We start from the raw sequence: 72,089 nt of genomic DNA on the forward strand, positions 1-72,089 counted from the left end.
CAATTTCAGTCAGATCCCTGACCGAGTGGATGTGTGGGTCAGTGGGGAGATCAAGCCGCTTTGCTATGGGGCTGAACCTGCCTCACTCATCGGTGGGGCAGGTACGGCCATCCTGCACTCCGCTGTCTGTTTTCCGTCCCACACTCTCCAAATTATCTCGGTCTGATTTCCCACTCGCCTCTGTTTTTTCTTGTTCTCTGTGTCCCACGGTGATTCTCCGTGGATTCACCCGACCGTTCCTGTGGAGGAGCAATCCTCTAGCGTTGTGGCAGGTCGAGATCCATGCCTTCCTTTCCGGGAGCACAAATCCAGGAGGTCACCTCCAGTCCGCCATCTTGCCCCTCCTTTTATTGGTATTTTTGTTTGTTTGTTTGTTGGTTGGTTTTTGTCTTTGTCTTTTTCTTTTTATTGTTTTTTTTTTTCTTTTCTCCTTTTCAGTGGCCCTCTAGCCCAGGAGCTACTGTATACTCCTGAGCTCTCCAGGCCCCCAGCTCTGGTTCCTACTGGACCCTGAACATTCCCCCCAGTGCCGGTGATCTGCGGGGGTGCAGCCGCCATTGTGGGGTCCAAGGCCTAGCTGCTGCAGAGCCATAGGGTGCCAGGTGGCTCCCCAGGGGGCTCCATCCCCTGGTCTGTGGACCCTCTCCAGGGCCCCTTCCCAGGTGTGAACACTGAGTGCTTCCCCAGACACAAGAGTGTGGAGCCTGGACCTTGGGGACATTGGGACTGGGTAGACCTTTGCCCACGGGAGCTGCAGCAGCTGGGGCACTGAGTGAGCAAGGGCCCCGCCTCCTCCCCCTAGCCAGTGTCTTTCCTGCAGAAAGAGACAGAAACCACACATCTAGAGGAAGAACCAAAAGAAATAGGCAAAAAAGGAAAAGAGGGAGAAGAGGCTTTCTGCTTGCAAACCCTACTTGATCTCAACCAAATGATAGACAATAATAATGTAATAGCTAGAGACTTTAACACCCCACTGACAGCACAGGACAGATCCTCCAACCAGAAAATAAGCAAAGAAATAGCAGACTTAAACAGAATGCTAGGACAAATGGGCCTTACTGACATCTAAAGGACATTCTACCTGAAATCCACTGAATTTACATTCTTCTAATCAGCTCACGGGACATTCTCTAAAATTGACCATATCCTAGGACATAAAGCATGTCTTAAAAATTCAAAAAAATAGAAATCATAAAATGCATCTTCTCAGATCACAGTGGAATAAAAGTAATAATGAACTCTAAGAGGAACTCTCATTCCTACTCAAAGTCATGGAAGCTAAACAACCTTCTCCTGAACAACTATTTTGTAAAGGAAGAAATCAAGTCAGAAATCAAAACCTTCTTTGAATTAAATGACAAAGAAGACACAACTTATCAAAATCTATGGGATGCAGCTAAAGCAGTCCTGAAAGGAAAATTCATTTCCATAAATGCCTATTTCAAAAAGACAGAAAATTTACAAATAGATAACTTAATGAATAGACTCAAAGAGCTGGAGAAAGAAGAACAGACTGACCCCAAAGCCAGCAGAAGGCAAGAGATTATTAAGATCAAATCAGAATTAAATGAATAGGACAACAAAAATACTATAAGGGAAATTAATAAAACAAAAAGCTCGTTCTTTGAAAAGATAAACAAAATAGAGACACCACTGGCTAGACTAACCAAGAGCAGAAAAGAAAAATCTTTAATAACATCCATCAGGAACATGAAAGGAGAAATCACGCTGATGCCACAGAGATACATGACATCATCTATGAATTTTACAAAAATCTTTATGCACACAAATTGGAAAATGAGGAGGAAATGGACAAGTTTTTAGAAACACACAGCCTTCCCAAGCTCAATCAGGAAGAAATAGAATTCCTGAATAGTCCAATATCAAGAACTGAAATGGAAACAGCAATAAAAAAACCTTCCCAAAATGAAAAGCCCTGGTCCAGATGGGTTCACATCCGAATTTTACCACACATACAAAGATGAACTGGTGCCCATCCTACATAAACTATTCTCCAATATCGAGAAGGATGGAATTCTCCCCATCACATTTTACCAAGCCAATATAAAATTGATACCAAAACCAGGAAAGGACGCAACAAAAAAAGAAAATTACAGACCAATTTCCCTCATGAACATAAATGCAAAAATTCTCAATAAAATCCTAGCAAATCATATCCAAGTGCTTATTAAAAAAATAATTCATCACGACCAAGTAGGCTTCACTCCAGAGATGCAGGGGTGGTTCAACATTCGAAAATCTCTAAATGTAATTCACCGCATAAATAGAAGCAAAAATATAGACCATATGATCCTCTCAATAGATGCAGAAAAAGCATTTGACAAAATTCAACACCCTTTTATGATAAGAACACCTAACAAAATAGGCATAAACGGAACTTACCTAAAAATCATACAAGCCATATATGACAAACCCAGAGCCAACATCATACTGAATGGGGAAAAACTGAAAGCATTCCCACTCAGAACTGGAACAAGACAAGGCTGCGCACTGTCCCCATTACTTTTCAACATAGTATTGGAAGTCCTTGCCAGAGGTATCAGGCAAGAGAGCAGAATCAAGGGTGTCCAAATAGGGACAGAAGAGATCAAACTCTCACTCTTTGCTGATGACATGATGTTGTACCTGGAAAACCCCAAGGACTCAACCAAGAGACTCCTGGAATTAATTAATGAATTCAGTAAAGTCTCAGGTTACAAAATCAATACACACAAATCAGAAGCATTCATATATGCCAATACCATTCAATCGGAGAACCAAATTAAGGACTCAATACCCTTCAAAACAGCAACAAAGAAAATAAAATATCTAGGAATATATTTAACTAAAGAGGTAAAGCACCTCTATAGAGAGAACTATGAAACACTAAGGAAGGAAATTGCAGAACACGTTAAAAGGTGGAAAACCATACCATGCTCGTGGATTGGAAGAATCAACATTGTTAAAATGTCTATATTACCCAAAGTAATCTATAGATTCAATGCAATTCCTATTAAATTACCAACATCTTTTTTCACAGACTTAGAAAAAATAATTATACACTTTGTATGGAATCAGAGAAGACTCCGTATAGCAACAGCAATTTTAAGCAATAAAAACAAAATGGGAGGTATTGATTTGCCAGACTTCAAACTATACTACAAGGCTGTGGTTCTTAAAACTGCCTGGTATTGGCACAAGGGCAGGGACACAGACCAGTAGAAAGGAACAGAAAATCCAAATATAAATCCATCCTCATATAGCCATCTAATCTTTGACAAAATAGACAAAAACATACTCTGGGGACAAGAATCCCTGTTCAATAAATGGTGCTGGGAAAGCTGGATAGCCACATGTAGAAGACTGAAACAGGACCCACAGATTTCACCTCTCGCAAAAATCAAATCACAGTGGATAACAGATTTAAACCTTAAATGGGAAACGATTAGAATTCTAGAAGAAAATGTAGGAAAGACTCTTACAGACATTGGTCTAGGCAAAGAATTTATGAAGAAAACCCCTAAGGCAATCACAGCAACAACAAAAATAAGCGAATGGGACCTGATTAAATTAAAAAGCTTCTGCACAGCGAAAGAAACATTCACGAAAATAAATAGACAGCCTAAAGAATGGGAAAAATTTTTCGCATACTACACATCAGATAAAAGACTGATAACAAGAATCTATTTAGAACTCAGGAAAATCAGCAAGAAAAAATCAAACAATCCTATCAAAAAGTGGGCAAATGACATGAATAGAAATTTTTCAAAAAAAGATATAAGAATGGCTAACAAACATATGGAAAAATGATCAACATCCCTAATCATCAGGGAAATGCAAATCAAAACCACAATGAGATACCACTTAACTCCAGTGAGAATGGCCTTTATCAAAAAATCCCAAAACAACACATGTTGGCGTGGATGTGGAGAGACAGGAACACTCATACACTGCTGGTGGGAATGCAAACTAGTGCAACCCCTGTGGAAAGAATTATGGAGATACCTTAATCAGATTCAAGTAGACCTACCATTCGATCCAGCAATCCCATTATTGGGCATATACCCAGAAGAACAAAAGTCATTCTATAACAAAGACACCTATACCCGAATGTTTATAGCAGCACAGTTCACAATTGCAAAGATGTGGAAACAACCCAAGTGCCCATAAATCCACGAATGGATTAGTAAACTGTGGTATATGTATACCATGGAGTATTACTCAGCTATAAGAAATAACGATGATATGACATCTCTTTGGTTCTCCTGGAGAGAGCTGGAACCCATTATATTAAGTGAAGTATCCAAAGAATGGAAAAGCAAGCATCACATGTACTCACCAGAAAATTGCTTTCCCTGATCATCACCTAAAGGCACATCAGGGAAGGATACCAACTGGATATCAGACTGAGATGGGGGGTGGGGGGAGGGGATGGATGCATGCCTGCATGATGAGTGCATTGCGCACTGTCTGGGGAATGATCATGCTTGAAGGTGCTAACTCGGGGAGGTCGGGGGGGGAGGGGATGGAGGTATGACTGCATGGTGTATGCCAGGTGCACTGTCTCGAGAGTGGACGCGCCTGGGACTGTGACTAAGGGGGATGGGCGGGACAGGGACAATGTATGTAATCTGAGGCTTTGTACCCCCATGAAGAGCTCAAATAAAAAAAAAAAAGAACTCCATGGTATACATATACCACATTTTATTAATCCAATCATGTATTGATGGGCACTTGGGTTGTTTTCACATCTTTGCAATTGTAAATTGTGCTGCTATAAAAGTTCAAGTGCATATGTCTTTTTTACAGAATGTCTTTTTTTCCTTTGGGTAGATGCCCAGTAATGGGATTGCTGGATCAAATGGTAGTTCTACTTTTAGCTCTTTGAGGTATCTCTACACTGTTTTCCATAGAGGTTGTACTGGATTGCAGTCCCACCAGCAGTGTGTGAGTGTTCCCATCTCTCTACATCCACACCGACATTTATTGTTTTGGGACCTTTTGATAAAAGCCATTCTCACTGGAGATAAGAGATATCTCATGTGGTTTTGATTTGCATTTCCCTAATGATTAGAGATGTTGAGCAGTTTTTCATATGTTTGTTGGCCATAAGTCTGTCTTCTTTTGAAAAGTTTTTGTTCATGTCCTTTGCCCACATTTTAATGGGGTTGTTTTATTTTTTTCTTGCTGATTTTCCTGAGTCTTATATAGATTCTAGTTATCAGCCCCTTATCAAATATATAGCATGCAAATATTTTCTCCCAAGAATGACTGAATGGATTTCTTTTAAAGACCCAATTATACACTGTCTGCAAGAGACTGACATTAGCTCTAAGAACACATAGGCTAAAGTGAAAAGCTGGGAAAAGGTATTTCATGCAAATTGTAATCAAAAGAGAGAAGGGGTGGCCATAATTATATCAAACAGACTTTAAGTAAAATACTGTCACTAAAGACAAAGAGGTCATTATATAATGATAAAAGGGTGAATCCATGAGGGAGATACAACAAATATATATGCACAACGTCCAAGCTCCCAAAAATATACTGCAAACATTGCTCGAATTAAAGGAAGAAATAGCAACAGAATAACAGTAAGTGACTTCAATACCTCACTTTCAATAATAGGTAGAACAACCAGACAAATGATAGTAAGAAATTGAAAGATTTGAAAAACATCATAGATCAACTGGACCCAACAGACATATACAGAACACTCCACTCAGTAACAGCAGAAAACACATTCTTCTCAAGCACACATGGAATATTATCCAGGATAGACCACATATTAGGCCATAAAACAAGTCTGAACAAAGAATCTTTAAGAAGATTGAAATCATACAAGTATCTTTTCAATCATAATAGAATGAAACTAGAAATCAACAGCAGAAAAACAATGGGAAAATACACAAACGTGTTGGAAACTAAACAACACACTCTTAAACAACCAATGGGTGAAAGAAAAAATAACAAAGGAAATCAAAAAATAAATTGAGACAAATGAAAATAACACAACATACTAAAACATAATGGGATGCAGTGAAAGCAGTATGAAAAGGAAAGTTTATAACAGCAAATGCTTACATTAGAAAAGAAAAAAGATCTCAGGGAAGGAGAGAGGGAGAGGGGGAAAGGGAGAGGGGGAGAGGGAGAGAGAAAGAGGGGGAGAGGGAGAGGGAGAGAAAAGGGGAGAGGGGGAGAGGGAGAGAGAGAGGGAGAGGGAGAGAGAGGGATGGGGAGAGAAGGGAGAAGGGGGAGAAGAGGAGGTGGCAGGAGGAGGAGAGGGGGAGGGGGGAGGGAAGGGAAGGGGAGGGGGGAGGGGGAGGGAGGGGGAGGGAGAAAGAAAGAAAGGAAATAGAACTAATAAATCCTGTGAAGTGGAGGATACAAAATTAACACACAATAATCAGCTGTGTTTCTATATACTAACAACAAACAATCCAAAACCAAAATTTTTAAAATTCCCATTTACAACAGCATCAAAGAATAAAACACTTTAGAAATAAATTTAACCAAGCCGGCAAAAGACTTATACAGTGATACCTACAAAACATTACTGAAAGAAGACATAAATAAATAGAAAGTCATTCTGTGTTCATGGATTAGAAGACATGTTCATACTACCCAAAGCAATTTACAGATTCAATGAAATCTGTACCAAAATTCCAATGGCATTCTTTGCTGAAATAGAAGAAAAATCTAACATTCATATATAATATTAAAGGACCCCTGAATAGCTAAAACAATCTGGAAAAAGAACAAGGCTGGAGGCCTCACACACCCCAATTTCAAAAAATATTACAAAGCTATAGTAACCAAAACAGTGTGGTACTGGCATAAATACAAACATACAGACCAATGGAACAGCAAAGAAAGCCCAAAAATAAGCCCTATTCTACAAGTGTGCCAAGATCATGCAATGGGGAAAGGAGTCCCTTCAACAAATGACGCTGGCAAAACTGTACATACACATGCAAAAGGATGAAGTTGGACCTTACCTTACACCATATACAAAAATCAATTACAAATGAAAGACCTACATGTAAGAGTCAAAACTATAAAACTCCTAAAAGAATACAGAAGAAAATCTTCATGATCTTGGATATGGCAATGTGTTTTTAAATATTACACCAAAAGCACAGGTAACAGAAGCAAAAATAGACAAATTGGACTACAAACTTAAAAACTCCCATGCATTAAAAAAAAAAGACAAAGGCAACCTACAGAATGAGAAAAAATATTTGCAAATTAAGCCGGGTTGTGGCTCATGCCTATAATCCTATCACTCTGGGAGGCTAAGGTGGGAGGATTGCTTGAGGCCAGGAGTTCAAGAGCAGCCTGAGAAAGAGCAAGACCCCATTTCTACAAACAATAGAAAAATTAGCCAGGCATGGTGGCGCACACCTGTAGTCCCAGCTACTGGAGAAACTGAGGCAGGAAGATCACTTGAGCCCAGGAGTTTAAGGTTGCAGTGAGCTATGATGATGCCACTGCACTCTAGCATGAGGAACAGAGTGAGACTCTGTCACCAAAAAAAAAAAAATTGCAAAAAAATCATCTATCTGGAAAGGGGTCAGTTGTAGAATGTATAATATAAAGGATTCCTACAACTCAGTAACAAATAGCCTGATCAAATAATGGATAATGGACTGAATAGATATTTCTCTAAGAAAAGATATAAAAATGGCCAAGCTGCTTATGGAAAAGATGCTCAACATCACTCATCATCAGGAAAATGTGAATCAAAACCAAATGAGATATCCCCTCATACCCACTAAGATGACCAGTATCTAAAAAATGGAATGTAACAAGTGCTGGTGAGGATGTGGAAAAATTGGAGACTTTGCACTGCTGATGGGAATCTAAAATGGCGTAGCTACTATGGAAAACAGTATGGAGGTTCCACAAAAAATTTAAAATATAATAACTATATGATCCAGTAATCCCACAACTGGATATATATCCCAAAGAACCGAAAGCGGGATCACAAAGAGATGTTTGCACACCCATGTTCACTGCAGCATTATTACAGTAGCCAAGAGGTGGAAGCAACACAAGTGTCCATCAACAGATAAATAGGTAAAGAAAATGTGTTATAAACATACAACGGACTATATTTCTGCCTTTTAAAAAAACATCCTCTCATATGTTACAACATCGATGAACTCTGAGGGCATTACGCTAAGTGAAATGAGCCAGTCAGAAAAATACTGTGTGATAACACTTACATGAGGAATCTAAAGGAGCCAAACTAATGGAAGCAGAAAGCAGAATGGTGGTTGACAGTGGCTGGAGGGGGAAATGGCAAGTTGTTGGAACAGTTCTTGTTTTAAAAGATGAAAAAATTCTAGAAATCTGTTGCACTATGGCGTGAATATACTTAACACCACTAAACTGTGTATTTAAAATAGTTAAGATGGTAAATTTACATTTTTTACCATAATTTAAAAAAAATACATAATTGTCCAGCAAGCTTAATGAAATCTTATAGACAGTCGTTTTCTTGAAGAGCCTCAATTTGTCCAGGCTTCCAGTCTATCAGTATATACTAAGTTTTTCAGTTGTGCCTAATTTATTAGCACCAAGAAAGATAATTGAAATCTCTCATCCAGAGTAGCCAGGACAATTTACTTTCTGAGTTAAAAGGGCATCAATGGTTTTACTATACTACGGTAGACAAGGTAGACAATCTGGTCAACTATTTCCCTATTTGAAAGGTGATGATCTCCCAGTTTCCTTTTGTGCCTTCAAGTCTGCCTTTCAGAATATGTCAACAGGCCAGGTGTGGTGGCTGACACCTGCAGTCCCAACACTTTGAAAGGCTGAGGTGGAAGGATTGCTTGAGGCCAGGAGTTCAAGACCAGCTGGGCAACATAGCAAGATCTCATCCCTGCCAAAAATAAAAAATAACATTAGCCAGGCATAGTGGTGTGTGCCTGTAGTCCCAGCTACTTAGGCTGCTGAGGCAGGAGGATCGCTTGAGCCCAGGAATTTGAGGTTAAGCGTGAGCTATGATCAGCCACTACACTTCAGCCTGGGCAATAGAGTGAGACCTTGTCTAAACACACACATACACACACATCAACAAAGAATGTTATCTGTCCTTCATAGCCAGCTGTGATGCTTGATATTGTCCACACAACTTTCTACTAAATATTACTTTAGACTTCAGTAGTTCCTTGGGAAAGAATGTACATGCTCCTACATCTATTACAACCTGAGACTATTCATCTGTCAGTGGTGATATTTTCTTTAACTCTTAAGAAAAGAGTCACAATTGGCCATTCAGTAGCTTCTAGAGTCTACGCAGACTTTTCACAACCATTTCAAGTCATTCATTTGGACCATCAGTAAGGTAAAGGTACCTGGCAAATATCCGCTAATATTCCTGATTATCATGATGCAGGAGAAGAAAATTAAATAGAATCTGCTCAACAACAAACTTGTTATAACTAATACCTGAAAGTGTGCAGGCTAGATTTCTAAAGACGTAAATAGAGCATTGCATGTGTGAACATTTTTCTAATGTTCATTTTGAAATTATTTCAAAATTACAAAAAGGTTACAATAATACAATAGTTCCCTTTACCCATCTTCCCCAGATGTGAACGTCTTGCATAATCACAGTGCAATTATCCAAATCAGATAAATAATATTTATAAGATACTATTAACTAATCTATAGACCTTATTCAAATTTCATCAGTTGTCCCACTAACGTCATTTCTTGAAATCTGTTTTGTAGATCTGAGGCCAGTAACACACATTACATTTTCTTCATAATTCCTTGGTCTCACCCAACCTTGGACTGTTCCACACTTTCATCATTTTTCATGGCCTTGACACTTTCAAAGGGTATTAGTCAACTGTTCTGTGAAATGTTCTTCAATTTGTTTGTGCCATGTTTCCTCAGGATTTGGAATTTAGGTTGTGCATTTTGGGCAGGAATAACACAGCACATCATATTGAGGGGGGCAGGGGAGAGTGCCAGGGGAGACCCACCAATGTCTCATTACAGGTGGGATTAACTTGAAGTGCTCGCTGAGGTGGTGTCTGCCTGATTTCTCCACTGAGGAGTTACTATTTTTTCCACTTGTAACTATGGATATCTTGTTAGATGTTAGGCCTACTAAGTGTAGCATCCACGGATATAGTTCCGGCCTGCAAACACACAGTTGGTGTTTGTCAAATAGTAGTGTTTTATTTCTATTTTTTCTTCTACATTTATTAAGTGGGATTCTATCATAAGGAGAATCTGTTCCTTCTCCCCCTTTTATTTATTTATAGCACTATGGACTGAACATTGCTTTATTCTATGAGTATGAAGAGTTTTAAAGATTTTGGACATAACTTATTAGATCACCTTCAGATACACTGTACTGACTTCCACTCCCTCAGGTACTGCATGAGTCAGCCACCTTTCCAAACCCACACTCCCAGTAATTATCTGTAAATAACAAATGCATTTGATTAAAAAAAGGTATCTAATTGCTTTTCTTTACATTTTATTGCCACCTCAGTCTCCTACATACATTCATTGTTAATTTTTCATTTTCCATTATTTGTCCATTGCACATTTTTCTCTTGCCATCTGTGTTTGTGAGATCTTTATTCACCAAGGATATTATTACAAACATAATAAGTTTCCCAAAATTTTGCATTTAATTTTTAATAACAAATGTAAATTTTACAGTTTTATACAGTTAAATCTATTAATATGTTCCCTTTTTATGCTGTTGTAAAAAAGCTCTTTCCCAAAGAGAAGATATTCAACATGCTCTCTTAGATTTCTGATACACCCATTTTTTACACATATTTCTTTCATTCTTCTGGAATACATTCCACTAGCTTTTCCAACATAAAAATGTTTCCTTGTTTCAATACGTTCTTCCTAAGTTCAGGAATTTATAAAGGTGGAATTTAAATCAATGAGGAAATACATATAATTTTTAATAAATTATGCTGACCATCCATTGGGGGAAAAATAGATCCTTACCTCACGTTATTTATAAAAATGGATTCCACATGGATATACATATATTAGGAAAATATTTTTATCAAGAAAATATGAACTGTGCAACTTTAGCCCTCTTAAAAATACAAGACAGATTATCTGTCCCTGGAAGGTGTGATAAATATGATTAAGAAATCCATATTGATATAATATTTATACACTATTGCCTGTATCTTAGATTATAAACCATGGCATGTAATGGCAACATCTTTTTATCATTAATGCAAGTTTTTCTTTGATTATTCCTACTAAGACTGAAATATACCCCAAAGAAAGATTTTTATTTTAATAAAAAGGGGTCCATCAGCTTAAATAATAACAGTGTAACAGAGATCTGCAAATATTTGAGATTACTAATATAAACATTGATTTCTATTACATGTAGGAATAATAGAAAACCACAAAAAAGATAACTGCAATGTGAGTAGGGAGAAAACATAAAACCAAGTCATGAGGAATTCAGGTCTTTTTTCCAACACAAATACAACAAAAGTGCTCCAACTGCTATATGTAATTAGCCGTAAATATCCATTATAAAAGCAAACAGGCACGCCTCACAATGTCACCGGATATGGTACTCCCTGAAGCACTTGGCATGGACACCCTTCTGGCACTTCTCACACCGAGTGTTGGTCTGGGAGTGGCAGAGGGCACACCGGGTCCTCTTGTCCTGGTGGATGATCCAGTGCCCAATCATATCAAAGCGGCTCTCAGTCTCCAGCCGCCTGCTTCGCCTCCCTTGTGAGGAAGTGTCAGCATTGCTCTCCAGATACACGCAGGCAACGTATCTCCGAAAAGCGAGGAGGTCCACCTGGGCATCTTGGCAGCAGATCCTGTGCAGCTGCCAGGCGTTGTTGAGGGCTGCATCGATAACATAGCCGATGAAGCTCGAGTACCACTTCATGCCTTGGATCTTCACCTTGTACTTGGCAATATTCTGGTCCATCCGGCCAACACCCCTCACCTTCTCCTGATACAGCTTCACCAGTGATGGCTGATGGACCTGGGTCCGCGTTTTAGTTGCTCCTGACTGACGGCTGGTCAGCCTCACTGGCTCTATGCCCACAGCATTGGAGCAGATGTTGACCACACTGCTATCATGCCAGCGGCACACAATGATCTCTTCACTCTCATCAACTTTATAATCGAATGAACCCCTCTTCATTTTTTTCAGTTCCTTGGGATCTTTGAGAGGACATCGCTCAGTCCTATACTCACGAACAGTTCCTGTGGCCTTCACCCCCTTTTTCCTCAAAATGGACATCAGTTTGACACTGGTAAAAACCTTGTCAAAAAATATGTGGTATGGCAGAAAACCACGCTCCTGAAGTGCGTCGACAAATTTTATTACCATAGTGCCTCCCAGATCCAAGCTCCTGTCTGGCTTGGTGAACAGTGTGCCCTGTGAGGGCTCGAACCACACCAAGTAGCCTCTGCTGGTGGTCCCACACCAGATCTTACAGCCCAGCCGCACAGGCCTTCCTGCATGCAGCCGCTTAGAGCCCCGGTGCCCAAAGTACTCACACATGGATTCACCAAAGCTGTAGAACTCTTCCAAGGGTGCATGCTTCTGGAAATTGCAGTTCATCCGAACTATGAGAGGCCTGACCTTGGCAAACCTATCACTTTCATCAAGTTTGTTGTTATCTGCAAAATGTAGATATGAGAAGATTAATTCAAATCTGTCCCTTCTAATTGCATCAGCCACAAGATGGTGATGTGAGTCAGGAGAGGTTTCCCAAAACATTCTCCTCCTTGGATAGGAGATGTACCCACTTAAAATCAAAATGCCCAAAACACACTTCAATTCCTGGGCTGTGAGACTCAGGTTGACATTTTTCTGCCAAGCGTAACGATTGGTTTCACTAACAATGAAATTAATTGTTCCTTCATCAAAAAACAACTCAAAGAGGCCCACAGGACTCAGTTCCTGGCTTTTGAGATCCTCAATATGAGGATCTGATGCTGTCCAACTGCCAAAATCCGGTCGAATATCTCTTTTGGTCCAAACACGCTGAGGTTTTACTACGGTCTTTTGCCTCTTCTTGGCCGGCTGCAGCTCCAGGTCGTCATTGTCCTGCCCGGTGCCAGACTCCTCCGACAGGACTGAAGCATGCAGCACGCTGCCAGGCAGGTGAGCACCTCGCTGGCCATCTTCGTCACCTGAGTCCTCGTCAGTGAATTCCCCTGAGGCATTATCAGGAGGTGCGATGAAAATCTCCTCTCTGCTATTGCTAGACTCCTCCTCCTCCAGAGTATTCAGAACCTCAAGCAGCTTCGCAGGCTTCCTCTTTGGGTGGGGACCCCTCCCGGCAGTGACATCTCTGCAACAACCGGACACAGGGTCAGGGGGAAGCCACACCAGAGAGCCAAGGCTCCCGCAGGAGAGGGTGACGCCACCACCGAAAGCCCCTTGGTTTGAACAGCCTCGCATGTCCGGCACCACCAGGCACAGCACCGAGTGAGTGAATTTTCCAGATAAACACAGATTATACTTTTAAGTGCAGAGTATTTACTGATGGGAAGCAATCTGATGAGGCATTACCTAAATTCCTTTCCTTCTTAATTAAATAACATGTTTTGAATAGAGGATCCCTTCAGGTGGTGAATCTAGGTGCTGCCGTCACCAGCCCAGGTAACAGTAAGTGCAGTAGGAAGCCCCGGTCAGCCAGAGCGACACCCACCGCCATGCCCTCAGACTCAGTGGCCCCAGCAGCTCTGCTATGACACTTCTCTTACTAATCTCTTCCTTTACTCTTATTTATTTGACAAACAGAAGTTTCCCTCACTTCCCAAATTCCTGAACTCTTCCTACTTGAAATCTCACTACCTGAATTCAAGAACTTAGCAGATGAGCATTTTCAGATGGCTCCCTTGTGGATATCTTACTGCACGCTAACTGCAATTCAGAAGCCCAGAAGATATGAAAAACATGGAAATTTCTGCCATTCTAACTCTCACCCTGTGGGCATAGGAACCAAATGGATGGCAAGAGGTACAGAGGCTCATTGACTTACAATGGGGTTACACCCCAACAAGCCCATTATAAGTTGAAAATATCGTTAAGTCAAAAAATGCACTTAATACCTACCCAACATCATAGCTTAGCCTAGCCTACCTAAAATGTGCTCACAATACTTACATTAGCATACAGTTGAGCAAAACCATCTAACACAAAGCCTATTTTATAATAATACATTGAATATGTTATACAATTTACTGAATACTGTACTGAAAGTGAAAAACAGAATGGTTGTATGGGTACTCAATGTACGGTTTCTACTGAATGTGTAGCACTTTCATGCCATCGTAAGTCAAACCATGGTAAGTCAGGAACTGTCTGTGCTTGCATTTAATGAGCACCAGTGGTGAGCAGGCACTGCCCAGGGGCTGGCGGTGGGCAGACTCCACTCTCAACCTGCACAGCACTTTAGTTCTAACTAGAGGAGACAGATAACAGATCAACAAACAAGTAGCTATGCAGGACGGTGTCAGGTAGCGATGAGTACCAACTTGGATAAGGGACTGAGAATGCAATAAAGGGGTACAGCTAGGGATGCTACTCTAGACAGCATGGTGAGGGAAGGCTGAGGAAGACAGGAAGGGGGCCTGAAGGAGGTGAGAGAGTGAGCCCCGCGGACAGCTGGAGACAGGATGTCCCAAGCGGAGAGAAAGAACTACGGGTGCACGGCCCTGAAGCTGAAGGCACTCAGCGTCTGCAGAACAAGGAAGCCGGTGAGGCTGAAGGTGGAGTGAGGACAGACAGCAGAGAGGCGGTGGGGGGTGGCAGGCCCCACAGGACTCCAGCGGCCCTGGCCAGGACCTCCAGTGGTGTTCAGCTGTCACAGGAAGCCCCAGGGATGAGAGAACAGGGCAGTGAGGAGCCATATCTAGGCTGTAAGCTCACCACTCTGGCTAGGAGAATGGAGACTGGCCACAGATGCCCCTTCTCTCGTGCCCTTCTCTGGGTCCCAACCCTCATGTAAAGACCCTCCACCCAAAAGAAAATAAGAAAAATTTACTGCAGAGGCTACTTCAGTGCACACTTGCCCGTGGACTTTGGAGCTCAGGTTGCATTAGAGATTCACCCCAATCTCACTTCCTGGACGCTGACTCGACCAGCCCGCATGCTGACCTTTAGGGACATGGGGTAGTCACACATCTGAACTGCACATGGGTCATGAGGATAGACCAGCTTGAAGGGAGAGGAAACCCACACCCCTCCTATGAGCCTCGGACTGAGACAGATTCTCGGGGGACAGCAGCTATCTTCACACCTTCCCTGCCCTGGCCTCATCCTCTTCACAGGCACAGACCTAGGCCTGCCAGGCCGGGCCCTGCCAGTCTTAGTGCTTGAGCTCCCGCTCACCCTGAGACCCTCAAACAACTTCTGCACGTGACTATTCAAATCCTGGGCACAGGAAAACCTGCAGGGGACTGTGGTATCCCAAGGGCAACTGTCTGGTATCTTTATCTTGAAAGATGAAGAAAGTGAAGTCACGTTTTTATTAATATATTAAGTATAGCCATTGTGCTACATGACCACACCCACACCACACACAACTCCCTGTCATCCCCATCTCTTCTGCATTCTTCTCCCACCTCTCTTCTCTCCTTTCCTCCGTTATGCTTCCTGGACACCAACTGTTTAGTGAGGCCAGCAAGACTGAGGCCTAAAAATGTCACGAACTTGGCCTTTCAAAAACATAGGGGACCAAATACTTGCATAAAGCATTTTGCCAAATGACACTCCTACCTTGAAGTTGAAGCCATGATGCACTGGGAAGACAAGGCTGTCTCTACTCACAGAGTCTAAGAATCTGTAAGACAATCAAAGTCAATTTTTAAAAATCAGATAAAAAAGGCAATAGGATCTTCTCTACCATTTAAGGAAAAAACATCTCCAGGTCAAGTTTCACTACCTTAGGGGTGTTTGGTCTACCAGTTAGTCAGAGGGGGAAAAAAGTAAGTTTCCCTATCTCACAACTCACACCAAAATACATTCTAAAGCAAGGTTTCTTGCTGTCAGAACTACTGACATTTGGGATTAGATGACTCTTTGCTGGCGGGAGGGTCTGTGCGTTATGGGATGTTGAATGGCATACTAGTTTCCACCTACTAGATGCCAGTCGAACACCCTGTCCTCCTAGCTGTAAAACCAAAAATGTCTCCAGACATTGCCAACTGTCCCCTGGGGGCAAAATCACTCCTGCTTGCCAACTACACTCTACATCAGTGCTGCCAACAGAACTTTCTGTGATGACAAAAATGTTCTGTGTCAGTGTTGTCCAATATGGCAGCCACAAGCCACGTGTGGCTATTGACCACGTGAAGTATGGCGAGGGTGACTGAGAAACTGAATTTTAATTTTATGTAAGTTTAATTTAAATAGTCACATGTAGTTACTGCATTAGACAACATAGTGCGCTTCTAAATATATTAAAAACCAATTGTGAAAAAGCAAAACTTTTAAAGTATACTAATAACCAGAGAATAAGGAAGCCTTTCTTAAATAAAATGCAAAAAAACTTAAAGGCAAATGAATAAGTTTAATTTCCTCAAAGTTCCAACAAATCTGTAGTAGATAGCCTCTAAGATTTCCATCCTTCTGAAATCCATACCCCTGTGCAATCCTCTCGCCTTGAACAGAATGGACCTAACAAACAGAATGTGGCCAAAGTAATGGAATGTCTTTTCTAAGACTAGGCTACAAAGAGACTTGGGCTTCTACCTTGCTTCTTTCTTTATCTTTCTTTCGTTCATTCAGAGGGAAGCCTATGACCATGCTCTGAGCTGTTCTAGCGAAAAAGGTCCATGGAGCGAAAAACTGAGTGAGTTCTCTCACCAACAGCCAGAGGGAACTGATGCCCTCAGTTCAACAACACACAGCACATCAAATCCTGAGGAACACTCCCCCAGTGAGCCTTCAGATGAGACCACAGACTCCATGACAGCTTCACTGACACCTCATGAGAGACACTGTGCCACAGGAACTCAGCTAAGCCATATTTGGATTCCTGATCCACTAGAACTGAGATAATCAATGTCGTTTTAAGCTTCTGAGTTGTGGGGTAATTTGTTATACAGCAATAGACAACTAATATAATAGCTATATAGAAAAGCACCAGGCCGGGTGCTATAATCCTAGCACTCTGGGAGGCCGAGGCGGGTGGATCGCTCGAGGTCAGGAGTTTGAGACCAGCCTGAGCAAGAGCAAGACCCCATCTCTACTAAAAATAGAAAGAAATTATCTGGCCAACTAAAATATATATAGAAAAAATTAGCTGGGCATGGTGGTGCATGCCTGTAGTCCCAGCTACTCGGGAGGCTGAGGCAGTAGGATCGCTTAAGCCCAGGAGTCTGAGGTTGCTGTGAGCTAGGCTGACGCCACGGCACTCACTCTAGCCGGGGCAACAGAGCGAGACTCTGTCTCAAAAAAAAAAAAAAAAAAGAAAAGAAAAGCACCAAAAACAAAAGCCAAAGCCACAGCCTGTCAGAAAATATTCATGATGCATATAACCAGCAAAGAACCAGTATCCAGAATATATAAAGAATTCCTACAAAACAATGAGAAAAGGGCAAACACCACAATGGAAAAAACATGCAAGAGATGTGAAAGGGGAATTCACACAAATGAAAACCTAAATGGTCAATGAACATTTGAAGAGAAATCAAAAAATGCAGATTAAGATCACAGTAACCAGCCATCTCATGTCCATTAGATTTACGGAAATGCATGTCTGCCAATAACAAGGGCTATGAGCAATTTGGGAACCCAGCAAACTCAATATGAGCAAATACATCAACCCAGACAACCGTCTTCTGGCTACACAGCCCAGAGAAACACTCACAAGAAGACGTGCATGAGGATGTCTGCCGCAGCACTGTTCATAATAGCAAAACATCAGAAAAACCAAAAAGACTACCAAGTGAGAAATGAATATAACTGTATTACATAGGACTTAAAAAGAATGAACTATAGGATACAGACCTCGAAAAGAACACAATGAAACAAAGTTGCAGAGAGAAAACGTAGAACTACACTTACATAATTTAAAATACCCACAAACAATTCTATGTGTTGTTTATGGATACCGTGCAAGCAGTACAGGAGTAGAAAGCCAGGACTGGAAAGATACATATTAGCTCTTTCCTGAAGGGGTAACCACAGGGTGAGAGAGGGAAACTGGACCAGGGTAGGAGAAGACGGAATGGGGTGAGGGGAGGTCAACTAGCTATTATTTCTTTTTTAAAAATCTGAATCAAATATGGCAAAATGTGTTAAGATTTCTCATATCTGGGAGGTGAGACATGCATGTTGAGTACATTTTTCTGTATATTTTGTTTGAAATATTTTGGAGTAAAGATATTAGAAGCTTTTTTAGCAAGTGACATCTACTGAGAACTCAACTGTTGGGTACTGTCTTAAGTGTTTCTACAAGTGTTAACTCATTTAATTCCCTCCATGACCTCTTATGATAGGTAATAACCCCCATTTTACCATCAAGAAAACTGAGGCATGGAAAGAAGTGATTTCGCCCAGGGATGCAGAATAAAATCACAGTTGGCTTAGGTATTAGTATCTGAGGGCATCTACTTAGTTTTCCAGGAAGATTAGACTATTACACTTGAACAATTTAAATAAATAGAAAATCAGTCACCTTGACCCTGTCAATATACTGACAATATGTAGTTATATTGGGGGAAAAACAGGAGGCATCCCTGTTTACCCACAGAGCTCACAGAAATTGAAGTCATTGTTGGTGGCAAGTGCTATGGGGATAGAGGGATTTGCACATGCACACAATGATGGTGGGAGCTTCAGCAAGGATTCAGGCTATAGGAATACCCCAGCACCTCAGAGACTCCACAGCCATATTTTCAAAATGGTGATGACTAATAGCAAAGCACCTGGATAGTTGTTCAGGTTAATTCCTTCTTCTAAGACACTAAACTTCCTTCCTGTATTTTAATTTGTCTGGACAACTCACTCTGGGCCACCTTTGCAACAGCAAAAAGGGACTAGCAGCCCCTCCTTGCACACCTCCAGTGGTTTTCCTGCCCCAGGGTCATACTCCCCATGCTAAACAGCCTTCCCTGTCTCCCTGCTGCACTCAGAACTCTGGCAGTTAGCAGAAAGAGGAAGTACAGCACCCAGAAGGTGCTTTGGAATTTGTTGGAGAAGAGAGTTGGTTATCACAATGGGAAAAGGGGAGGAAAGGGGTACACCTCTCCTGTAATGTGTGGGTCAGTCCTGCAAGCCAGGCCTGTCTCACACTCTCACAATGTCTACCGGTCCTGCCAAAACTTACCTGTGATTACTTGACTTGAACTTAGAACCAAACTCAGATTTATAGTAATATAAATATAAAACATCTTTTACGCAATTTTAAGACAGTATAGTAAACATACAACTAGTAGAGAAAAGGAAAAGATGACGATTTGTCATCAGAACTTTACTTATGCTTGCTCACCATTTTGGAAAATTATGTCACCAATAATATCAATGTTTGTGGTATGAGTCATCAGTATAACACATGCAGGTCCTTTTGCATCTGTAGCTGTCACATTCATGGTAACTTCATGGATATATTAACATATGCATATAAAATCCTTATATCAAAATACCAAACACAAAGAACAAGTGTCAATGCTATTCAATTAAATATGGCCTTACTTGCCTAAAATGCATTTGAATGAATGCACAGTTCCCGCCTCACTCCACCTATTGAAACCTCACCTGGCCCTGCAGTCTCAGCTCAGTCACACTATCTCCACTCAGCCCCCACTGACTGGGCCCAAGCCCCCTCTGTCAGCCACCCAGAGCACCCTCTTCACAGGCCAGTCTCCTTCACGTTGTGCTTATGAGACCATCCCATGATTGCCATCTGCTCCAGTCTGGGTCTGCTCTCCACTGCATACCCAAAGCACAATCACATGGTGGCTGGATCTGGTCATACACAATGCTCACTCACAGGGGCTAGTGACACAAGAGCTCGCCAAGTGCCCTCAGGAGGGGCCTTTAAAAGTTTTCTTTCTATGAGAATCCAAAGCCTTCCCTTGAAGTCTAAAATAAAACCCTCAGCATCACCTTCTTAACCTTCCCCAGCTCTGTTTCCTAATCTTCTCTAATACAAGTCATACCATTACCAGGTCTCCAGGCCTCTCTCTGTCTGCTCTTCCGTTCCCCAGCTAATCCCCTTCCAGGTAGGAATAATCCCCTTCCAGGCAGGCATCATCCCCTTCCAGGCAGGCATCACCCAAGGGCCACCTGCCCCCATTCTTAAGACTTGACTACAGAGACCAAGGCCTTGAGTATAAAAATACTCTCAGTAAAGCAGCTCCTCAAGTTCCTTTTCTCCCATAATAAGAACACTAATACCTCTAGCCTCTTCTCCTCCACCCACCAGGGGAATGGATGCTCAGTGGACTGCTCTCCAGGCCAACCAACAGCTCCCAAACCTTAAGGCATGTAGACAGTGATAAAGTGAAAGCAAAATGTGACCAGGAACAAAGAGAGTTAGGAGTTTCCTGGTACCCTACACACATAATGTGGCCCAAATGACTCCAGCATCAACTAGTTGTCCTAATAACCTGCAGATACAACCTCAATGGTGTGTGGCCAGAGTCCTCACCAAAGGGCCAATCCATAGATTCCCTGTGCTCTCCCAGGGAGGTTTTAAACCCAACCACTCCAATGAACCACTGTCAGGCAAGTTCACTGAATGATCTACCCACAAACTCATAAAAATAAACTATGCTCAGCAAATTCTGACTTCATCTGGCCCTTTGCAGCCAATTCTAAGAGTTCTGCATACATCAGGGAATCTCTTTGGCTCCAGCTTACCACTTAGCCCCCTTAGCCCTCCAGAAAAGATGATGGATGTGTTTCCCTCCTGATGCTATTTTCATCTTCCTCTCCCCAACTACTCAATTTCTCACCTTGTCCCTGAGGTTCACCCTCTAGCTCCCTTGGTCAGGCAGTAACAGCGGCTGCCATGCCCTTTGCAGTGGGTCCTGGGCTAAGTTCTGCAAACATAGAGGACAAGAGAACATGTAGTTCCTGCCATTAGTAAGCTCCACTTCTCTGGCCCCACAATCCTGCCTTGAGGTAGCTCTCAGCAGTAAGGAGAAGTAGAAAATTCACCCATCAAATGAGGTACCTGAATTCCATTTCTAGCAGTATGGCAGACCACATATCCTGAATAACTATCCTAATGAAAACTTAAAGAGGTAGATAAATTTAAAATATCTCACTGAACTAAAGGACATGAAAATATGGAATCTCATTGAGTTAAAAATCAAAATTAATCTGGAAGCGCAAAGAAGCTAATGAGTCCTTTAGCTAACTTTCACCCCGAGGAGCTCTCATGAACCCTGGTGACTATTAAGCCTCCTATTCTGAACATGGAGTACAAAGACTAGAGGAAAGACAGGTCTGCACAAAGGGCCACCAAAGGGCTGCACCCGGGAGATTAGGATGAATGAAAAGTAACCCCACTATGAAGAAGAGGCCAGAAAGTAAACATGCCTGATTTAACCTACCTACCACTGGACAGAAGTGGAGAAGTGGGGGAGGAGGGAATCCCCTAAGAGTCTGTAACCAAGAAGGTTTATGAGGCCAAAAAATTTTACCCAAAGAGTCCTTCATTAGTAGTGCATCCCCAGGGACTGATGGAGCCAGACAAAACTTCTCTGGAGAAATATATCACCAACAGAGACTTCAAAGGACTCCACTGATAACAGATCCAAGAACACAAATTCACAATCTGAAAAAAAAGTCACAAAATAAACAAGGGAATGAGCACTAGGAATGGAAGGCAGCAGAAACAATGGGCAGCATAATCAGACCCACAGACTACAGACACTATAATTATCACAAACAATATAAAATAAGTATGTGTAATATGTTGCATGAAACAATTTTAACAAGAAACATGAAATTTAAAAAGAAAAAAAAGGTCAAGCACAATTAAAAAGAACCAAATACAACAAACAGGAATAAAAACTATATAACAACAAATTAAAAAGTCATAAACAGGGAGTGACTTAGGCAAAATGGAAGACTAGGAAGTTATAAGCTCTTGTTCCCCCACAGAAACACTGAAAAAATGACCAGAGTTATATGAAGCAACTTTATAGGAGCTCTGAATACAGTCAAAGGTTTACAGCAACCAAGCAAACAATCAATAAAAAGCCAACAATAGGAAAACAATAAAAAGTTTTGTGGCATTTTTTTTCTTACTCTTGATCTACCTCCTCCTTGGCACAGTAACAATTACGGGATTGAGCAGGCAGAAAGCCCAGTTCCCAGTTCTCCCCTCAAGCCAGTGGAAGCAGAGCAGCCTTTATCTGCAAATTATAATGTACACCTGTTCTTACTTGTCTGAGGGATAACTGAAGGACAGATGCAAGGTGCTAGTCTTCTGTTTTGCATAACTGGGAATGCAGGTGGGAAAATGACAGGCACTACTCACAAAAGCTACAAGACAAAACATAAACCCACAGATGCATAAAGTAAGAAATTATAGATGGAGACATAAAATAAGACCATCTAAGGCCCAAAGAAGCTGGGGTGAGATTTGAGAAATTAGGGAATTCAAAAGCAGCCACATACACGTGAATAATTTAGAAAGCCACATGCAAGCCCAGGCAAGACATATGCTCGGAAAACTCCAGAAAAGACTTTAAACTTTCACCTTGGGTTAATCCCTAGAATCAGAGTACATCCAGCTATGTGGTAAAGGAGTTTCCCAACACAGAGCCAATCTGCAAAGACTGGGAAAGGTGACTATTCTCATTTTTTGGATTTTGATTTTTTTGTGTGTTTGTTTTAGCCCCTTGCATTCAAGGACATCTATGTCAAAACATTAGCTGAACATAAGCTACAGAAACAGAGACTTCAGTGATTATACATGACAAAAAATAAGAGTTTGCAAAAATAGTTTGAAAAGGTTTTAACAAACTGGACACCTATAACCTTCAGCAACTGAAAAAAGTAAAAACACCCTGCAAACCCTGGGGAAGAGGGAGAATCTAATTTCTATAGTTACCGTAAGACAAAAATGCTCAATTTTTAAAAAAAAAATCATAAATCAAAATTTAAAAAAATAAAGACAAATAAAATCACAAGCCATACAAAGAAACAAACAAAAAAAAAACATGGCTGATTCAAAGAAACAAAATAAAATGACAGAACTGACCCTGAGGAAACCCAGTCATCACACTTACCAAACAAAGGCTTTAAAAAAACTGGTCACAAATATGCTGAAAGAGTTAAGGGAAAAAGGGAAAACATGGAAAAATACCTAAAGAAAAACAGAAAAATGATACATGAACAAAGCTGAAATGAAAAATTCATAGAGGGATTCAACATAGAGCAGGTCCAGTAAACTTGAACATACGATGATTGATATTATTGACTCTGAGAAACACAAAAATGAATGAAGAAAAGTGAACAGAACCTAAGACATTTGTGGGACACCATCAAGTGACCAACTTACACATTTTGGGAGTCCCAGAGGGGAAGAGGGAGAGAAAAGAAAAGAAAAATTATTTGAAAAATAGTGGCAGAGAAGTTTGCAAATTTGAGGGAAGACATAGATCTACAAATCCAAGAAGCTCACCAAACTTGAATTACGATAAACCCGAGACTCTCACCAAGAAATATTACAATCAAACTGTCAAAAGACAAAGGAAATCCTGAAAAAAAGCAATAGAGAAGTGACATGTCATATACAAATAATCTGAAATAAGACTGTCAGCAGATTTCTCATTAGAAACATTGGAAGCTAGAATGCTATGGGATAGTATCTTTAAAGTGCTAAAAGGGAAAAAAAACTGTCAACTGAAAATTCTATACTCGGCAAGTTTCCTTCAAAAGTAATGGGAGAAATTAAGATGTTCCTGGACAAGTAAAATATGATGGAGTTCATCATCACAAGACTTGCCATTAAAAAATGCTAAAGGGCATCCTTCAAGTTGCAATGAAAGGATGCTGGACAGTAACTTGAAGCCATGCAAAAATACAAAGTTCTCCAGTAAAAGTAAATACATAAACTAATGTGAAATATATTATTATAATTTTGGATTATAATTCTACTTTCTATTTTCTATAGAATTTAAAAGACAAAAGTAGAAAATACAACAGAAAAATGTAATTTGTGAAATCAGTAACATTAAGGGGGCAGAGTTTTGTAAGAGAAAAGTTTCTATACATGAAATAAAGTTGGTGTCAATACAAATTAGATAGTTATACTAGGATATTCTTTGTAATCCCACTTGTAACCACAAAAATATCTAAAAAATATATAACAAAAGAATGAGAAGATCAAAATATGTCACTAAAAAAAATCAACTAAGCACAAAAGAAGTCAGTAATGGAGGAAATGAGAGACAAAAAAGCTATAAGACATAAGAAAACAAATAGCAAAGTGGCAGAAATAAGTCTTTCCTTATCAATAATTACTTTAAATGTAAATGGATTAAACTACCTAATCAAATAAAAGGAAATCCTGTCATTTGCAAAAAATGTGGATGAATCCGAACAATATGCTAAGTGAAATAAGCTAGATATAACCAAATACTATGTGATCTCATTTATATATGGAATCTAAAAACATGGCACCCATAGAACAGTGATTGCCAGGGGCCGGGGGGTAGGGGAAAGAGAGACATGTTGGTCACAGGGTATAAACATTCAGTCATAAGATGAATGAGTTCTAGGGATATAATGTACAGCTTGGGTGGTGATGGGTGTTATTAATAATTTAGTTTGATTGGGTAGTCATTACACAATGTATATACACATCAAGTCATCATGGTGTATACTTTGAAAATATTCAATCTTTGTCAATTAAATATTTTTAAATTTTTTAAAAAATCTTTTAATTAAAAAAAAAACTAATCAAATGGCAGAGACTGGGGTGGTGAGAGCAGCAAGATGTTGGACTAGGAAGCTCCAGGCCTTTATTCCCCCACAAAGATGCTGAGTTAACAACAATATACAGATCAGAATACCTTTGTGAGAACTCCAAAAACCAGTTGAGAAGGTGCAGCACTCAAGTCAACAAAAAGCCAAGAAGGTATGCCATCAACTGGCACAGGAAAGTCTGTGGCATTTGTATGCCAGTGGCCCTCGCCCAGCTTAGTGTGGCACAGTGCGACTGGGAAGAAACTGCCCGTACTGGGGCTCCTCCCTTGGAACACAAACAAAAGCGTGGACCATGTGTCCAGCATTCTGGCCTGTCTGGGACTGCCTGAGAGACTGGTTTCTGTCTTGCCTGACTTGAAACACTGACAGGAATGATGGCATGATTTAGAAGCTGCTGAAGACAGAAGCGAGCACCATGACACACTGCAGGCAGATGCTGGGGGAGCAAAAGATTACAGGCTCCTGATAAGAAACAGAGACAAATGGCTTATGGAAACTGAGGCAGTTAAAAGTATATGCACAAGCCCAGAGAAGACACATCATTCTGAAGAGGGTTGAAAGGTCCCAGAGCCCATAGCCAGGCTTCTTGGTGAAGTTCTTCTCATAAATAAAGCCAGTGTGGAAAGACTAGGAGAGGTAGGCTGTTTTTTTCACAAATGTCAACAAAAGGTCACAAGGCATACAAAGAAAGTGATAAACATGACACAATCAAAGGAATAAAATAAAACTCTAGAACTTGACCCTCAGAACTGATCACTATCAATGAACATGGGAGTGTAGAAAAAATAATAAAATAAAATAAGAATTCATCTTTAAACTTCTTGACAAAGAATTCAAAACAAATGTCTTAAAGATGTTCAATGAGCTAAGAGAGAACATGCATAGACAAGTAAATGAAATCAGGAACCAAATGAAAATCAGCAAATCATGAACAAAATGAGAATATCAACAAAGAAACAGAAACTATAAAAAAAAAAAAACAGAAATTCTGCTGTTGTAAAATACAATTATTGAGCTAGTGCTGCCCTGATACCAAATCCAGACAAAGACATTAGAAGAAAAGAAAAAAATAATAATAATTTAAAGAAAAGAAAAACTAAAGACCAATATTCCTGATGAATATTGATGCAAAAATCCTCAATAAAATACTCAATTCGATAGCACATTAAAAGGATTATACACCACAATAAAATGGGATTTATTCCTGGAATGCAGGATGGTTTCACATGCAAAAGTCAATCAATATAACACACCACAATAACAAGATGAAGGATAAAAACCACATGATCAGCTGATGTAAAAAAAGCATTTGACAAGATTCAACATCTTTTCACAATAAAAAAACATTCTACCAACTAGGAATAGAAAGAAACTACCTCGACGTAATAAAGGCCATATGAAAAAAAAATCACAGCTAACATCAGACTCAACAGGGAAGCACTAAAAGCCTTTCCTTTGAGAACAGGAATGAGCCATGCATGTCCATTTTTATCACTTCTATTTAAAATAGTACTGGGAGGCTCACTCAGCGTAATTATTGATGAAAAGAATTAAGAGCTATCCAAATTGGAAAGCAGTAAGTACAAGTATCTCTATTCACGTATTACTCTAAAGATTCTATAAATAACTGCTAGAAATAATAAATGAATTCAGCAGACCTGCAGGATACAAATTGAACACACAAAAATCAGTTATATTTCTATGCAATCAATAACCCAAAAAGAAAATTAAGAAAACAATTCCATTTACAATAGTATCAAAAAGAAAAAATACTTAGGAATAAACCTAACCAAGGAGTTAAAAGAGTTGTATACTGAAAACTATAAAATATTGCTGAAAGAAATTAAAGAAGATACAAATAAATGAAAACCCACTCCATGTTCATGGATTAGAAGACGTTATATTGTTAAGATGTCAATACCACCCAGTGATTTATAGATTCAATGCAATCCTTATCAAATTCCCAATGGCATTATTTGCAGAAACAGAAAAATCTGTCCTAAAATTCATATGAAATTATCAAGAGACCCCAAACAGCCAAAACTACAGTCTATGAACCACAAAACAATGTTTCTGTCAACAAAGGACCATACAGACAATGTTGGTCTTATAAGATTATAATGGAACTACAATATTCTTATGCCTAGCAACTTCCCAGCCACAATCAATGTCTTAAAGCAGCATATTACTCACGTTTGTGGTAATGCTGGTGTAAACAAACCTACTGTCCTTCTAGTCATATAAAAGTATAGCAATACAATACCTGATAATGATAATAAATGACTATGTTACTGGTTTATTTACTGTACTACATTGTTATTTTAGAATGTACTCCTTCTACTTATCAAAAAAAAAAAAAGGTAATGGCAAAACAACCTCAGGCAGGTCCTTCAGAATATATTCCAGAAGGCAGCATGCATGTTATTGCCCCCGAAGAGCTTCCAGTGAAACAAGATATAGTAGAGGAACACAGAGATACTGATGACCACAACCCTATGTAGGCCTAGGCTAATGCGTGTGCTTGTGTCTTAGTTTTTAACAGAAAAGCTTAAAATGTAAAAACTAATAGATTTTTAAATAGAAAAGAGCTTACAGAATAAAAATATAAAGAAAGAAAATATTTTTGTACAACTGTACAATGTCTTGGTATTTTAAGCTAAGTGTAATTACAAGAGTCAAAAAGTTAAAAAAAAATTAAAAACTTTATAAAGAGGTTACAGTAAGCCAGGGTTAGTTCAGCGGTCCCCCAACCTTTTTGGCACCAGGGACTGGTATCGTGGAAGATAATTTTTCCACAGACAGGATGGGGGGATGGAAGATGGGACAGGAGGCAGAGTTCAGACGGTGATTTGAGAAATGGGGAATAGCTGTAAATACAGATGAAGCTTCGCACACTCACCGCCACTCACCTCCGGTTGTGCAGCCCGGTTCCTAACAGGCCACAGACTGGTACCAGTCCACAGCCCAAGGGTTGGCAACCACAGGGTTAATTTACAATTGAAGAAAAATATTAATAGTTTTTATGAATCTAGTATAGCCTAAGTGTACAGTGTTTATAAAGTCTACAGCAGTGTACAGTGATGTCCTAGGCCTTCACATCACTCACCACTCACCCAGAACAACTTCCAGTCAGTCCTGACAGCTCTATTCATGGTAAGTGCCCTATACAGGTGCACTACTTTTATCTTTTATTCTGCATTTTTACGGTACCTTTCCTATGTTTAGATACAAATATTTAAACTTTAGATGTGTTCAGACACAAATATATACCGTTGTGCTACCACTGCCTACAGCATTCAATACAGTAACGTGCTGTACAGGTTCCTAACCTAGGACCAACAGGCTATCCCACATAGCCTAAGTACGTAGTAGGCTATACCATCTAGGTTGGTGAAGTATGCTCTACAATGTTCACACAATGACAAAATCGCCTAACAATGCATTTCTCCAATGTTAGCCCCATGATTAAGCCACACATGACTAGATTTTGAAAAAGAATAAGTTTAAGGACTCATTCACATTTCCTAATTTCAAAACATATCACAATGTTACAGAAATCAAAATAGTGTGATATGGGTACAAAAAAAGACCAATAAGTCTGGGCGTGGTGGCTCACGCCTGTAATCCTAGCACTCTGGGAGGCCAAGGCGGGTGGATCATTTGAGCTCAGGAGTTCGAGACCAGCCTAAGCAACAGCGAGGCCCCATCTCTACTAAAAATAGAAAGAAATTATCTGGACAATTAAAAATATATACAGAAAAAACTAGCCGGGCATGGTGGCACAGGCCTGTAGTCCCAGCTACTCAGGAGGCTGAGGTAGGAGGATTGTTTGAGCCCAGGAGTTTGAGGTTGCTGTGAGCTAGGCTGATGCCATGGCACTCTAGCGCGGGCAACAGAGTGAGACTCTGTCTCAAAAAAAGAAAAAAACAGACCAATAGAATAGAAAGCCCAAAAATAAACCCTCACATACATGGTCAAGTAATCTTCAAAAAGCGTTCCAAGACCATTCAATGGGGAAAAGATAGTCTCTTCAAAAAATGGTGTGTGGACAACTGGGTATCCACATGCAAAAGAATGAAGCTGGACCTGTACTTTTCACTATATACAAAAATTGACTCAAAGCAGGCCAGATACAGTGTCACAGCTATAATCTCAGCCCTTTGGGAGGCCGAGGTCAGAGGATCATCTGAGGCCAGGAGTTCAAGAACAGCCAAGGTAACACTGTAAGACCCTATTTCTACAAAAAATAAAAAATAAATAAATTAGCCAGGTGTGGTCACACATAACCTGTAGTCCAGCTACTCAGGAGGCTGAGGCAGGAGGATTACTTAAGTCCAGGATTTCAAGGTTACAGTGAGCTATGATCATTGCCACTGCACTCCAGCCTTGGTGTCAGAGTGAGATCCTGTCTCAAAAAAAAATTAATAATAATTCAAAATGGATCAAAGACCTGTATGTGAGAGATAAAACTATAAAACTCTTAGAAGAAAACACGGGAGAAAAGCTCCATGATGTTATATTTGGCAAAGATTTCTTGCCTGTTGACACCAAAAGCAAAGGCAACAAAAGCAAAAATAGACAAATTAGACTACATCAAACTTAAAAATTTTCCTACATCAAAGGACACAATAATAGAGACAAAAGACAACCTATGAAATAGGAGAAAATATCTGTAAATCATGTATTTGATAATGGGTTAATATCCCAAATCTATAAAGAACTCCTCCAACAACAAAAAATAACTCACTTATAATACGGGCAAAGGATCTGAATAGTCACTTCTCCAAAGAAGATAAACAAATGATCAAGAAACATGTGAAAAGATGCTCAGCATCATTAATCATTCAGGAAATACAAATAGAAACCATGAGATAGTGCATTATACCCATTAGGATGGCCACTATCCAAAAAAAAAAAAAACAGAAAATGGCAAGCATCAGTGAAGATGTACAGAAACTGAAACCCTTGGGCACTATTGACAAGATGATAAAATGGTCCATCCATTATGGAATAGGTATGGCAATTCCTCAAAAAATTAAAAGTAGAATTATCATATACAAATCAGCAATCCCACTTCTGGGCATATAACCAAGAGAAGCGAAAACGGGAACTCAAAGAGCTGTCCACCCATTTTCAAGGCAGCACTATTCACAACAACCAGGAGGCAGAAGCAACTCAAGTGCCAACTGATGGATGAATGGAATCAATAGACACAATGGAATATTAGACTTAAAAAGGAAGGAAATCCTGTCACATGCTACAACATAGATAAATTTTGACAACATTCTATTAATGAAATAAGCCAACTAAAAAAAATAATAAAACACTGCATGATTCCACATATAAGAAGTAAAGTAATCAAATTCATAGAAATAAAAAGTAGAATGCTGGTTAACAGAAGCTGGGAGGAGGAGGAAGTGAGGAGTTGATGTTTAATGGGTATAGCTGCAGTTTCACAAGATCAAGAAGTTCTGGAGAGTAGCTGGGCATGGTGGCTCAAGCCTGTAATCCCAGTGATTTGGGAGGCTGAGGTGGAAGGCTCCCTTAAGGTCAGGAGTTCAAGACCAGCTTGGGCAACACAGCAAAGCCTTGCCTCTAAAAATATTTTAGAAAATTAGCCAGGCATGGTAGCACATATGCCTGTAGTTCCAGCTACTCAGGAGGCTGAGACAAGAGGATTACCTGAGTCCCCCAGGAGTTTGAGGCTACAGTGAGCTATGTTCTACAATAGGGCCACCGCACTCTGGCCTGGGTGACAGAGTGACAACCTGTCTCTTAGGAAAATAAAAAGTTCTGGAGATTGGCTGCATGATAATGTGAATATATTTAATACTACTGAATTGTACACTTAAATGGTTAAGATGATAAACTGTATGAGTTTTTTTACCTTAAGTAAAAATTGTAAAATAAAGTAAAATAAAACAAAAACAGAAGCATTATCAGAAAAAAAAGGTCACTTTACAAGAGAAAACATTTGACTAACCAGGAAAATATAATATAAACTTGTGTGCAATATATAAAATACATAGAGTAAAAATTAATAGAAAATAGAATTAACAGAAATTAAGAGAAAAATGACAAATCGATCATAACAGAGATTTCAATTCCTCTTTCAATTATTATCACCAAACCAACAAAATTACTGACTTGACCAGCAGAATTGATATTCTGATCTATCCTAAATAAACTGAGAGACACACCAAGCTTGCAGAAAGACACATATAAACATGTTAATACTCTCCAAAGTGTAGGTTCAATGAATATAGGTTCAATGTAATCTCAACGAATGGTTTTTTTTCTGTTTTTCGTGTGTAGAATTTGACAAAGTGATTCTATGGTATGAAAGCACCAGGGACCAAGAACAGCCATGACACCCCTGAAGGAAAGGACAGGGGCAGGGAGCTACCTTTACTGGCACAGAGACATTATTCTAAAGTGGAAGTAATTAAGACAGAACAGTACTGGTGTGGACATAGGCAAATAGACAAATTAGACAGACATAAGAGAAAGCGTAGAGATAAACCAAAGATGCATAGACACATGGATTTATGATAAAGTGGACACTATATCACCAACGACAAGTTGAACAAATAACAAATGGTCTTATAACAACTGGTTATTTGTAGAAAAAATAAATTGGATCCTTACTTCAAAACATACAGAAAAATTAATTCTAGGTAGATGAAAAGCAGACTGTAAAAGACCAAACCACAAATCTTTTAGAAGATAATATGCAAGAATATCTTCATGAATTCAAGGTAGAGAAGGATATTTTCAACAAGATACAAAAAAGCATTAACCATGAAGAAAATGACTGATACCACATTTAAATCAAGAACTTTTCTGTTTATCAGAAAAAAGTCAAAAACAAGAGATATTATCTACAACAAACATAAAGGATTTGTATCTAGGATATATAAAAAATCTAGGATGTAAAAGATAAAATAAAAGCCCAGGAACCACTAAGAGAAAGGCAAATATTAATAACACAATAGGAGAATGGCAGCAAACATGAAAATATGTTCAATCTCATTATTATTCAAGAAATGAAAATTAAAACCACAGTAAGGTATCATTTCACATATACCAAGTTGGCAAAAATTTTAAATGCAGGTATAATCGAGTGTTGGAGCAGAGAATGAGTAACACAAGAGGCCACATATGAAAGGAGTGCAAACACTGTAGCAGCAATTGTCTTCTAAAGTTGAGCATGCACAAACCCAATCACCCAGCAATCCATTCAAGTACTTACCCTAAACCAGGAGTTCTCAACTGCACCAGTGGCATCTGGGGTGTGGGACAGCAGGGAGGGGAGGTTGTAAGGATATGAGGCTGTCCTGTGCATTTCAGGATGTTTGGCAGCATGTCTGATCTCGACACACTAGATGCCAGTAGCACCCTACCTCTCAGTTATGACAACCAAAAGTGTCTCCCTTCCTCCCACCTCCATCTCCTCCCCCTCACCTCTCCTGAGAACCACTGCCCTAGAGGAATTACTGTACCTGTGCACCAGGAGACCCTGACAAAAATGCTCACTGCAACCATGTTTACTTATAAGTAGCAGAAAACTAAAGACAGCCATTATATTAAGTGAAGTATCCAAAGAATGGAAAAACAAGCATCACATGTACTCACCAGAAAACTGGTTTCCCTGATCATCACCTAAATGTACATCAGGGAAGGATACCAATTGGATATCAGACTGGGATGGGGGGTGGGGGGAGGGGATGGGTGTATGCCTGCATGACGGGTGCGTTGCACACCCTCTGGGGAATGGTCATGCTTGAAGGTGCAGACCCGGGGAGGTGGGGGGGGAGTGGATGGAGGTATGACTACATGATGAGTGCCAGGCACACTGTCTGGAGAATGAGAATGGACGCGCTTGGGACTCTGACTCGGGGGGATGGGCGGGACATGGACAATGTATATGACCTGAACTTATGTACCCCCATGATGAGCTGAAATAAAAAAAAAAAGACAGCCCAAATGGCCATCAATAGAATGGATGCAATGGAATACAACAGAGAAAGTGAATGAAGAACTTCAGCCGCACCTGCCATGAATGAATATCAAAAACGCATTGTACAAAAAAACAGAAAACTTCCTTTATGAGTTCATTTGATAAGGGCCAAAAAGTTAAGCAAAACTGAAAATATGTTATCTGAAGATACATACATATACATAATAAAACTATAAAGAAAATCAAAGAAATGATTAAAAGGAACCTCAGGATAGTAGTTACCTCTGCAGAAAAAAGATACAATTGTGAAATTAATTCACGATGGATAAAAGGCTTAAACCTAAGGCAGGAAACCATAGGAATTCTAGAAGAAAATGTTGGAAAAACTCTTACAGATATCAGCACAGGCAAAGATTATATGAAGAAGACCGCAAAAAGAATCACAGCAACAACAAAAGTAAATAAATGGGACCTGATCTAATTAAAAAGCTTCTGCACAGTGAAGAACACAATCAATAGAGCAAACAGACAACCTATAGAATGTGAGAAAATATTTGCATGCTATATATCCGATAAGGGCTGATAACCACAATCTACAAAGAACTCAAGCAAATCATCAAGACAAAAAACAAACAGCCCCATTAAAAACTGGGCAAGACATGAGCAGAAACTTTTCAAAAGAAGATAGACTAATGGCCAAAAAACACATGAAAAAAATGCTCAACATGGCTAATCATCAACGAAATGCAAATCAAAACCACAATGAGATATCACCTAACTCCAGTAAGAATGGCTTGTATCAAAAAGTCCCAAAAAAACAGATGCTAGCCAGGATGCAGAGAGAAAGGTACACTTACACACTCTTGGTGGGACTGCAAACTAGTACAACCTCTATGGAACATAGTATGGAGATACCTCAAAGAACTAAAAGTAAACTTATCATTTGTTCCAGGAATCCTACTACTGGGTATTTACCCAAACAAAAAAAATTTATGAAAAAGACACTTGCACTCAAATGTTTACAGCAGCACAATTCACAGTTGCAAAGATGTGGAATCAACCCAAGTGCCCATCAATATACGAGTGGATTAATAAAATGTGGTATTTGTATACTACAGACCACTACCTAGCCATTAAAAAAAAAATGATGATGATCTGGCATCTTTGTAACAACCTGGATGGAACTGGAGGCCATTCTTCTTAGTGAAGTATCACAAGAATGGAAAAACAAACATCATATCTACTCAGTACTAAATTGGAACCAATTGATCAACACTTAGGTGCCCATATGGAAGTAAAATTCAAGGGAAATAAGTAGGGGGGAGGGGGAAGGAGGGGATGGGTAAATTCACACCTAATGGGTACAATGCACACTAACGGACTGAAGGGAACACTTATAAATTGACTTAAACTGTACAAAAGCAAATTAGGTAACCAAAACATATGTACCCCCATAAAATTCTGAAATAGAAAAAAAGATGCAATTGTGGCAGACATACAGAGGCACCTAAGGTTTTGATAAGAAGGTTCTATTTCTTAAACTGAGTATGATATTCAGAGTTGCTTCATAATTATTTAAACTGTTCCTGAGCATTTTATATATTTTGGTACACATGTTTTACATACTCACATAACACACACACAGGCACAGGGGCACGTGCAAAGAAATACCTTAGCAAATATTCTCGAGCTGACCCAGTCAGTGCCTAATGGGAAGATTGCTGCTCTGCAGTGAGGAAGGAGTCACAGGCAAAAGACATTCATCTGTGGTGGTTCCAGAGCACACATCTTGCACAGCTGGAAGAAAATTACAACAGTCATCTCCCCTCTCAATAGTCTGTACCTTTATGAAGAAACTCCTCATGGAATCCTTGTAAAATTATATACCTGAATTTTCTCAAAGTCCAGCCAGCCTGTATCCCAACTTTTTCACAAAGGGTCTCTGATCACTACCTCTGGTCAGCTTGATGTCACACTTCCTCTATGCCTTGTGAGAAAAGCTCATCACCTGACTAGACTGTAAGCTCCAGGAATCATAGACACAAGTCTTCACAAGTGCCCTCAGTGAATCCAGCTGTGACCATGGTGTCCATGGGGTTCCAGCCTCCCTTCTGTTCTGATCTGCCTTGGCACTAACACAGGCTTGCTGCAGGCAGATGCCAGGTGTGTGAGGTGTGGGAGACAACCTCTCCCAACCCCTATTCACAAGTCAGTAGCCCAGTAAAAATGTGGAATATAGAGCCACCAGTGACAAGCTGTGTGACTTTCACAAGTCACTTACCTTCTCTGTGCTCGTCTCCTTACCAGTAAAATGGGATTATCATGGGATTAGTTTGTGAAAACAATGAGAGTCAATATGTGTAGAGCACACCTATACAATAGGCCTGACTTCACAAGTGCTAGCTATCATTTCAAATCCACAACCCCTCACTCACAATCCCAAAAGCCAAAAATGCTTGGAAAATGGAACTTTTTTTTCCAAAACTCTGCAACAAACTCTTTGGCAGCAAAATCTGAACTGATCTAAGGCTCTTTATAATCTCTAATTCTATTAATACTTACTACAGAATCCATACATTTTGCTGTAGAAATTCTATGTTTGATTAAGGGGTGTTTCAGAATGACTCTGATAAAATTCAGACATTCTGACTTCTTCCCCGTGTCCGGCCAGGTTTGGGTCAGAGAGCCTGACCTGTGTTGCCACTTCACAGTTGCTCTACCTGTCAGCAGCTCATCACCATTTCCTCTTCTGTGCCTTAGGCTGGTTCCATCCACTTGCCAAGATCCATACTGACAGCCTCCAACTGGTCATTCCGGCACCAGACTGTCCTGAGGGCCTGCAGAGAACCTTCCAGGGTCACACAACAATTAGGCTCTGAAATAAAATCGAGGCCCATTCACAGCCTGGTTCCCAGCCTTGCCTGGGCCCACCTCAGCTCAGGCCACCCCATCCCCTGCAACGTCCTTCTCCATCCAGCAAGTTTCCAATTACAGGTTCCCCTATCACAGCTTTCACCAAGATAGACTGAAATGATCCATCTTCAAGTCGACCCCACCTCTGTATTCCCATAATCCACATGGCTCCTGGTATACAGAAGACACTCCCTCAATAAATACTTGCTGAACCAAACTATTCGTGCCACTGAGCAAACAGACACATTCCAGGGTACTTCATCCACCTCAACCTGCAGCAGGTCTTCACTTTTTAGCTTCAAGACAGAAGAACTAGAAACTCTTAAAATGTGATTGACCCTAGCCAAAATTCATACCTAAAAGATCCTCTGAAACCATGCATGGGAAATGTCTGTCAATGGAGGGTCTAATACAGTGAACTCAGCCAGGTCAGAGATGGACAACCAGGCACGACGCTCAGCAGAAATCCATTCTCCCTTTCAGTAGTCCTCAGACTGTGCTCTCCAAGCCCTCCATCCTCTCACATGTGGCTCCTCCATCTTTCTGGCCCCGCCTGAGAGAACTGACAGAGAAATGGGGTGTGGGTAACCAGTGCCTTACAGGCTACGCAAACTCCCAAAGGGAACAATGTGTAGACAGAGGCTTTTGGGCAGCCACAGTAAGTGCCCTATTCTTCCTTCCTTTGGCAAGCATCTGAAATATCTCCTGGGCATGAGGCACATATGTATATAATTTCTGCAATGACAGGGCCACCAAGGAGAGGAGGTAGGAGAGATCAGCACCCAAAGATGGAACCTGGACCCAGTCAGGGAGGCCAAAAAATACCTCCCTGAGGAAAGGATAACTGAGTCCAGGGCTACAAGGAGAGTAAGAATTCCCTGAGTAAACAAGGAACAGCATCCCAGACAAAAGGAACAGCACATGAGGGGAAAGCAAAGCCAGTTAGGCCAGAGTGGGGAACTTAAGGGAGATAAGGTACAAGAAGAGGCTGGACCAACCAGGCACAGCCTCGAAGGTCCCATTATGGAGGCCGGTCTTTATCCTAAAGACAATGAGAAATCAAAAAAATATTTTAGGCAAAGCATAACTTAATGAGGTTTGCATGTTATCAGGCTTGTTCTGACTGAAGTGTGGACAACCGAAGGATGGCACCAAAGCAGGTACAGGGACATGGACAGAAAGGCTACTGCATGATGGTGGTGCCTATGGAGAGAAATGGGCAAACCTAAGAGAGATTAAAAAGGTAAAACCAACAACTCTGGATAATTGTTGGGGGAGACAAGAGGGGAAGTCTGATCAGAGAGGCTCCTGGAGTTCAGGCCCTTATGGCTAGAGCACTAGAAGGAGGGACAGAGGGTGGTCACCTGTGCCAAAGCTGCCCAGAGGCCCAGGCACATATTCACAACTGGCCTAGGCACCCAGCAAAGAAAAAGCACATTGATTTAAGACCTGGAGCTCCCGGGACTGAAGGGTCTTGGGAAGAGGGGGGTAGAGGGGGCATCTGATGTTTAAAATCTAAACATTCCAAGGAGACAGGACAACTAAATGCAACTAAATCCTGCCTTGGACCTTATACCACAAAAAGGCAATAGGCGAGGCAAACAGAGATGTGAATGATGACTATAGATGTGGGTGTCCTGGTTTTGCTGATTGTTCTGTTAAATAAGATGTTAACACCTAGGAAATCTGGATGAAATGTATATGGATATTTTTGTACTAATTTTGCAACAGTCTTAAGTTCTGAAATTACCTCAAGATAAAAAATTATTTTTAAAAAGACCGTCTATAAATGTAAATGCCTAAAAGCTGTGCCAGGTGCAAAATGCCTCAAGAAAGGTCTTTGTGAGATACGGGGGTACCCTCCCTCCTCCTCGTCTCAATTTCTAAAGAGTTGTAGGAAAAACAAAGACCCTCCGAAACCTCACCCGTTTCCCAGAGAAAGGTGGAAGCGCAGAAGGTCGGAGCCACGGGCCCTAGACCGTCCCGAGCAGCCGTCCCGCCCCCAGGGGCGTGGAATTCTGGCCCCACCGCGCGCTTGGCCCCGCCCCTCAGGCCCGGCCCCGCCCCGCTTTCGCCAGCCCCGCCCAGCCCCGCCCTCACTCTCTTCCCACCCGTCTCGCCCCGCCCTGGTCCCACCCACCCGGGTTCGCCCCCCGGGCCGTAGCGAGAGCGTCCCCTTGCAGCCCCAGACCTCGGCCCCCGGAGGCCCATTGTCCCTGTCTCGGTCCCGCCAGCGCGCAGGAACGACGGACGCCCGGGCGCCGTGGAGAAAACGCCGCTTCAGGGCCCGCCGCTCTTGCACACGAGCGAAGCCCTGCCTGCGGCACGAGCAGGCACCGCCTACCTGCGCCGCCCGGGCCGGACGCGGGGCAGGGGCCGGACCAGGGCGCCGCCCCTGGCCTAGCTGAGGGCGTCGCGGCCGCGCAACGTCCGGCACGAGAGCTCTCGCGGCGCCTCGCCGCCTGCCCGCCACGCCCCCGCCCCCGGCGATCACCGAGACTCCGGGACTTCCGCAGGCCTAGAGAAAACCCGGAAGTGCTCTGTCGGCAGCCAGGACGGAAGCAGTGGTTCCCCGCCGCAGGGCCAGCCCTCCCGCCACCTACCGACCTCCGGCCTCCTCGGGAAATTGTCCTGGCTCCTAATCAGGAGAGCACGGAGTTTCTCTCTCTGGGATGGTAGTTCTTAAATGTGGCCCCAAACTAACAACATCAGCTAGGAAACTGATAGAAATGCAAATCCTGGACCCCCCCCCCAGTCCAACTGAATCAGAAGCTCTGAGGGTGGGCCCAACAATCTGCGCCCTGTAAGCCCTGGAGGTGGGTACGATACACACTAGGATGTGAGAACTGCTGTATACTTGGATTTCTCAGCCTCCACGCTCTTGACAATTCGGCCTGGATAATTCTTTGTTATGGGAGACTCCTGTGCATTATGGTCGCTGGACAAAATACAGTTAAATTTGAATTTCAGATAATTTTATTGATCTAAAATTCAGATTTAACTGGGAGTCCCTTTATTTCATCTGGTGACCTTGCCTACCTCCATCTTTACTTGCCAAAAATACAAGCCTAATTGTAGGATATTGAGCATCCCTGACTACTCGAGGCCAGTAGCACCCCACACACCCTCCACGCCAGTATGACAACTAAAAATGTTTCCCCCATCCCCTCGAGAACCACTACTCTGTAAGAACTTTGTCCCTCTGAAACCTGCCAGCCCATTAGGAATATAGGACAGTGTACTTCACAGAATACGGTTCCTTGCCCTTGAAGGCTTTGTGTAAACACAAAAATCCCTAGGACCAAACCATGTTAACCTGCAGAAAGAGGGCCACATAATGACGATTTTGTATTTGCTTCCCCACCCTGGCATTTCACAAAGGTTTAAGGTCACTGTAAAGTGTGTTCCAAAATACATGGGGCAGGGGAAAAATAATAATAATAATGCCCATTTGTGAGACTCTGGAGCCAGGGGCACATTTAAGTTCCATAAGCAAATTAGAAGGGGATAGAAGATGAGCCCTGGGAAGATGGAGGTGCTTTTTATATAAGGTAGGACAGTGCTTCCTAACTGGCTTTGTTCCCCAGGACCAGTGTCTCATTCATTCATTTAGTCATTCAATAAGTGTTTAATGTAAGTGTCCACTCAGTGACAGTCACTGCTCTAGTCACTGCTGTTAGAACAATGACAAAAAAGAGACAAAGAAAGAAAAACCCTCTTACTTTCATGATGCTTAAATTCCAGTAAAAGAAACAAACAAGTAAAATATATGGTATATCAATGTGGAAAGTGCTATGGAGAAAAAATAAAGCAAGCAACAGAGATGTATAATTGGGAGAAGACTTGTGAGTCCAGCTTTTTTTTTTTTCTATTTCAGTATATAATGGGGGTACAAAAGTTTAGATTATGTATATTGCCCTTGCTCGCCGTCTCCCCCGCCCCGAATCAGAGCTTCAAGCATGCCCATCCCCCAGACCCCCCAGATGGTGAGCATCGCACTCATTATGTATGTATACACCCATCCCCTCCCCCGCCCCCGAAATCTGCCCGACACCTCATTAATGTTATTCCTAAATGTGCTCTTAGGTGATGATCAGTGAAACCAATCTGATGGTAATTACATGTAGTGCTTATTTTTCCATTCTTGGGATACTTCACTTAGTAGAATGGGCTCCAGCTCTATCCAGGAAAATGCAAGAGGTGCTGTATCACCATTGTTTCTTATAGCTGAGTAGTTGTGAGTCCAGTTTTAAATAATTTGGTCAAGGAAGGCCTCAGAAGGTTGTATTTTAGGGAAATGCCAAAAAAATTGAAGAGAAAATTCCCCATGCAGAATTTTAGAGGAAAAATATGTGAAGCAGAAAGAAGGCATATACAAAGGCTCTGAGGTGGGAGCAAGTTTGCCCCACCTTTGAGGAACAATATGGCTGGAGCTGAGTGAGGAAAGTCAAAGAAATAAGGTCAGAGAGTTGAGTTGAACAGGAGTAATGAGCTACATATGTCGTGTGCTTGATACCTGCTTCTTCTGGACCTTGATCTAGAGACAATTCTCACTGCAATGTGCATACTTGCATATGTATTTTATTAAAAGTGAATAAAACAGTCAGGACCAAGTCTAAGTGTTTACAGAGCTCATCTAGACATTTTCAGCACGTTGCTTTGAATTAAGCTGCATTTAATAATTTCAAGTCAAATCTTCTGAAAAGATTTTCAAACTCTGGGTAGAAAGGCACGGGGAAGAACTTCATAATAGGAACTGGAAAAAATTCAGCCCATTAAGCCTGAATTCTTTGTAAAAATATATATTTTGAAATTGTTTTTAATTTCAGGGATTTTAGATGAGATGGCCCCGAAGAACCAGGTACCAGGTAGTTTCAAGCCAGGACCCCCCCCCCATAATTAATGCACCCAGGATAAGAGGAGGGACATTACTCAAGACATTGCTGGTTTCTTAAAGCTCACATGTTAAGCAATGATGCTGGAGGTGATATGTGTGCTGATAAGGATAGAATTGATTAGGTGCACTATGTATAGCTGAGGATTTAATATCCTGCATAAAGTTAAGAATTATTGTTGTCTATGGGGACAATAAATGTATGTATGATTGTGTGAGTCAGGGATCTCCAGAGAAACAGAACTAATAGAAGATATATACAGAGATTTATTATGAAGAATTGGCTCACAAGATTATGGAGGCTAAAAAGTCTCACAATGTGCTGTCTGCAAGCTGGAGACCCACGAAAGCCAATGGTGTAATTCCAGTCCAAGTCCAAAGGCCTGAGAACCAAGGTAGCCTACGGTGCAAGTCCCAGTCCAAGGGGAAGAAAAGATCAAATACCTTAGCTCAAGCAGGCAGGCAGGAAGCAAAAGGGGTGAATTCCTCCTTCATCCACCTTTTGTTCTACTCAGGCCTTCAACTGATTGGATGATGCCCACCCACACAGCAGAGAGCAATCCATCTTACTGACTCCACCAATTCAAAGACTAATGTCATCTGGAAACATCCTCACAGACATACCCAGAAATAATGCTTGATCTAGGCACCCCTTGGCCCTGTCAAGTATATACCTTATACTGAAAAAGTATTTATTTCTCTTAAATTCAAATTTAATTGAGAATTCTACAGCCCGTAGCATGCAGCGCCCTTAGCTTTAGGTAGAGAAATGACAGAGATGAGGTCTCCAGCTTCTGTGTTGACAATAGACAAAAAGGGGCAAGGGCAGATGCAGGGAGAAAAGAAGAGAAGCCGGAAGGCTGCAGAGATATCCAGACATGGAATGAGGGTAGAGGCAGAGGTGCTGAGAAGGGATTGGATTTGGGATATACTTTGAAGGTGGATCTGATGGGATTTGCTGATGTGAGTGCAAGAGAAGAGTCCTGGATGGTTTCTGGTTTTTGGCTTGAGCAAAACTGGAAGCGTGCCATTAGCTGACATAAGGAAGGTGGTCGTGGGAGGAGCAGATTGGGTCTAGGGTGGGCAGAGGTCAGAATGTGTGGTGTATGGGCCACATAAATAGAATCAAAAATAAAGACCATATGATCCTCTCAATAGATGCAGAAAAAGCATTTGACAAAATTCAACACGCTTTTATGATAAGAACGCTTAACAAAATAGGCACAAGCGGGACCTACCTAAAAAGGATACAAGCCATATATGACAAACCCACAGCCAACATCATACTGAACGGGGAAAAATTGGAACTGGAACCAGACGAGGCTGCCCACTGTCCCCATTACTTTTCAACATAGTATTGGAAGTCCTTGCGAGAGCTATCAGGCAAGAGAACAGAATCAAGGGTGTCCAAATAGGGACAGAAGAGATCAAACTCTCACTCTTCGCTGATGATATGATGTTGTATGTGGAAAACCCCAAGGACTCAACCAAGAGACTCCTGGGATTAATTAATGAATTCAGTAAAGTCTCAGGTTACAAAATCAATACACACAAATCAGAGGCATTCATATATGACAATAACATTCAATCAGAGAACCAAATTAAGGACTCAATACCCTTCAAAACAGCAACAAAGAAAATGAAATATCTAGGAATATATTTAACTAAAGAGGTAAAGGACCTCTATGGAGAGAACTATGAAACACTAAGGAAGGAAATTGCAGAACACGTAAATAGGTGGAAAACCATACCATGCTCGTGGATTGGAAGAATCAACATTGTTAAAATGTCTATGCTACCCAAAGTAATCTATAGATTCAATGCAATTCTTATTAAATTACCAACATCTTTTTTCACAGAGTTAGAAAAAATAATTATACACTTTGTATGGAATCAGAGAAGACCCCGTATAGCAAAAGCAATTTTAAGCAATAAAAACAAAATGGGAGATATTAATTTGCCAGACTTCAAACTATACTGCGAGGCTGTGGTTCTTAAAACTGCCTGGTATTGGCACAAGGGCAGGGACACAGACCAGTGGAACAGAACAGAAAATCCAAATATAAAACCATCCTCATATAGCCATCTAATCTTTGACAAAATAGACAAAAACATACTCTGGGGACAAGAATCCCTATTCAACAAATGGTGCTGGGAAAACTGGAGAGCCACATGTAGAAGACTGACACAGGACACACAGATTTCACCTCTCACAAAAATCAAATCACGGTGGATAACAGATTTAAACCTTAAATGGGAAACGATTAGAATTCTAGAAGAAAATGTAGGAAAGACTCTTACAGACATTGGTCTAGGCAAAGAATTTATGAAGAAAACCCCTAAGGCAATCACAGCAACAACAAAAATAAATGAATGGGACCTGATTAAATTAAAAAGCTTCTGCACAGCCAAAGAAACAGTCACGAAAATAAACAGACAGCCTACGGAATGGGAAAAAATTTTCACATACTACACATCAGATAAAAGACTGATAACAAGAATCTATTTAGAACTCAGGAAAATCAGCAAGAGAAAATCAAACAATTCTATCAAAAAGTGGGCAAATGAGATAAATAGAAATTTTTCAAAAGAAGTTATAAGAATGGCTAACAAACATATGAAAAAATGCTCAACATTCCTAATCATCAGGGAAATGCAAATCAAAACCACAATGAGATACCACTTAACACCGATGAAAATGGCCTTTATCAAAAAATCCCAAAACAACACATGTTGACGTGGATGCGGAGAGACAGGAACACTCATACACTGCTGGTGGGACTGCAAACTAGTGCAACCCCTGTGGAAAGAATTATGGAGATACCTTAAACAGATTCAAGTAGACCTACCATTCAATCCAGCAATCCCATTATTGGGCATCTCCCCAGAAGAACAAAAGTCATTCTATAACAAAGACCCCTGCACCCGAATGTTTATAGCAGCACAATTCACAATCGCAAAGATGTGGAAACAACCCAAGTGCCCATCAATCCACGAATGGATTAGTAAACTGTGGTATATGTATACCATGCAGTATTACTCAGCTATAAGAAATAACGGTAATACGACATCTCTTTGGTTCTCCTGGAGAGAGCTGGAACCCATTATATTAAGTGAAGTATCCAAAGAATGGAAAAGCAAGCATCACATGTACTCACCAGAAAATTGGTTTCCCTGATCATCACCTAAATGCACATTGGGGAAGGATACCAATTGGATATCAGACTGGGATGGGGGGTAGGGGGAGGGGATGGGTGTATGCCTACATGATGAGTGCGTTGCACACCGTCTGGGGAATGGTCATGCTTGAAGGTGCTGACTCGGGGAGGTGGGTGGGGGAGGGGACGGAGGTATGACTACATGGTGAGTGCCAGGCGCACTGTCTGGAGAATGGACGCACTTGAGGCTCTGACTCAGGGGGTTGGGCGGGACACGGACAATGTATATAACCTGAGCTTTTGTACCCCCATGAAGAGCTGAAATTAAAAAAAGTAAAATAAAAAAATAAAAAATAAAAATTCTGTTTTATTAAAAAAAAAAAAAGAATGTGTGGTGTATGGGTGTGGGGAGGAGGGTGTGGTGTGTGGTGTGTGTGTGATGTGTGTGGAATGTATGGCGTGTGGTTTGTGTGGTATGCATGGGTGTGGGTATATATGTGTATGTGGTGTGGGGGGTATGTGGCGCAGTGTGTATGTCCTATGTGTGCTGTGGGTATGTGTGTGGTGCCTGTAGTGTGTGTGGTACCTGAGTATGAGTGGGCTGGGATTACTCCTATGGCCCTTGGGCTGGTGAGAGGCCACATAATATGTGGTGAATGGTCAGAAACCAGGCAGCCTAAACTTGAATCCTGACACTGCCTCTTAGGAACTTTGTGACCTTGCGTAATGTAAGGTTTAAGACCAGAGTCCATGGGAGGGGCGGTGCAGCCCAAAGTCAAAGCACCCTCCCAGGTTTCAGCACCAGATGTAAGGTTTTTGGATTGGCCGATGCCAGAGAAAGACGAGCAGAGTTGAAAGGGATAAGTAAAGAGGCTTTATTGGAGCGCTCCCAGGTGAGGGTAACAAGTCCCAAGAGACGGACCCGGGCGAGCTTCACGGGTCCCATGAGTGGACCAGAGAAGTCGCCCCTCCCAGAAGTTTTGCGTGGGCTTGTATATGTTTTTAGGGCTGGGGTAGGGATTTCTTTGGTAGGAAGATTTATGGTGGGGAGAGCAAGGAATTTTCTGTTGCAGTTTTAGTGCGGGCATTGAGAAATAGGAGGGGCTGGTGGTATGTGTGACTCCAGGAACCCAGACCCTTATCAGGGTAACCACCCAGGTGTGGCTATTCTTTAACTTAGCTGGGCCTTGCAGGCATTGTTCTCAGCAGGTCTCGTGGGCTTCTTCTTTTTCCATTAGGGAGGGGAGGGGTTCCCGCCACCAGCCTTACAGGTAAGTCTCTTCATCTCATTGGGTCTCAATTTCTTTACATTAAAATTGTGAAAATAATAATAGTATTTATCTCATAGGTTTGTTGTAAGAAGTGACAGAAAACAATATTAAATGGAAAACATTTAGTACAGCATCTGTCTCAGTGTCATTTATTTTGTTATTTATATTTTTATCATTCTGCTTATTGTTGTTTTATTATGGGGTCAGAGTCAAAAGTGCTTGAGAAACACTTATAGCATAGGATTGACAAAGCTAAAACCAGTGTCTTGCATCAGGCCAGCCCCTCGCCCAGGCTGGAACATTCCAGTGGTTGTAGCCTGTTTTGCTTCCACCATCTCCTAACTCAAAATTTGTGTTTGCTGTGGCATTCTTGCCAAAAATAAATGTCCTCTGTCTAATAATGAGCACACAGCCAACAAACCATTCAGCAAGGCAATTGCACAGAACTCTTAACAAGCATCAAGGCCAAAAAAGACAAGGAAATAGCAGAGATGAAAAGCAACTAAGAAGATAATGGCAATCAATGTGAGATACTGGACTCACATTGGGTACGTTAGTAAAGAAGCTGGTGAAATTTGACTAAGGCTTGTAGTTTAGTTAATTGTGTTGTTTGTATCAATGTTAATTTCCTGGTTTTGAAAACTATAGTATGATTATGTAAAATGTTAGCCTTAGAAGAAGCTGAGTGAAGGGTATACTCTTTACTGTTTTTGTAACTTTTCTGTAACTCTAGATTATTTTCAAAATAAATAGTAAACTTATGTATGTATGTGTCTATACATAGATACATATCTATGTACACATATATGCATACAAAGGTAGATAAATACGATTTGGCTGCCAAGCCACCGGTGTGCCCCAGAGTTTTACCGTCTTGAGATTTTCTGATTATCCTGCTCTTTGCGGTGTGATCCTTCCACTGTAAATCCCCTATTGACTGCTTTCATTATCACTTGAAGGAAACATTTTTTAAAAAATATTCCTATTGCACACTCCAGGGAGGCTCTCAAGAGACTCTGGTTGGTGAGAGCTTGCCATGGCAAACCCTCGGCTCCCACAACACTCCTCCCCAGGAGCGCAGTCTGAGCCACACAGCGGGGGAGGCTGCTCACAGGGTGCTGGCTTCCAAAGCCACGGACACCGGTGGCAGGAGTCTGATTTGGGCTTGTGGGAAGCTGGGCATTTTCAACTCCATAAATACACTTCCCCAACATGGAAACCAGATCCTTCAACCCCCTCCTCCCCCTCTTCAACTGTGATTTTTGTTCAATACCTGAGTCCATGTAATTTGAATTTAAAGAGATCAAACTTTCTCTTCGGCAGAACAGAAATGATCCCTGAAGAATCGCTAAAAGTGATAAATCCCTTGGTACTAAATTAACAGTCACCCTCACTTCTCAGTACAAGAGCATAATTAGTTCCAGAGGTGGGAATTTATTTAGGTGATCACATTAGGATTGATCTAGATAACAGTATTTCTATAATATTAATGGATGTACACTCAAGTATCAGGCTAGTGATATTGATAATAATAACTCATACATGCATATTATTAACAACTCTATCCTCTGTCTTTATGCTAATAAAATGTACGCCTTCCTAAAGAAAACTGGCAGTTAGCAGCCACAGGGAGCTCTGCCTTCAGCAGTTTCCCAGTTTGGACCTGGGGCAAGTTGATGCAAACTGAAGGTCACCTCAGCAAGGCCTTGTGGCTTCCATTTTCGCACAAAAATACCTTAAGGCAGATCATTGAAGAGTACACACAGAGAATAGAAAAGCTTGCTTTATATAAGGAAGACGTCATATTTCAACAGCAAATCTGATATATAAGCCAGTCTCAGCGCTGCATGTGTTTATTTAGCAACTACTATTTGCATATGTAGCAAGTTATTATTAAATAAAATGGGACTCTCTGCTTCAGTTTAGACTGAGCTGCCAATCTGAGAGACATCATTATCATACCGAGTGTAAGGCAGATTCCGGATGCAGAATTTAGAAATGGAACAACTGGGAAATCGGTCCCTAATTCCTCTCTTATGATCAGCTTCAAATAAATAAAGAACAGGATAGGGGTAGAGGTAATAGGACAGCTAAGACTGACTTTGTCAAGCACTGTTGCTTCCTAGGCGTCCTCCCCACCCTCAGCCTTCAAGTGGTGAATGGGAGGGGCGTGCCTTCATTAGTCCCACGTCTAATCTGAAGGAAGTTTTGTTTTTGAACTGAGACTGGGTTTCGTAATTAAAATGATGGTGGTTCTGTTGGGTACTTTATTAATTTTCTACTGCTGGTGTAACAAAATAACACAAATTTTTTATCTGACAGCCCTGCAAGTCAGAAGTCTGACACAGGTCTCACTAAGCTAAAATCGAGGTGTTCGCAGGGCTGCGTTTCTTCTGAAGGCTCCAGGAGACAGTACATTTCCCTGCTTTTTCTAGCTTCTTGAGACCATCTGCATTCCTTGGCTTGCAGCAACTTCCTCCAGATTCAAAGCCCTCAGTGTTAGACTCAGCCATTCTCACATTGTATCACTCTAAACTGCCCTTCTGTCTCCATCTTCCACATTTAAAGACACTGTGATTACATTGGCCACACCCAGGTAATTCAGAATAATCTCTCTATCTTTAAGGCCTGCTGATTAGCTGCCTTATTCCACATGCAACCTTAATTCTCTTTTACTATGTTATGAAACATAGTCACATATTCTGGGGATTAGGATGTGGACATCTCTGGGGAGCCCATCACAAGTACCTGAGAGTGAGTTTAAGTGTCCCTGGCCACTCCAAATTTTTCTCCACAGATACGAGCTGATACCCCCTGAACACATTTTTACCAGATCGTGGGATGGGAGCACATAAAGTTGTGTTTAACTTTTTTACAAATGGCAATCAATCATTATACTGCTTTCAAAGCAAAGAAATGGAAAGACAAACTTTAGTGTTGGGGAGCTTGCATTTAACGTAGGCAAGGCTTGAGTGACACTTAGGAAGTCATTAGTGAATAATGCATGACTAAGGCATATTAATAAGTCTTAAATTGTGTGGTAGAGACAGTAGGCAACAAATATGAATTCATAAAAGGCAGTTTTATAATTAGAGGAGGTGATCTTGTAAATTTTAATGAAATATTTTTTCAGATTATAAATATAATACATGTTCATTAAAAAACAGTATTTCAGGCAAGGCAGAAAATGGTTAAGGAGACGGTGCTCATCAACTGCCCCTCGAGCCCCACCCCCTAGGTAACCAGCATCAACATTTCAGCAATTATCTGACCAAAGTTTTCCTGTACACACCTATTATTTCTGTTAAAAAAAAGTTCATATTAGCACATTATGACTTCTGTTTTTAAATTTTTTAGTTTTTCACCTAAGAGGTTCTCCCGTGTCAATAAATTTAGTTTTACATCATCATTTGTAAGGATGATTTCAATTTACAATGATTTATTTAACACATCCCTTAATGGGTGAATCACATTTAGATTTTTTTACCCGTTTCTCTTACCAGGCTCTCATGAACCTCCTTTACACATACATCTTTGCACCACTTAAATGATTATTTCCCCAGGATAAATTCCTAGAAGTGCAATTGCTCAGTAGGAGAGTAGGTGTTTTTTTAATGACTTAACATATATTACCAAATTGCCCTCCCGAAAAGTGATGCCAATTTATTTGTTTTAACTGTGCAAATTTGATAGTCTTAAAATGGTATGTTATTTCAACTTGCATTTCTCTGCTTATTGCCCATTTTATTAATATTTCTTCTTTTATGAATTAGAAGTTCATTTTTTTTTTTTTTTGAGACAGAGTCTCACTTTGTTGCCCAGGCTAGAGTGAGTGCCGTGGCGTCAGCCTAGCTCACAGCAACCTCAGACTCCTGGGCTTAAGTGATCCTCCTGCCTCAGCCTTCCTAGTAGCTGGGACTACAGGCATGTGCCACCATGCCCGGCTAATTTTTTCTATATATATTTTTAGTTGTCCAGATAATTTTTATTTCTATTTTTAGTAGAGACGGGGGCCCCCCTCAGGCTGGTCTCGAACTCCTGACCTCGAGCGATCCACCCGCCTCGGCCTCCCAGAGTGCTAGGATTACAGGCGTGAGTCACTGCGCCTGGCCTAGAAGTTCATTTTTTAAATTAATCTGTGAAGCACATGTTAAGAATATTACCCTTTAGTTGTAAGTTGCATATTTCCTCCTGTTTATGCTTTGTCTTTTGTTTTGTTTATGCTGATTTTTGTACACAGATTTCTAATGTTTATCTTTTATATATTAATTTTTTCCCTTTTTATTTCTTTAGTGTTTGGCTTTTAATATTATGTTTAGAAAAGGCTTCACACCTCAAAATTATTAAACAATTCACATATATTTTCAACTAATACTTTTATACTTTTGGTTTCCTTTTTATTTCCCTTTGTTTTTTTTCCCCCTAGCCTAGAGGATTCTGGGACGTTCATGCTGGTATAGTTTCTGCTTTTACTCAAGTCTCCTCATAGAAACAAGACAGAGCAACCAAATAACAAAATCCCATGGACAATATTTATAACAAAATTAGGTGGTGAGGTATCCCCCAAACCCAAAATACCAGCAGATGAGGATAAAATACCAAGTCACAAGAAAAATGTAATGGCAAGGGGGTGTCTGACATCCTGAAAACAGAAGAACCACAAAATTGCCAGTAGGCATTCACTGGAAACTTCAGCAGGCTAATTTGAGACCAGCAGATAAAGCTGGTAAGGGTGTTGTCCAATCCACTATTGATCCCACTCTGAAAGAGCAGGAGCAGGACCCCACTTTCTTTAACACTCTCCAAAACAGTAGAGGAGGGCACTCCGTGAAGTTAGAAAAACTATCCTGAACCATGTCTCCTTCTAAACGTACAGGAAAACTAATTTTACAGGAAAATGAATAATAGAAAAAGATCAAGGTCAAATTTCATACAATGAAGAAAAAAGAGTGGGATAAAATCTCTACAAACAATAAAAACATGCCAGAAAAACATGCCTACAAAACAGGCCAAAACTGTACCCTGTGGTTTCAGAAAGAACTAAAAGACATTAAGAAATAACATGACATGAATGAACAACAGCAATAAAAAATATCAAAGCTCAGAAGTGAGGTTTATAATCAAGAAAGAATTAAAATAAATGAAAAATTCATAACACAAATGAATACTAATGTAGAATACAAGAATAAATGAACATAAAATGCATTAAGAGAAATAGAAGATGAAAAGGAAGAAAATCTTAAAAATCAAGAAATTAAGAAAGAGATGAAAAGCATTCAAGATAAGGTAAAAAAAAAAAGTTGAGATATTATAGGTAAGGAAAATCTACCATATGGATGATAGGAGTCTCTCATAAAGAAAAATAAGGCAAGGAACAGAATAAATTCTAAAACTGTAAAAAAAACTTTAAGGAAGAAAACCAAAAAAGATTTGAATCTACATTTTGAAAGAGGCCACAACATACCTAAGTATGTCAATCTAGAATGAATAATAATAGGAAAACACACACTGGTAAAGTTGTTGAACTTCAAAGAAAAAAAATCATTTGGGCACCTAGGTAAAAAGAGCAAGTGACTTGTCAGGGAAAAAATTAGATTACCAAAAATTGGATGGCAGTATTGGATGCCAAAAGAAAACTGAGTAATATATTTAAGATACTCAAGGCAATAAAATGTGGATCAATGATTTTGCAATGAGCAAAATTAATTTAAGTTCTGACAAAAGGGAACTGGCAAACTGTTATCATCATGTGAGAACTCAAAGAAGTGTGTTCCCATGAACCCTTTCTTATGGACTGCTAGAAAATGAGCTTAAGGCAAACAGAAATGATGACAGACACTGACACAAAGAACGGTGGTGAGCATGAAATACGAGTTACTTGTAGAGCTAACACCAAGCGAAGGTTGAAAGACAGAGATTTAGTTTGCAATGACTATATGGTCTGACAATGCAGATGTAGCGCAAATGTTTTTTAAATAGGGGATGAGGGTGTGAGGAGAATGAAGAGAACAAATACAAAAAATTTTAACGTATTTTCAGTCATCATATAGTTGATGGTAGTATGAGTATTGTTTTGTTTTTGTTGACACCGTGAGTGATGTAGGAAAAAGCAAATGAGTAATAACAAAATGTATTAATTCTGTTATTCCCTATTTCCTCAAGAACCAAGATTCTCACTGTTGAAGAAAAGAGATAAAGATGTAATATAGAAAAGATTCAGCTTAAAAACCCGAATTGGATTTGGAGGTATGAATTCATGAAGTGTTTAAAAATATGTATACATATTTCCCAGCTCTGTCCATTGAAAAGGCTTAGAAATAATGAGCAACCTAATAGTATCGAGCATTCCTATTCCTGAGAACAGATCGTGATTTTGAAACACCTTTTCCCTGTAAAAGGAAAAACGGAGACTTGGACAAATGGTTGCTTCCAAGTCTAGCACCAGAAATATACAAAATGAGCCTCAAACATTGTGTCCTACCAGATGGCCAGGAAACTAGCAGGACCAGTAGAGTCATGACTAAAGGACTTGGGAATCTACTTAAAAGAGCCCCCACTGGCCAAAGATGGAAAAATTAGAACTTCAATAAGTATAATCATTGTAATGGATTAAAACACATTATGCATGCTTAAAAATGAGTTCGTAAAGACACCAAAAAAAGTTAATTGGCCACCTTTGGAGAATAACATAGGGCAAATTTATTATCTTAAAAGTTAGTAAATAAGAGGAGAAAGTTAGGCATTTACCCTGCTTTTCCTGTGTGATTTATACTGATGGATAAACAAATAATAGAGAAGGGAAAATGTCTCTTTATAAAAGCATTCCATTCCCATTCACTTGTGTTTGTATTTTTTTAAAAAAAGCATTTCAGCTAATAAAAAAAGAAAATGATAAATTTAGAATATTAAAATTTGTAACTCCTAATAAATTGATGGATTTAGCAGATTTAGGTATTGAGCATCAATAGCTGCTAATATCACAAAAAGACAAATTAGACATGAGGTGCTTGCTGATGAAGAAACACACCATCAGTATCAAGTTTCCTGCCAAAGGGCCTGAACCCGGGTCTAACCAAGCCTCTGAATCAGCTTGCAGGAAACTTCAAGGACAGAGAAGCAGGCTAAAAAGCACAATTAACACAAAAACAGCAACATCCAGACCATGAGGGTGACGAAGATTCTGTGCTTGGCCAAACTTTAGTCAGACTCCTGAACCTCCTCCGAGGCCATCTGTGAACTTCCTAGCAAAACCCAGTTTTAGCAAAGAGCACTTCTAACTCGGGTTAGCAAGAACTCCCACCCTCACCACCCATCTGATCGGGTTCCTCATCCTCCACCATCCCCTAGGTCATGTCTGATTACCCTGTCCTGCCTTCATCAAGAATCCTGTTAGGTAGAGTTAGCCAAAATCCCCCTACTCCTGTTTCCTCTTAGTAATTTTCCACGTAGTGATCCCCAGCCCTGCTCCTTGGCTGTCAATTCCCATTTGCCCGCGCAGTGTTGGAAATTGAGCCCCATCTCTTCCACTGCAAAACCCCATTGCCATGGTCCTTATACCTACCACAGTGGTCCCAATGGTCCTCCTCACTGTGCCTTAACAAATGCCGTTGATGAAAGCAAGGAAATACAACTCTAATGACATGGCCCTTTAAAAGATGAAGTATGAGGGGAAAAAGAGATGGAGGGGGAACATGAAAATTAAGAGAGACTTAAAAGAGATTTTTGAATTGTAAAAGCATGTAGGATAAAACTAAATTATAGGATCCAGGGATGCTCATTTGGGTGATAAAACTGCAAAGAAAGTTACAGAGGTGGCACCTTGTATAAACATATTAAGTTATATGTTGGTTTACTGTGTCCATGTATTATTTTACAATAAAAGTAATTTCAAATATTTATTTATGTGGAATTTATCCTGAAATCTGTCATATGCTAGTGACCTAACTTTATTTTTTCCCAAATAGCTAGTGAACTTGTAGAATTTAATGAGGGGCAAAGACCCAGGTGGCAACTCCTCTAATATAGTCACATGAGGATTTTTTGTTCCTGAAATAAATGTCAATAAAGTTAGACACAGAGGAAGGGCCTTTATTATTTAGGCTTTAAAATACAGGTGATATGGGTATATGCCCAATGGAAATAAGTACTTGTATCTACTAAAAGGCATGTGCCAGAATATTCTTAGCAGCATTATTCCCAAAAGCCAAATGCTGGAAACAACCCAAATGTCCATCAATAGTGGAACAGATAAATAAATTGTGGCATATCATGCACAGTGAAAATGGATGCACTATTGCTACACCAATGACATGAATGAATCCCACAGACATGGTGTGGATCAAATGAAGCCAGATGATTCTGTTTAAATGAGGTTCAAGAAAACATCATACTGGCCACTGGCACCATGAGGATCTAGACTTTGGAGCATGTCTTTGACCACCTGTGGGAAACTGTCACAACAGCTGCAATGCAGAAACACCCAAACCCTATGAACCAAAGTATGGTTGGAGTTGATGTGTTGACTAGACATAGATCCCTCTGGAAAGCTGTACAGCCATAGACTTCTCAGCATACAGTAGATCTCATTTCCATTGTGAAGTCTCTTATTGGTGCATCAAGAACCAAAATATATGTGCAAAAACATTCAGTGTTGATCCTATAGAGAAAACAATGGAACTTAAATATACTAATATTTCATTTACAAATATGGTTTCAGTGGATGAGAGACATATACAAACTACATTCTCAGAACCCAGAAAAAACTATTTTGACTCACGCTATCATAGTCATTGTGAAAGGAGTCAGCCTCAGAAGTTAATCTTGAAGGACTGATGACAAATAGGATATATTCAAATGCTAACAAAGGCCAAGAAGCAATGGAATGAGTAAATTAAATGCCGAGAGTGAAGAAGTGACAGCTTCAGCAAGAGGAAACATAAGGACTTTGATGGGGACAGCAACATTTGTAGAGAAATGATAACAACAACATCAGGTCCCCAGGTGTCCCCAAGCTGGCAATATATTTATTTGTTATTTTAAAAATACAACTGCATTTTAGGTCAAATTTTCTTTAATAAGCAAATGTAGGGCTATGTGACTTTTGATCAAAACAAAGAGATGCAAGGCTTCCAGATAAAGGGATCATCTATAAAAAAAGTTCAAGAACAAGCTATACTAGCTGTCTCCATTAAAAAAGTAAATAGCAAGGGAAAAAATAGCCAGAAGGATCAGTAGGAAGCAGGACACCACGTTAAAATGTTAGACGTAGGAGAAGCTCAATGCCAGTTAAGTACACCTAAGCTCATGTGGAAACGAAGCTGGAACTCAGGGCCTGGTGAGGACTGTGATGAGATAACGAGGCTTTCAGCACGGAGATCTGGTCATCATTCTTCCTAGATTGAGGCTAACGGAGGTGATGGGACTGAGCCATTGTGTACACAGGTGCAACAGGACCCGTGACATAATAAGAAATATATATTGGGTCTCTGCCCCCAGTTCCTGGCACAGAGCTTCTGAAATACTTGGAATTTCTTGAGTGTTAGGGGTAAGAGAAATGAATTTTGTTTTGCATAAAATCCCTGTTTCAACCATATTTGAGTTGATGCTAATGAGATGACTTTTGGGAAACAGAGGCTTGTTACCAGAGGAACCAACCATATGATTAGAGGGTTGGAACTTTCAGCCCCCAACCCATACCTCCAGGGAGCCAGGAGGGGCTGGAGGTTGAATTCAATCACCAACAGCCAATACTTTAATTAATCATGCCTATGTAATAGAATCCCTAAATGATGGAGTTCAGAGAGTTTCTGGGCTGGTGAATACATGGAGGTGCTGGGAGGGTGATGTGTCTGGAGAAAACATGGAAGCTTTCTATGAGTAAGGGAATCAAAATTGGGCAGGGGATATTTGGAAAAGGGTGAAGAAAATGAAGGGGGCATATAGGGCGAACAAGCATGACAGAAAACCAGGATGAGCAACTGTCTTGGTTTGCTCTGGACTGACTGTTACAGTTTTAGCACTAAAAGCTCCATATTCTGGCAACCCCTCCTAGGGATGTGAAACATTCTAGTGTTCAGTGATGGCTACAGAAGTTTGGGAGAAACCTTCCCCATGCCCTCCCCCTACCTTGTCTTATGCATCTCTTCCATCTGGCTGTTCCTGGGTTGCATCTTTTGTAATAAACAAGTAAAGGTTAAGTATGGTGGGGTTGAGGGAAAATGGCAGATTTAGTAGTGCCTCCAGGCTCACTGCTCCCAGAGAAGGAGGTGAAGAACTCAGACAGCTACACATGAGTGGATCACTCAACTTCCCCCGCTGCCCCCCAGAAACAGCGTTGTGAATCTGCAGAGAAACAGCGTAAGACTTGCAGCACAGGAAAAAAGGTGAAAGGGGGGTAAGTCCACAAAGACTAGAGAGTGCAAGAAATACAATAAGGAATAGAGAGCAGTGCCAGAGGGCCGTGCCTGCCCAGCCAGCCAGTGCTGTGTAATCTGACCCACAGGAGGATACCTGGCTCCCCCACAGACTCCACACCCACTCAGACAGGGACGCACCTGAAATCAGTGCAAAATCATGGCATGGGATGACAGGCTCTGTGGAGAGAAGACAATAGTGGGAAACATTTTGAACTCCCCAGTACTCTGTGCTGAGAATGCACTGGGCGGGGAGGGACTGGTCTGAGTGGTTACTCCCTGTGACCGGGACCACACAAAGGAATTTGGAGACAGGCACCTTGCCTCTGGTGGGCAGTGGGACCACAGCACAGGAGGTGAACGCTGAAAAGGGGGTGCGGCCCCTGGAAATCACTAGAGATTCAGCAGACTCAGGACAGGACAAAAAGAGCAGGGCCCTTTGCTAGACAGATGCGAGACTGCGAGACTGTGATGCAGAGGTGACAGCAGGCAGCCTGTTGATTTAGCCTGCCAGACTGGCTTCTGCCAATTCTTGAGTGGTCACCCCTAACGCTAGCTCCCCAGGAGTACGCAGCTGCCATCTTTGGGGTCCCCAGCCTGGAGACACTGCTGCATGGAGCAGTTTCAGTCAACACCCCTTCCCCCAGCCCAGGGACTTTCCAGCTAGGCACAGAGGACTACACCCTTGGAGGTGGGGAGAAGCGAGAAAAGCTGCTTTCTCTGTGCAAGAGGAGTGAATCTGCGGGACTTTGGGCTAAAAAGCAGTTGGCAGCCTGTTGATTCTGTCTGCCAGACCGGCTTAGGTCATCTAATAAGAAGATAACTCCAGGGCTTGCTTTCTGGGTTCAGGCAGCCACCGGCATTGGGGTTTGTGGCCAGGGAAGCAAAAACCTGGCCAGAGACCTCAGCAATTGCACCAATTGACCCCTCCCATCAGGACCAGCCTCCCTAGTGTGGTGAAAGAGCCCTGAAGTAGCGGCTCCCCCAGCAGCAGGTCAAGCAACCATAGCAGCACACACACCCAGGCTTGCAGGCACCAGCTGTGATCTATCTTGCTCCTATGCCCACCTTAAGGGGGAACAGGATCCAAGCAACCCTCAGGGGTGGAAAGGCTCTCCCAAAGATCAGGGCAATTGTATACTGCACCCAGGGAACCAGAGACTACCACAGAGACATCAGATTACCTTGATAACTGGCTCCTCAATGCAAACTACAATCAATGACAGAGAGTTTATCCCAATAGCTTAACACAGTGCCTTCCATCTCAAGCTATTAGAGGGCAGTGGAGTCATACCCACAAGGGCAATCAACCAGCTTGGAGCTCAAGCTGGGGGATCAAACTGACTAGCCTCCATTGCAAGAGGTGAAGACAACAGATCAGAGGTAACTCAACTTGCTAAAGTACCCCTAAAGCAATACAGGACCAGCACACCTCTTCCCAGCACTGTCAAGGAAAGACCCATAGGGACTTGGAGATAGGGCCATAAACCAGTCCTAGCATCCCCAACTCACGACCAAGAAGCCTGATGAGAAAGAATCAGTGAAAGAATGCAGGAACCATGAAAGATCAGAGAGAAAAGTCACCCCCAAAGAAACCATTAGATCCTCAACAATGGATACCAACTTAAACAAAATGATTAAAATGACAGAGGAAGAATTCCAAATATGGATTGTAAGAAAACTCAATGGAATTGAAGAGAAAATAGAAACCCAACACAAAGAAGACACAAGAACAATATAGGAAATGAATGAAAAATTATCCAAAGAAATTAAAATATTACAGAAGAACCAAAAAGAAATACTGGAAATGAAACAGGCATTCAAGGAACTATAAAACACAATGAAAAGCCTTAAGAATAGGTTTGATCACACAGAGGAGAGAATCTCAGAGTTTGAAGATAATGCCTATGTGCCAAACAAATCAGATGAAGAAAAAGAACACAGAAGCAAGAGACTTAAACAAAACATACAAGAAATGTGGGACATGTAAAGAAACCAAACATAAGAATTATAGGCATCCTGGAGAGAAAAGAAGAAAATATGCGAGGGCTGGAAAATCTATTTCTTGGAATGATGGAGGAAAACCTGCCTGGTCTTGCCAGAAATCTAGATATACAGGTACAAGAAGCACGCAGAACTCCTGGGAGACTCAGTGTGCAAAGGCAATCACCACGACACATAGTTATTAGGCTGGCCAAAGTAAACACGAAAGAGGCAATTCCTCCAGCAGTAAGACAGAAACAGCTGATAATCTAAAAAGGAAAATCTATCAGACTAACTGCAGATTTCTCAACTAAAACCATAAAAGCCAAAAGGAACTGGGGACCCATCCCCAATCTTCTAAAACAGAATAATTGCCAACTTAGAATTCTTTACCCGGCAAAACTAAGCTTCATCTATGAGGGAGAAATAAAGACTTTCCCAGAAAACCAATCATTGATGGAATTTGCAAAGGCCAGACCTGCCCTGAAGGAAGTAATAAGACCTGCATTACACACTGAACAGTGCAATAGACACCTACCAATGTAAAATCACTAAAAAGTTAAAGTCCAGAACACTGATTCCACAATGGCTTGAGAGGTAAAACAAAACAATAAGAATTTATCCAACAGTATGAACAGAAATCTGCCCCAAATATTAATTCACTCAATCACTATGAATGGTTCAAATTGTCCACTGAAGAGACATAGACTGGCTGAGTGCATAAAAACCACAAGCCAAGTATTTGCTGTCTCCAAGAAACTCAGCTAACCCACAAAGAAACTTTCAGATTCAAGGTCAAGGGTTGGAAAACAATCATCCAGGCAAATGGAAACCAAAAGAAAGCTGGGGTAACCATTATTATATCAGATAACATAAATTTTAAAACAGCAAAAGTTCAGAAAGACAAAGATGGTCGCTATATAGTGGTGGAGGGAAAAATCCAACAAGAAGACTTCACAATTCTTATTATTTATGCACTCAACTCAGGAGTGCCCAGATACATAAAGCAAACCCTGTTTGATCTAAATAATATGATAAACAGTAATGCCATAGTAACTGGGATTTCAACACCCCACTGACTCAACTAGACAAGCAGAAAATAAACAAAGAAACAATGGATTTAAACAGAGCTCTAGAACAAATAGGTCTAACAGACATCTACAGAACATTCTACCCACATAAAGCTGAATATACAGTCTTTACATCGGCTCATGGAACTTTCTCCAAAACCGAACACATCCTAGGCCACAAATCAGATCTCAAGGAATTTAAAAAATATAAATTATACCATGTATCTTCCCAGACTACAGTGAAATAAAATTAAAGATAAATTCCAAGAGGAATATTTGCCACTCCACAAAGTCATGGAAATTAAACAATGTATTGCTGAATACTGAGTCAAGGAGGAGATCCAGATTAAAATCAAAAGATTCTTCAAACTAAATGATAACAGGGACACAAGTTATCAAAATCTGTGGGAGACAGCAAAAGCATTCCTGAGAGGAAACTCATACCATTAAATACTCACATCCAAAAGACAGAAAGTTCACAAATCAACAAACTAATAAACTGTCTCAAGGAACTGGAAAAAGAAGAGCAAATCAATCCTAAACCTAGCAGAAGTGAAGAAATAACTAAGATCAGAGCAGAACTAGATGAAATCAAGAATAAAAGAACTATATAGAAGATTAATAAAACCAAAAGGTGGTTTTTCAAAAAGATAAACAAAATTAACAGCCCTCTTGCTAGATTGACAAGAACTAGAAAGGAAAGGACTCTAATAAGCTCAATTGGAAATGAAAAAGGAGAGGTCACTACATACATTACAAAAATACAGAACATTATATTTGAGTACTATAAAAATCTATATGCCCCAAAACTACAAAATGTGGAGGAAATGGATAAATTCTTGGAAACAGACAACCTTCCTTGGCTCAATCAGGAAGACATGGAGTTCCTGAATGGACCAAGATCAAGCACAGAAATTGAAGCAGCAGTTAAAAATCTTCCAACAAAAAAAGGTCCTGGACCAGATGGGTTCACACCCGAATTTTACCAAACCTACAAAGAAGAACTTGTACCTATACTTCAGAAATTATTCCACAATATTGAGAAGGATGGAATCCTCCCCAACTCATTCTACAAAGCCAATACCACCTTGATACCAAAGCCAGGAAAGGAGAGAACAACAACAGCAACAAACACAAACAAATATCCCTCATGAATATAGACGCAAAAATCCTCAACAATATCTTAGCAAACCAAATTCAACAGCACATCAAAAAAATAATTCATCATGACCAGGTGGGCTTTATCCCAGAGATGCAAAGATAGTTCAACATACGCAAATCTATAAATGCAATTCACCACATAAATAAAAGCAAGAACAAAGACCATATGATTCTCTCAATAGATGCAGAAAAGGCATTTGACAAAATTTGGCAGACTTTTATAATAAAAAATCTTAACAACATAGGCATAGATGGGTCATACCTTAAAATTATTAAAGCTATACATGATAAACCCACAGCCAATATCATACTGAATGGGAAAAAATGGAAAGCATTCCCACTTAGAACTGGAACCAGATAAGGTGGCCAGCTATCTCCACTTCTATTCAACATAGTGCTGGAAATCCTTGCCAGAGCAGTCAGACAATAGAGGGGAATTACGGGTGTCCAAATGGGGGCAGAAGAAGTCAAACTCTCATTCTTTGCTGATGATATGTTATTATATCTAGAAAATCCCAAGGATTCAACAAAGAGACTCCTGGAATTGATAAATGAATTCAGTAAAGTCTCAGGATACAAAATCAATGCACACAAATCAGTGGCATTCATATATGCCAATAACAGTCAAGCTGATATTCAAATCAAAGACACAACACTTTTCACAATAGCATCAAAGAAAATTAAGTATTTAGGAATATACTTAATTAAGGAGGTTAGAGACCTATATAGGAAGAATGATGAAATACTGAGAAAAGAAACTGCAGAAGATGAAAACAGATGGAAATCCCTACCATGCTCATGGATTCGCAGAATCAGTATTGTTAAAATGTTCATACTACCTAAAGTGATCTACAGAATTAATGCAATCCCTATTGAAATATCATCATCATTCTTTACCGATCTAGAAAAAATAATTCTATGCTTCATATGGAACCAGAGAAGACCTCGTATAGCCAAAGTAATCTTAAGCAAAAAGAGCAAATTGGAAGGCATCAGTCTACCAGACTTCAAGCTTTACTACAAGGCTATAGTAACCAAAACAGTGTGGTACTGGCACAGGAACAGAGATATAGACCTTTGGAACAGGACTGACAATCCAGATGTAAAACCATCCTCATATTGTCATCTAATCTTTGACAAAGCAGACAAAAGTATACACTGGGGAAAAGAATCTCTATTCAATAAATGGTGCTGGAAAAACTGTATATCCACATGCAGAAGAATGAAACTGGATCCCCACCTTTCACCTCTCACTTCTCACAAAAATCAATTTGTGATGGATAAGAGGCTTAAACCTAAGGCATGCAACTTAAGAATTCTAAAAGAAAATGTTGGGAAAACTCTTATAGACATTGGCCTGGGCACAGAATTTATGAAGAAGACCCCAAAACAATCAGAGCGGAAAGAGAAATAAATAAATGGGACCTGATCAAATTAAAAAGCTTCTGCACAGCCAAGGACATTATTATTAGAGCAAATAGACAACCTACAGAGTAGGACAAAACATTTGCATGCTACACATCTGATAAAGGACAAATAACTACAATCTATATAGAACTTAATAAAATAAACAAGAAAAAAACCAAACAACCCCATCAAAAAGTAGACAAAGGGCATGAACTGAAACTTTTCAAAAGAAGACAGAATAATGGCCAAGAAACGTACAAAAAAGTGCTCAACATCTCTAATCATTAGGGGACTGCAAATCAAAACCATAATGAGATATCACCTAACTCTAGTGAGAATTACCTTTATCAAAAAGTCCCAAAACAACAAATGCTGGCATGGAAGAGGAGAGACAGGAACACTTTTACACTGCTGGTGGGACTGCAAATTAGTACAACCGCTGTGGAAAGTAATTTGGAGAGACCTCAAAGAGCTAAAAATAGAAATACCATTCGATCCAGCAATCCCACTACTAGGCATCTACCCAAAGGACAAAAAAGACATTCTGTAATAAATAAAACTGCACTCAAATGTTTATAACAGCACAATTCACAACTATAAAGATGTGGAAACAACCCACGTGCCCATCAGTACATGAGTGGATTAGTAAAATGTGGTGTGTGTATACCATGGGGTACTACTCAATTACAAAAAACAATGGTGATCTAGCACCTCTTATATTATCCTGGATAGAGCTTGAGCCCACCCTTTGAAGTGAAGTAACACAAGAATGGAAGAATAGGCTCCACATGTACTCGCCATCAAATTGGCACTAACTGATCAACACTAAGGTGCTCACATGGAAGTAATATTTGTTGGGCGCCAGTTAGGTGGGAGGGGGTGGTGGGGGTGGGCAAACTCACACCTAATGGGTGCAGAGCACACTGTATGGGGGAAGGTCATGCTTGTAGCCCTAGTTTGGGCAAAGCAAAAGAATTATGGGTAAGCAAAATGTTTGTGTCCCCATAATGTTCTGAAATTTTAAAAAATGTAAGTAAAGTGTTTCTCTGAGTTCTGTGATCCATTCTAACCAAGTATTGAATCTGAGGAGGAGGTTATGGGAACCTCCTATTTATAATCACTTGGTCAGAAGTCAGAAGGGAGGCCCAGAGTTGCAATTGGCATCTGTAGTGGTGGCAGTCTTGTGGGACTGAGCCCTTAACTTGCAGGACCTGATGGTAACTCCAGGTATATAGTGTCAGAATTTAGTTAAATTGTAGGACACCCAGTTGGTGTCCTTGGAAAACTGGAGAATTGCTTGGTGTGGAAATAAAATCATATATTTGGTGTGGGAGTGGTGTGATAACATAGAAGAATGGTGTTTCATTTAGGACCTCAGCAAGCATCTTGCCCGGGTTTTCCAGACCTGAAAGCTAACGCTGACCCATAAGCCCCAAACCTTCTCTAGCAGAGGTACAAAGAGTGAGGAAGCAGGCAGGAGAGTGTGGGGAGGATGTGCAGAAGCCCTGTGTGCCACTGAGGAACAGCTCCTGGCATACAGTGGCAAAACAGCCCCTCCTGCCTGAGGCCTGGAGGTGAACAGCACTAGCCAAGTAAGAAATCAGCAAAGCTACAAAAAGGACCAGCCAAAAACACACAGCGGCCAGAAATGTTCAGGGTTCTGTTGCTGAAGACGCATGGGTGAGTAGATTGTGCTCCCACTTTCTGCCTTTCTGAGTCCTTTGCTCCCTCATCCCCTTGTTCCTTCAGAACCAAGGGGATCCCAGAGACCTCTTGACTGACAACTCTCACCCTAAAATGTTAGCTCCCCCAAACCTTGCATTCAGGCAGTGTTAAGCTTTTTTCTGCCCAACTGTGGAAAGGTTGTGTCTGGGGAAAGTAAATGTACAGGACATGTGGGGACACCACACCTGCATGGTCAGTGGGGCACTCTGGCACTCTGACTGGTCCTGACTCCTGGACCCACACACACAGCCACTGTATTGCTGCTGAGACCCCAAATTACACACAGAACAACCAGGAGCCTAGACTCTGCTTTCTCCACCATTTCCAGCTGTGTGGTATGACCTCAGAGGTTACTTAGCATCTCTGAGCCTTGCTTTTACTGTCTGTCAAATGGGAACAATAGAGTTGTGCTATTAAACGAATTACAATATGTAAGGTACACAAAGCCAGGCTCAGAAGGAGTGCTTAACCACTGTGACTGTTCTATCCTGGGGAAAGCATGGCCCTGGCTACCAGAGCTGGGGAGTGACCCAGTTCACTTGCTTTTTGCATAGGTATGAGCCAGCTCCACCCTGCTCTGAGCCAGGCCAGGCCCTGCCATCTTCTCTCCCCACCCCACTACCCAGCACCACCCTCACCAGGACAGCGAAGCCTGCTGCTGCAGCTTCAGCCGCCTGGAGTCCCTGACTACACACAGGACGCAGTGGGCTTAACCAAGGGGAGGACTGGAGGGCTGAGAGGTGTTACGGACCAAATGTTTGTGTCTCTTCCAAATTCAAATGTTGAAGCCCTAATTTCCAATGTGTCATTTGGAGGTAGAACATTTAGGAGGCAATTAGATTGAAATGAGCCATGAAGGAGGAGCCCTCATGTTGAGATTAGTGTCTTGCAAGAAGAGGAAGAGACTACAACTTGCTCAGTTTCTGCCAGGAAGAGGGACCTTGCTAGACATTGAGTCTGCTGGCGTCTTGGTCCTGGACTTCCCACCCCCCCAGAACTGAAAGAAATAAATGTCTGTTAAGCTCACCTCACCCAGTCTACGGTATTTTGTTACAGCAGCCCAAACTGACTAAGACAAAGAGATTTTGCACTATGGGGACTGGGCTGGTAACCAGGAAGGGAAAGAGCCTCACATACAGAAGCTGAAAGTTTCGGGAAGTTGGCTCTCCATGTTTGATGCAAATTGACAATCTTGAGGACACCTCAAAACTCAGCAGGGCCAAAAAAGACACGAGACCATCCATTCCAAGCCCAGCGTCTGCCTTGTGCCCCAGGCCCCTGCCACCACCTCCTCGATTTGCGCCTCAAAGGAGGCATGAGGATGGCCTCAGGCTCCAGTCATAAAGGGAGTTCTAGCAGCCCACATCGAGGCCAGTGACACAGGAATGGGGACAGCTGCTGCCAGAGATGGCAGCATGGATGCCTGAGGTGGACACCTCCCAGTGGGGTATCCACAACACACCTTCACCACCCATATTTCTACAACACACACCCCACCCCACACCTCAATTACACACACATCACACAGCCTCTAAATATCATTTCACCTAAAGTCACAACCCGAAACTCCCTGTCCCTACTTTGCTTTTGCTCTTCTTAGCACCATCACCATTTAACAAATGCTCAGTACATTGCACTCTTTTCTACCCTGTCTGCCTTTAGACTATAAATTCCACAAGGGCCACAAGCTTTGTCTGCCTCATTCACTGCTGCATGTTCAGGGCCAACACTTGGCATGTACACAGGTGTATTTCAGAGTAGCTAAATAAATGGATGTGAATGAGGAATAGATTGAATGGTGGAGTTCTTGTTCCATACAGCTATTTACCATATGCAAGTAGGAACTACTCAAGAGCGAGGATTTTGTCTTGTTCTTTTCAGCCATTTCATAAACACTATTTTGTGTTTACTCTGTAACTGACCCTGTGTCTCCAAGTTCGGGAAGTACGTGGCATCCATTTTGCCTTTTCTTCCTTCTGTTCTACCTTCCCTTTTCCCTTCTATTAACAGTTTCCTTCCTTTCCTCCTTTCCTCTTTTACTTTCTCTTTCTCTGCACCTTGTTCCCAGAGGCATTTAAAGCAGCACAGAGCCTGGCACTTTGTTAATAATTTTCTCAATCAATCCCTAACTGTTAAGGAAAGAGAGAGGGAGGAGGGGAGGTCCAAGAAAGATGACAAAGCTTCCTTCAGGCCTGTCTTCAGCCCACCAACCCCAAGGACAGGGACTTTTCCTGTCTCCCCCATGTTAACCATCCTTCAAGCTGCACCAGAGGAGCATCTGAGGCCAGGCAGTTCTGCTGAGATGGAGAGATAGGGATTTATCTTTCTAATAACCCTGAAGAGTTGAGTCAGCACCTCACCTCCTCTTCCCAGTCCTCTCCTCCCAGCACCTGTCTGGGCAGGTAAGCCCAGTTCTCCACTAACACTTCAGAAAAGAGCCCATATAGGGGGCCCTGGGGCGTAGGCTCCCTCCTCTGCCCTCTCTGGGAACCCAAGGAAGGAGGGTCTCTGGGGCCAGCTGTCTCTCCACAGCCTGTCTCCCAAGTGAACCCTGGCATTCCCTGTCGGCAGCTGCCTGAGAATGCTGCTCCCCCACTCTCGCTGTGATGGGTGTCTGTGGGTCACAGCATCATTCCTGAAGAGGTTCAGGGAGTGACAGCAGGACTGGTTAGAGGGAAGAGGCCGTTGGGGCAGTGCTCCTCTCCCACCATCCCCTCACCATCCTCAGACGCAGCTCTGGCCCCCACTTCAAGGAGAGTGATAACTCTGTGCCCCCTCCCTCTCTCTCACTTGTTCACCCTCACTTCTGGGGTCCGCCATCAATAATTTTGCTGATTTACTAATCCAAAGTAGAATTTAAATGTTTGTCAGCAAACGAATGAATAAACAAAATGCAGCATATACATACAATACAATGAAAATTATTCAACTTCAAAAAGGAAATTCTGCCATATCCATGTTATACATGGATGAACCTTGAGGACATTATATAGAAAAAGAAGAAATTCACAAAAAGTCCAATACTGCATGATTCCACTTATATGAGGTACTTAGAATAGTCCAAATCACAGAGACAGAAAGGATAATGGCCATTGCGAGGGGCTAGCGGGGAGGAGAAAATGGGGAGTTGTTTAATGGGTACAGAGTTTTAAGTTGGAAAGATGAAAAAGTTATGGGGAAGATAATAGTGATGATTGTGCTCCAATGCAAATGTACTTAGTGCCACTAACTGTACACTGAAAATGGTAAATATTCAGTTATGTATATTTTACCACAAAAGTATGGCAGGCCCAGGAACCTCAGGATACCTTACAGACTCTGAGAAGAGAGAAATTCATCCAAATCTATAGGTGTTACAGATAAAATCTGGTGAGTCCTTGGCTTGGCTCCCCAGCCTCAGGAGGTTTTAGAAAGTCTGATCTGGGATTCCTTATGAAAAAGTTCCAGCAAATCTACTTTCAAAGTCCTATCAACCACTATTCTTGCTGCACTTATGTCAATAGGCAGACCAAATCTAATGAGACCAGACTTTTTTTTTTTTTGAGACACAGTCTGGCTCTGTTGCCCGGGCTAGAGTGCTGTGGCATCAGCCTACCTCACAGCAACCTCACACTCCTGGGCTCAAGCGATCCTCCTGCCTCAGCCTCCCGAGTAGCTGGGTCTACAGGCATGCGCCACCATGCCCGGCTAATTTTTTTTCTATATATATTTTTAGCTGTCCAGCTAATTTCTTTCTATTTTTAGTAGAGACGGGGTCTCACTCTTGCTCAGGCTGAGACCAGACTTATTTTGTAAACGAGAATAACCTTACTTTGGTTACCTTTCATCAAAGAGATGGAGCAGTGACTATAGAGAGAAATTTTATGTTTGAATGGAAAACTACAGCGCTTCCCGTGGGTTCTCAGTCCATCTAGCTTGCTCCAATATGTGGCTGCTGCTCTCCACACTGACGTTTCCAATTTTTTTCCCACCTTCCTAACTTTAAGTCACTGAGGACTAAAACTGCCTTTTTCCCGAAGCCCTGAAGGCTGAAGCTGGGTGACTAGATATAAACGTGAAAGACACCACCCCACAGACCATGGATGGACAGCCTTTGTGCCTGCTGCTATCTGGGCAGCTCAGAAAGTTCACCGAATACCCAGTGCCATCTCCAGAGACATGCACACTGCAAACCAGGAGAGCCACCGGCTCACTGCTGCTGTCCTCACCTCGCCACCTAAGCAGACGCTTCCAGCCAGCATCGGCCGGATTGAAATCTTCTCAGTTGGTTGCTCTCTGGACTTGAGAACTGTGATTTGTTTCCTTTGATTTTCTTTTCGTAGAAACTCCCCTCATTGAATGCCTGACTGCTGGTGCCATCTAGCAGCACTGTCCACCAAACGAGACATGGGCTCGCCTTGTTCAAAGGAAAGAAGAATATCTCTTCTTTCCTCAAACAAAAGGGGAGACTGCATAGACCCTCTCTTTTGATCAAACTTGAGTCAGGCTCCTCTGAATCATCTTTCTGGTGAGTCTCTGTCTTTGAGCTCTGTCCTTGGCCCATTTAGTCCAGCTGTAGCAGTTTTGCTGAACTGCGAGGTCAGTTTAGAAAAATCCCCCACCCTTGATATCTGATCAAATTCCTCATCTTCAACTCTCAATGTCTTATCACCCTGGCCTGCCTTCAGCAAAAACCTTGTTAAGAATTCCCCCAGCCTTTATGTTTCCTTTTAGTGACTTTCCATCCACTAACCCCTGACCTTGCTCTTTGGCTATAAATCTTTTCTTATTGTATTTGGAATTGAGCCCAATCTCTCCTCTACTACAAAACTCTGTCCTAGTACTTCCCCTGAATTAAGTCTGCTTTGCTGTCTTCAACAAGTGTCACAAATAATTTTTTCCCCTAATAAGACCCCGGCTCAGAGCCAAGAGGAACAAGGGGCAGGGTGTCCAAGTCACTGCTGCCAGCATCCACCGTGGGAGGACCACATGCACCCCACCTATGCAGGTGGGAAAAGGGCAAAAGAGACAACCTCCAGGAGGAAGAACACAGCCTGGAGACCCTCCACTATGTTCTCTCGTCCTCCTAGAGGAACCTACAGCCTTATGTTCATGTGGGACTTTCTCTCCATGTGCAGCTCTTGGGAGAAGGAAGGGCAGGTTTAAAGGTAGAGAGATGACCCATGCACGGGCCACACCAGGTCGTGTGGGTCAGCTCCCGGTAGTGTGCTGGGAAATGGAGCACAGGAGTTGGGTCACACAGCTGGTGGGAGGTAGATACTGAGGCCTGCCCCCGCCCCCACCCAGCCCCAGGTTGCCTGGTCCTTCTGGGCCACTGATCGGCACACCCTGGCACCATGCCTCCTATTGTATTGAGATGAGAATATCTCCCTGGATGTTATGCAAACGCATTAGCATTTGGTTTGGGTGAACAGCTTAATCCAAATCCCACCCTCTTCCCTTCTCCTCCCTGAACTCCTCCAACAGGGCCTGTCAGTAGAGACCTGGAAATCAGGTAAAAGGGAGGCCAGGAAGCCCAACTGCATAGGCATCTTGGCCATGGGTTCATGCCAGAGGAGCACAGTGAGCACTTCCTTGTCCAGAACTCTGCCCTCCACCTGCCTTTCCAGAGACTGACGACTCAGCCCAAGCCCCGGGCTTGTGGACATGGGTGCTATGGAACCCAGGCAGGCTCCCAGGTATGCGATTCCTTACCTTTTGTCACAGCACAGCCCTTTCGGATGAACTTGGCAGACTCTGTAAGTGAGCCCTCCTCTAACCTGCCTGCCATCTCAGAAAGGGGTATATTCACTTCCCCTGGCCCAAAGCCAGGTCCTCTTCCACCTGGGCCAGGACCCTTCCCTGGCCACATCTTCCCAGGGGTGGGCTTCTTGGTGAGCAGCCAGTCAGGGTGCCAGTGAGAGAGGATTGTGTGGGGTGGGCCCCACAGCTCTGACCCAAGGAGGGTCCCTTCTCCCTGCCTCGTATCATCTCCTCTTCTCATAAGGGTGGGATGGTCCCGGAGTGGCCACAAGGAGGAGGATGTGGGTGTATGTTGGGGGGGTGGTCTTGGGTAAGGGGTCTAGACCTATACAAAGTCAGGCTGTGTTGTATGTGTCCCCTTTGCCTGAGTTTTACGGGCAGCTCTCCATTCTCCTGGATCCCTGTCCTCTCTCCCCTCCCCTATCCTAAATTCCCCACCCCCACACTCGCTCCCATGAAGTTTCGGAGGTTCCATATTATGCTTGCAGTAGAGAGCAGGGAGAGGCCTCAACTGAGGGGACAGAGGCAGTGCTGGTATGGCTGGCACCCCTGCCTTCGTCCTCAACTCCCCACAACTCACACAGCACCCCCACTGTGACACATTCAGGTCTATTTGACACCTGCGCCAAGGGCAGGGCAGGGCAGCAGTGCCAAAGGACGGAGCCAGGGCACTGCTCAGTGAAGACCTCCTTCTTTGTGTGAGACGTGGGCAAGCGTGAGCAGACTAGGCTCTAGGGTGACTCTCAAACACCGGAGGGGTGTGTGGAGGGGAGGGACAGATGCAGTACAAAAAGAAGAGGGCAAGGGCAAGGGCAAGGGCCAGCGACAGGCCCCAAAAGGCTGATGGGCAGGGCCCTAACTTAGGGTGTCACCCGTCACTGGCTCAATGTCTTGCTCCTTCCAGCTCCTGGATCCTTCCAGTCTTATTCTCATTCCCTTCCCACCTCCACCAGTCCTACCTTCAGTGAACAGGCTCAGTCCTGGGAGACTATGAGGAAAAGTCATCATCACCCCAAGCTTTGCAGATAGTCCCCTTCCTTGAGCTCTGTCCCTCCCAGCAGATGGCAAGCAGGACAGGATCCACTAGGACAGTCCTGCCCCCAGGAGAGGCTACCCTAGGACAGACTCCCCAGGGACAGTCTCCCCTAGGACAAGCTCTTCCAGAATAGTGGCATCTAGGACAGGCCGCCCCAGGACAGACTCCTATAAGTTCCTCCAGTATAGGCACCCCAAGACAGTCTCCTCCAGCACAGTTTCCCTCAGGGCAGGCCCCCATACACACAGCCCCCCCCGAACTGTACCCCCTGAGGACACCTCCCAGGAGGGGACCCCCACAGGACAGACTCCCAAGAACATGGCTGTGACCTTGCCAGGTCCTCCCTTGGGGGTATCGGGGGCAGCCTGAGGGTCCCCTGTCTCTGACTCCGAGCGGCCAGGGCACAGGTGCAGAAGGCCCCCCAAGCGCAGGTGGCTGGGCGGCTGGCAGCCCCAGCCTGCACTAGAAGGCGTGGCCCTGATGAGCACCGCGTCACAGGCCTGGGCGCCCGGGCCGCCCCACCACTGTCCTTTTAAAGGCGACCTGCTGGCTGGGCCCCGCGTGGTGTCCGTGTGCACGCCTGTGCCGTCAACCCAGCACCGGGTTAATCCACACGTTCACCTGTTTCTTACTTCTCCCGGCCCTGCGGGGTGCCAGCATTCTCCCCAGGGGGGAGCTTGGGGGGTCTTCAGGAGCCAGGCAGAGCGAGACTGGCCCTGGGCTCAGGCACCTACGTGCCATTTGGTCCCTGACTCCTGGGAGTCCTGTTTCCGCAGAGGGGCACAGTAGTAAGAGACCCGGCTTCCAGGCGTGTGGTGGGAGGGAGCGAAATAACTAGAACTGGAAGGGCAGGGGTGAGGCCACCCCCACAGTGGGGCCCTGGCAACACGAGGGCATCTCCCAAAAAAGGATGAGGTTTCCCTGGATATTTTTTTTAAAAAAGTACAAAAATCAGAACTTTGTTGGGCTTTCTTCTATTGGACTTTGGCAATGTTTTGCTTAGAATTTCGCATGTCCCTTAGAGCCTCTCAGGCCTCCATAAGGTCGTAGAGGCAGCGCAGGCGAGACATGGCACAAAACAGCTCTTGGCAGATATGAGCCCAAGTCCCCAACAGCTTCCCACGTGGCCTCCTGCTCCCCCTTCTTCCAGGAGCGCCAACCCCTGCCCAGCTTTCCCTGTGCCCGGTGCTCATTTTCCTTTCTCCAGAGAGCTTCACATCTTTTGACATGCTCTGTAGTTACTGTTTTTAATTTTCCCTCTCCTCCACTGTTCTCTCTCCCTCTCCTTTTTTTTTTTCTTTTTAACCTGGAAAAAAGCAATTCTAATTGCATGGGTACATTTTTATGGTCAGAATTTTTTAAATTTTTATAGAAGTATAATTTCTGTATAGTATAGTGCAGACATCTTTTACTGTGACCACCACCCAGGTGAAGACATAAAACATTCTCGTCACCCCCGGAAGGTACTCCTGGGGTCTATTTTAGGCAACACCTCCAAGATATAATACCTATTAACATTTTTATCCCGATTGGCTAGTTCTGCCTGCTTTTAAACATCACATTAATGGAATAACATAGTATTATCATTTGTTTGGTTTCTTTTGCTGAACATTATGCCTGGGGATCTTTGGGCGTCAGCCAGTGATAAGCGTCAGCCCAGAGACCTCTTACTCTGATGGACCTCATTTATTCATTCTTTCATTTACTCATCACATTTTTATTGAACACCCTACATGTATACCCTATAATCTGGAAATTCCACTCCTGGGTATACACCTATAAATGAGTGCATATGTCCACAGAAGACATATACAAGAATGTTCATAATGGCCCCAAACTCAAACCCACATAGATAAACAAACTGAAGTATATTTGTACACATCCCGTGTCAGAGCTGAGAGCGAGTCCAGCTCTGCTTGGCTTCTGAGGACGTGCCCATCTGTGCACCCTGTGGGGAATGCTGGCAGGGCCACGGAATCAAAAGAAATGAAAGTGACATCTGGTGCATTCAAGTCATAGCGCATATCAACTGTTTGTTCTGTGGTGTTTGACTGCTTTTTTTCTGCTGGGTACCAATATGTGAATATCCTTCAGTTTTTCCGTGTGGTTTTGAGTTTGGAGCCCTTATGAACATCTTTTGTCCATGTCTTTGATGACCACATGCATTCATTCGTGGACACACTCAGGAGTAGAATTTCCGGATCATAGGGTTTACATATATATAGCATTGGGAGATAGTGACAAACAGTTTTCCAAAGTGACTGTACCAAGTTATACACCCGCCAACACTGTGTGCAAGTTCCAGTTGCCCCACACGCTGGCCAGTACTTCCTGCTGTCAGTCTTTTAATCTTAGCCATTCTGTAATGGCTCATGGGCAGGAAGAGGAATCTCATTGCAGTTTTAATCTGC

At 41.9% G+C, this 72,089-nt stretch overlaps 1 protein-coding gene and 1 pseudogene across 6 annotated transcripts; one reads left to right on the forward strand and one right to left on the reverse strand.

Moving 5' to 3' along the window:
* Positions 1-11,368: 11,368 nt before the first annotated feature.
* PGBD2 (piggyBac transposable element derived 2) lies at positions 11,369-38,258 on the reverse strand. 6 transcript variants are annotated; one of them, XM_045567080.1, is made up of 8 exons: positions 38,164-38,258; positions 36,176-36,381; positions 35,627-35,754; positions 34,578-34,703; positions 21,649-21,749; positions 19,488-21,042; positions 15,770-15,833; positions 11,369-13,337 (listed from the first exon to the last, which is right to left on the reverse strand). In XM_045567080.1, exons 7-8 carry the CDS (start codon positions 15,784-15,786, stop codon positions 11,576-11,578), a joined length of 1,779 nt encoding a protein of 592 aa, XP_045423036.1. In that variant the 5' UTR covers positions 15,787-15,833; positions 19,488-21,042; positions 21,649-21,749; positions 34,578-34,703; positions 35,627-35,754; positions 36,176-36,381; positions 38,164-38,258; the 3' UTR covers positions 11,369-11,575. The 6 variants fall into 6 exon arrangements, with proteins under 6 accessions (XP_045423036.1, XP_045423031.1, XP_045423033.1 ...); XM_045567075.1 differs by having other exon boundaries at positions 21,649-21,782; XM_045567077.1 differs by lacking the exon at positions 38,164-38,258 and adding an exon at positions 38,011-38,081 and having other exon boundaries at positions 21,649-21,782.
* Positions 38,259-53,546: 15,288 nt separating this feature from the next.
* LOC123649227 lies at positions 53,547-54,119 on the forward strand (annotated as a pseudogene).
* Positions 54,120-72,089: the final 17,970 nt, after the last annotated feature.

This window comes from Lemur catta, chromosome 13, assembly GCF_020740605.2.
Source record: "Lemur catta isolate mLemCat1 chromosome 13, mLemCat1.pri, whole genome shotgun sequence".
NCBI lineage: Eukaryota > Metazoa > Chordata > Mammalia > Primates > Lemuridae > Lemur > Lemur catta.